This window comes from Gastrolobium bilobum, unplaced genomic scaffold (assembly GCF_033153095.1).
Source record: "Gastrolobium bilobum isolate Gb01-03AN ecotype WA unplaced genomic scaffold, APGP_CSIRO_Gbil_v1 utg6313, whole genome shotgun sequence".
NCBI lineage: Eukaryota > Viridiplantae > Streptophyta > Magnoliopsida > Fabales > Fabaceae > Gastrolobium > Gastrolobium bilobum.
In genome coordinates, this window is record NW_026897533.1 from 203,183 (window position 1) to 267,945 (window position 64,763).

The 64,763-nt window shown below is 34.8% G+C and overlaps 3 protein-coding genes across 6 annotated transcripts; 1 reads left to right on the top strand and 2 right to left on the bottom strand.

Moving 5' to 3' along the window:
• Nucleotides 1–9,513: 9,513 nt before the first annotated feature.
• Nucleotides 9,514–17,257, top strand: LOC133307753 (uncharacterized protein At5g08430-like). 2 transcript variants are annotated; one of them, XM_061508306.1, is made up of 8 exons: nt 9,514–9,555; nt 10,081–10,832; nt 11,984–12,087; nt 12,857–12,916; nt 13,141–13,191; nt 14,391–14,461; nt 15,624–16,009; nt 16,504–17,257. In XM_061508306.1, exons 2-8 carry the CDS (start codon nt 10,166–10,168, stop codon nt 16,929–16,931), a joined length of 1,767 nt encoding a protein of 588 aa, XP_061364290.1. In that variant the 5' UTR covers nt 9,514–9,555; nt 10,081–10,165; the 3' UTR covers nt 16,932–17,257. The 2 variants fall into 2 exon arrangements, with proteins under 2 accessions (XP_061364290.1, XP_061364291.1); XM_061508307.1 differs by lacking the exon at nt 13,141–13,191.
• A 3,551-nt stretch (nt 17,258–20,808) lies between these two features.
• On the bottom strand, nt 20,809–24,770 carry LOC133307765 (eukaryotic translation initiation factor 6-2). Its single transcript, XM_061508316.1, has 8 exons — nt 24,645–24,770; nt 23,696–23,752; nt 23,433–23,529; nt 23,216–23,301; nt 22,961–23,005; nt 22,199–22,329; nt 21,310–21,420; nt 20,809–21,234 (listed from the first exon to the last, which is right to left on the bottom strand). The coding sequence occupies exons 2-8, from the start codon at nt 23,703–23,705 to the stop codon at nt 20,977–20,979; spliced, it is 738 nt and encodes a 245-aa protein (XP_061364300.1). The 5' UTR covers nt 23,706–23,752; nt 24,645–24,770; the 3' UTR covers nt 20,809–20,976.
• Nucleotides 24,771–26,393: 1,623 nt separating this feature from the next.
• On the bottom strand, nt 26,394–39,558 carry LOC133307750 (chloride channel protein CLC-c-like). 3 transcript variants are annotated; one of them, XM_061508300.1, is made up of 8 exons: nt 39,403–39,558; nt 38,520–38,754; nt 36,971–37,171; nt 31,293–31,470; nt 29,871–30,133; nt 28,544–28,813; nt 27,275–28,403; nt 26,394–26,912 (listed from the first exon to the last, which is right to left on the bottom strand). In XM_061508300.1, the coding sequence occupies exons 2-8, from the start codon at nt 38,735–38,737 to the stop codon at nt 26,817–26,819; spliced, it is 2,355 nt and encodes a 784-aa protein (XP_061364284.1). In that variant the 5' UTR covers nt 38,738–38,754; nt 39,403–39,558; the 3' UTR covers nt 26,394–26,816. The 3 variants fall into 3 exon arrangements, with proteins under 3 accessions (XP_061364284.1, XP_061364283.1, XP_061364285.1); XM_061508299.1 differs by lacking the exon at nt 39,403–39,558 and adding an exon at nt 38,853–39,394; XM_061508301.1 differs by lacking the exon at nt 39,403–39,558 and adding an exon at nt 38,867–38,901.
• Nucleotides 39,559–64,763: the final 25,205 nt, after the last annotated feature.

Here is a 64,763-nt window from a genome sequence, read left to right on the forward strand (position 1 = left end):
ATACCATATAAACTTTAGATGCCAAATTTTCAAAGGGGTTAACAACTTTGACAATCCCAACACTTGATCAGTGATAGCGAGATGGGGGTTGTTTGAAGGATGCCACCCTCCATCTGTTAGTCATAGGAGTAAGTATATATTTTCTTCTGGCTTCTACTATATCAACTTGCATCAAACTACGTGTTTCTAGTTCCCCATACCATTTCCCATTTGTTCATAAGTTCTCACCCTTCTATCTTCCACCTTATTTTTGTCCTGAGTCCTAATACTTAGGCATCCTTTTCCAAACTGTAAACTAAATGATTTGAACAGATTGGTAACAAAATCACTTCCTACATGACCCTTATTTGTGAGTCCTCATAGGCTAGACTTTGGTTTAAATAAGTCAGGTCTATGTAAAAAAAAACATTGTGTATGGCCTGGCCTGTGTAGGCCTTAAATTATAAGTTTGGTCTGACCTATATTTAAACGATAAAAGCCTTGTCCTAAGTTTGTTAGCCTGTTTAAGCCTATTAAACATTTAATGATTAAAAAAATAACTAAAATAATATTATTTTATTATTCAAAATTATTAAAATAATAATTTATTTATTATATTTCAAATAAATAATATGATATAGGCCGGCCTGTAGGCTTATAGGCCCGACATGTACAAAAAAAAAAACCTATGACCTGTTTTTTAAATAGATTTTTTTAAAAGTCTAGGCCTGTTCTATTTTACTGTTTGTAATAGACCAAGTCTGACCTAATATAAGCAAAGTCGTAGGCTCATGTAGGCTGTCCTAGCTCGTTTACACTCCTACCCACAATGATTATAAAAAATCCTAACAAATACAACTTGTATCATCATGGGGCTACCCCTCTTTAGGTTGTGCCTTCAAAAAAGAGCTACTTACGTAAGCAGTTCGATTCAGGAATAACATTTTCCTTGTCTCGCTAAACTTCTTCTGTTTAATAGAAGTGATCATTTTAGAGTATGTGCTATTGATATCTAGGCTTTATTTTTTTTTACAACCGAGTGATAGAAAACCAAGTTAGTCTAGTTTGAGTTTTTCCGACCTAGAGAGGATAGAGATGTAGACAAAATCAAATGAACTGATCTGAGAATCAATTTGAGTCGCACCAAAAGAATCATATATTTTTTGAATAAAAACTAAATCATTTTCTTCGAACCAGTTTGATTAATTTAGGTTAAAAATTGAACCGATCTGAACCATATTCACTCCTGGAGTATGCAAACAGTTTGATTTGTCTGATCGAAACACTTTTCCAGTTCAGTTCAATTCAATATAAAAAATAAACCAAACCGAATAGCAAGCCAAATCAAACCATGCTACATTTTTTAGAACCGTTTTAAAAATTGAATCAATTTTCAAAACCAATTCGATTTATTTGAATAGAACCATTTTTTCGATTTAGCTTAGTTAGGTATAAAAACCCAACTGAACTGAAGCATACACAACCCTAATAGAGGAACCGTCCCAACATTATTTTTCTCTATTCCTTAGAATTTATACGTAGATGTCTGTCTATTATGGAGCTATCTTTAGCGGTAGCTCCGTAACGTGTTAATAATGTCTTATTTAAGACTTTTTTTTTCAACCGAAAAAACAACTTAAGACTTTTTTTTCCAGTTGTATATTAGCTTTTTGGTTCAAAAATAATGCTAGTAATTGTTACAGAAAACATTGCACGAAAGATTTGTTTTCACTATTACTGAGACTATTTATTATTGAGTTAAACTTGGTTAAATGATATGAATATAATGTTATGAAACCACTCACTCGTGAAGAAAAGAGAAAGAAATTATTGTCTATTTGGACAATTATCTATTTAATTTTCACATTTCTTGTTATCCAATCATAATTAATTATTAAGCCTTCTAGCAATTTCAAAAAAAAAAACTTTTGGATGCGGATCCTCGCGAGTTCTTACGAAAATAGAGTGCAATTCCGATCTTTCATTTCTATATAATTGTATTTACTCAAAATGTTGCCACCTCGTTAAAATTTAAACATTCTTTCAATTACATAAAAAGTCTGATGATAGGATATTGTACCTATATTTTTTATGTCTACTCTACTTATTTAGGATCAAAATCAAATAACGATAACTCAGTTGGTGTTAGATAATTGAGCAAGTGAAGGTGAAAGTATGTGTTCGATCCTCTCCAATATCATCTTTAGAAGGAGTTTATAGTCTTAATTCCGGGACCCGCCCCGAATCAAACTAGCCGCGAAACTATGAACTGATTGGTAGGGGTGTAAATGGGCCAGGCTGGTCCAGCCCAGCCTACGGACCGGCCTACATTGAGCCCAGCCCAGGCCAGACCTTTCAGAAAAGTAGAGTAGGCTTAGGCTTATAAAAAAGTTTTTCTAATAAATAGGCCATAGGCCAATTTTGTCAAGCCCGGCCTAGAGCCTTGTAGGCTGGCCTATTTAATTTATTAAAATAAAATAATAAAATAATATTTATTTTATGTGGCAAAGACACAAAGTACCAAATACCAATATCTCTTACTTTTTGTGCTATTTTATTTTATGAAAGAAAAACTTGTCTAATGTCTCCAAATTTTACATGTTGTTGCAGCTTAATACCATGGAGCAATGGGTACCTTGCTGGATTATGATGTTACTGATGAAGATCTTTCAATAATACTCTTCTTTCCATTGTCTTGATGGTGGTTTAAAGATTTTTAGATGAATGACATTCTCTTGTAGACTTTATTTCAGCATCCAGTAATTGTATTTTTCTTATTTTTCCCATTTCTTTGACTCTATTCCTCTATGATATACATTCTAGAGCTGAGGTATTATGTTAATTCTTTCTTGTTTGTCATTTTTTCCTTATGAGAAGTACTAGTGCATGCATGAATGGAACTTTCTTTGCTCTATACAATTATTTTTTTTGCTTAGTATATATAGTGGGAGGCCTACAAGGCCTGTAGGCCATGTCAGGCTTTCTTATTTTTGAAAATGGGTCGGGCTTGGCCTACAAATAAAGCCTTTAATAGGCCAGATAGGCTGAATTTTTTTTGACGTAGGCTTGGGCCAGGATGGCCAAAGCCCAGCCCAGCCCATTTACACCCCTACTGATTGGAATATCTCCACAAACAATAATCATGGGATCAAAATCTCAAGAGAAGAGAGAAAGCAAGAAAGTTAGTTAAGATTCTGATCTAACGGTATTAAAGATGAATAGGTAAGATAGGCATGAATAAAAGGTAGGGGTAGAATAGGGGTGTAGAAACGGGTTGACACGACACGAATTTGACACGACACGAATACATCAACACTAATACGACACGAATTTTTATTCGTGTCAAAATCTTCAACACTGACACGACACGAATTTTTTGCGGGTTGACACAACACGACACGAATAACACGCAAAATAAAGGTCAAAACAGTAATTGACAAAAAAAATTAAAAAAATAGATCGAAATTAAAAAAATTTAAAATAATAATAATAATAAATTAAAAATATAATAATTTAAAAAAATACGGGTCGACACGAACACGAATACATCAACACGAACACGACACGAATTTTTTACGTGTCATTTTTTCCCAACACGAACACGACACGAATTTTTTTGCGGGTCAACCCAAACACGAATTTTCGTGTCGTGTCGCGGGTCAACCCGCGTGTCAAAACCTATATTGACACCCCTAGGGTAGAATATCATATCTCAAAAGTCTCACCTAAAACAATTTATGTAGCGGAAAAATTGGCACTAAATTTATGTTTCTTCTTAATACTCTTTTAAAAAAATTAAAAACATAATTCTAATCTCTTTTATAAGATAAGATATTATACCTATTTTTTTTATTCCTACTTTATTTACTCATTTTCAACGCTGTTACTCAAAATCTTAATAAGAGATAGAAATGATGAAAGTTAGTTGAGACTTTTATATAAGAAGACTAGAAAAAGTAGCATAAAAAAAGGGATGGATTATTCGGACTACTCTTATTTTAGCTACCTTTACCTACCTCTCTTATAATGACCCTAACTGGTAAATCTTAGTTAGAGATTTAATTTAAGGATTTAAATGCCATAATTAGATTCAGTGAGCGATTTCGAGTATTTTGACTGTAATCATGACTATGTTATGAACAGTGCGTTCTGCCGGAGAATTTACAGTTTTGTGAATTAACCGGTAGAGCTTAAATGAGCAAAATGATTTTAGGAACATAATTTGACAATTCTGATGACAAATATGAGTTCAGAACGAAAAATTGTATAGTCTGGCACTTTTCGTGAAAATCTCGTGAATAGTGTTTCTACCGGGTATTTTGTACTGCTGTTTAAGCAACGGGTAGGTCCAGAAGCAAATAATTGATGAAATAAGAATAAGAAAGTCCAATATATGCCAAACAAGTCAATATGGGCCCAAGGAAACGATAAGTTAATAAGTTTTAAGTTCAGAAGTAAACGAAGTACAGTTAGTGGTTCACAGTGCATTTCGTCAAAAACGGTGCAGAAACCATACTGTCAATTAAGAATATTGTTCCTTAGGAAATAAAAATTAATGTAAATGATTTAGAAAAATAAAAATATGTTTGTAGCCTTAAGTGAGTTTCGAGTCAGTTTAAGTTAAAATACGTGATAGAAAAACATCCGATAAAAAGAGCCACATGTGCCTATATAGCCTTGTCACTTAAATGAATCACTATTCATTTCAGAATTTCTTCTTCTCTCTCTTGGATGGCCGAGCTGCACTTGTCAGGGGGGGCTTAGGGTTTGTTTTTTCTTTCTTTGATTTCTAAATCATCCATCCACCAAATCCAATGACCCACCACATGAAATTGATTGGAAACCACTCAATGAATCCATTCCACCTATCCATTTGAGCTATAGTTGAGTGTGTGAAGAGTTATTCCTCCTCTAATTTTTGAGTTACTATTCATTGGAGGAGAAAAAGTGAGTTTTTGATGGAGCTTGGCTTGGAGGTTGCTTTCTAGGCTTTGGGAAGTTGATTAGTGGTAAGAAACCTTTGTTTCCATGATGTTATTTTGATGGTTTGTGTCATAGAAATTGTGAGCATGTGTTGGTGTGAAATAAATTAGTTTAAAATTTGAATTGATGATGGATGGATGATGTGTTGGATATAGGAATGTGGAATAAGCATATGAACATGTATGAAAATTGGAAAAAAAATCCCATGGTGACATACCCTAGATTTCGGCCTTGATAGGGTAATTAGGGGTGATGCACAAAGATTTATTGTATGTATTGGGAAGGTTTAATGTGCTTGAATAAGAGGAAATTTGATGAGTTAGTAAGAATGTTAAATTTGAAAAAAAAATCCTTTGAAACATACCCTTGATTTTTCGGCCTTGAAGGATTTAAAGAGCTTGAGATTCCCAAAAATTAAATTGGAACTTGGTATATATATATATATATATATATATATATATATATATATATATATATATATATATATATATTTATGTACGTGTAGTTGTTAAATTAAGTGAGGAAAATGTATTGTAAAAGAGAAGGATCCTTGGAAATTCCCTTAAAGGATTCGACATATAGGGTGTTTAGGGAAAGATGTTGTCATATTTTATTTTAATAAAATATGTGTGTTACAAAGTATGAAAATGATAAGTCATGAAGTGAAATGGTTTGAAAAGAAATCATGGAAAAATATATTGATTTCCTAATTTTAGGCCCACGGTCCTTTAAAGTAAAATGCTATGATTTATGTTGGAAATTCGTAAGGGAATGGATGATTAAATTAAAGAACACCAACGGTTATAAAGAGGTCTAGACTTGTGTATTGGCATAGGATTGGCAAAAATGCAAAGAAATGAAAAGAAGCGATAAAATGTATGCCTTATGTGAAAGCTAGGCATGATGGCATTTTATTAATTGGTATTTGTGGATTCTTGCTCTAGGTGTACCTAGGGACTAAAAAGGAATCAGAATCTCTTGAAGATATATAAGTAACTTGTGCAACAAGTAAGGGTATTGGTAAAGCTTCAAGAGGTAAGCTCTATGTTTAAGGAGTCTTTTCCTGCTTGAGTGCTCCACCATGGTTAGTGAACTATGGTTGGACTGTATGACTGTGATTTAGATGCTTTGTATAGATGCATTCATATAGAGTTATTTGATAACATGATATGTTTTGCTTTGATATGACTTCTGTAATATGATTTCTGTAACAATCTCTGGCCATTGATTGTATAGTACCCGGATGTCCGCTTTGGGGTCCTCCCTCGGGACTGATGGTGTACGCCTCTGATATGTCTGGTTCCGCTTTGGGGTCCTCCCTCGGGAACACGTGCGTTGATTTCCGCTTGGGGTCCTCCCTTGGGAATGACGGCACACATCTCTGATATGATATGGATATATGCTCTGTTCTGTTATGATATCTGTTATATGTTGTATTTGTATACTCTGTATCTGACTTTCATGCAGGAGTGAGCCAGGGGTATGGAGAATTCTCTATAAACCTGGAGCTTATTGAGATTTGTAATCTCACCCCTCGTTGGGGACATATTTTCAGGTGCCTAGATTCCCGGTGAGTCCTCACTAGGCAGGGACGCGACACGTGGCTGAGGCAGTTGACGGATCGGATTTTGAGTGGCTGTAGGCTACTACTTTTTGGAAGTATATTCATGTCATTTTGTATTTCCGCCTTTGATGGATCATGACATTGATCCTTTATTTTGTATATGGCCTGTATATGTTTTGTACATGTCTGTCAGTTTGATGCATGTACATTTGAGTATTCAGGCACGTTATATGATGATGTAGTATTCAGTTATGTTTATGTATTGGACTGCATGTTGTTAGATTAGCGGCACTGAGCCAAGTTATGCATGCGCCCATGGATGGGTATCTGATTATATTTGCATGACTGGTACTTCTGGATTGATGTGCTGTATAAACTGTTATCAGGAAATGATTCTGAGTGGGATTGAAAAATCCCCAGTTGTTCGATTTATAGAGGAAACTCTGTCCGATTTTCGTTTACGTCGAATGAGAATTTAAAAAGAAAAAGAAAAAGTTAGCTCGTATTTTCGTAAGTTAAGTCTTCCGTTGTTTCTGTTTATATCATATGCATGTTAATTGAACCGGCTCGAGACGGGGATGTTACATTGGTGTGGATACCTCTTCTAGTGTGAGGCTTTTTGTGGGGTGTCCCAAGAAACAAAACCGTGAGCCTGAGGGCAAAGCGGAGAATATCATGCTACAGGGTTTGGGGCTGTTACATTTGGTATCAGAGCCTGGCCCTGGACCGGTGTGTACAGCGGGGACGTTGTATTCCCAGTGGGGGAGGATGTAATGTCCCACATCGGTTGGAGAGGGGAACGAAGCATGACTTATAAGGGTGTAGATACCTCTTCTAGTGTGAGGCCTTTTGTGGTCCCAAGAAACAAAACCGTGAGCCTGAGGGCAAAGCGGACAATATCATGCTACAGGGTTTGGGGCTGTTACATCTCTCAATACCATTAGATTTTAATTTCATCCAATAATAAAGATTTATGGAATAAAATAAATCATTTTACCCATCTCTTTCTCCTAATTGCCTCCCATCTTTTTTGTCTCCTCCCTGGTGATGGAGACACCGCTTTGATTTGCAAAAATTTCTTCTCGTAACATGTTTCCTTCAATTTGTTTCATTTTCAGTGAATTTTAACATAAGATAAAAAAAAGTTTAAAAGGTTGCCTACCCTTACTGGAATTGTTTCAAATCTGCAATTTTCAAACATACGAAGCCGTGAGCTTTTTGTGGGCATGATACCCAACTTTGTTTCATCTGTGTTTGATGTTTTCTATCTTCAATTGTGTATAAAAAAAATGTTTTTCCTTCTTCTGCGTTGTACGATATCCAAAGTTCTGCACTGTACACACCCAAAGCGTCTTCTTGTATGAAATTGGAGAGAAAAAAGATGGAACTGTAAAGAACCTTGGGATACACCATCCCAAAAGTTAGCTCAAAGGGTAGGAGTACCCAAAACTTTATAAATGTCATATTAGTTGCACATACAATTAATGTGGGACTATATATCTCAACACGCCCCCTCACACGAGAGCCCATTGGACTAGAAGCGTGTATATTGCACTGGGCCAATTTTTGGTTTACCTTTTTGTGCTTTTTATTTTAATTTCACTTTAAAGTGGGGGCGGTGAGGATCGAACTTGTGACTTTATATTCATTTAAGCTCTGATACCATGTAAAGAACCTTGGATACACTACCCAAAAACTAGCTCTTGGGATGGTGTATCCCAAGGTTCTTTAGTGGAAGGCAATGAAAAGAAAAAATGTGTAAAAAGGTTTATTTATCCCGTAAATCTCCATTGTTAGATAAAATTAAAATCTAATGGTACTGAGAGGGGTAGCAAAGGTAGGTAGAATAAGAATAGATGAATAACCTATCCCAAAAAAAAAGATAAACATAATATCATATTCCCTATTTTATATTAAAAAAAAAGTTTAATCTTTTTATATAAAAAATAAAAAACAATAAGCATGAGTGCAGATGAACTTTTAAAAACATGACTTTTTTATGGCTTGCTTTTTTAGAATGAATTTTTTTGGAAGTTAAAGTTATTCTATGGTTGGATAAATAAAAAATGGGAAATAGTTGTCTTATGTCACATAAGACAATTATCTTATGTTGCACACTAACGGAATCTTGTGCCCATTTTTTCTTTCATATTTTTTTAAAAATTATGGCCCCATGATTTTGTTTCCTCCATATAAGATACTTATCTTATATTTATCGTATGTGATATAAGATTAATAACTCCAATAAAAAATAATTTTAAATAAAAATTATTTTGATGTTAAAAAATAAAAAGCACTTTATATATACGTAATTATCAAAAATATATATATGTGATGGTAGTGGTAATAATGAAGTGTAGTTGGGATAAAATTAAAATTTTAAAAAACTTAATTGACTCTTGGCTTTGGCTTTTTTCATAAGTAAGAAATCCTTATTTTTAAATTTCTATTTTATTTTTGAATTCTGCTTTTTTTTTTAAATGTTTATCCAAACACATGAAATGACTCAAAAGTCAAAATGACTTTTATTTTGAAAAAAGGCAACCTTTTCAAGAAAAAAGCCCATCCAAAATACTCCATCTTAAAACCCAAGTTCAAATTCCACTTGTATTATAACACATGTTTAATCTAGTACACTTACACATCGGAGTGACGTGGCAGCATCAGAATATATATATATATGCTTATACGTCATTAAAAGCAATAGTAGAAAAAAGAACATATTCAGAAATTTTTTTAACACAGTTTTTAATATATATTTATTACCATTAAATGATTTCCATATAAAATTTATTAAATTAATATAAAAGAAACATGTAATAATATAAAGTATAAAAAAGTCAAATAGAGTAATGCATTGATAACCGTTTTCCGTTAATTATGCAAAAAAAATCAATTTAATTTCTTTTACCCATTTTGCCTTTTGGGGCATTTAGTTAATACTTCTTCGGTTCCTTGTATTGTTCAAAAATTGCTATTCAGTGAGCAACAACGCCAACGCTGCTTCAGTCAACACTCTCACTCTTTCGGTAAATTTTCTCTCTCTCTCTTTCTCTCTTCTTATTCTTCTATGTCAATTCTATGTTCCCCATGTTTTCTTCTTGTTCTTAATTTCGTTGGTTATTACGATGTTGTCGGTCTGGTTTGTTTCGTTTTGCTTCTGAAAGTATTCTTTTTTTTTTCTTCTTGTTATATTTTCTGATTCTTGGTGCTTTCGGTTCTTCTTTGTTTTTGGTTTCAGCAATAACAGAAAATGTATGTTCGATGTTTTCTTTATGGGACTGTTTTCTGCTGCCAATTTATGTCTCTCTCTTTTTATTTCATTCAATTTTTTCTTGGAGATTGAATGGTATAAGTATCAGTGGAGAAAGATTGAATGTGTTTTTTTCTTTTTTTCTTTTTCTTTTTTAATTTTCTTGTTATTTTTTCTGATTCTCAGTTCTTTGTTTTAGGTTTCAACAACAGAAAATGCATGTCCAATTATTTATTTATTTATTTTTACTATTTTCTGCTGTCAACTTATGCCCTTTTTTTCCAATTAATTTTTTCTTAAGAGGTTCACAACAGAGAAAAGATTGGAATAGAGAAATTTGAGAGGTAGAAGACTGAGTATCAGTGGAGAAGATCGAATTTAGGGTTATGATAAAAAGGATGGATGATGAAGGTCATGTTGATTCTTTCTGGAAGGAGGAAATTAGTCAGAAGGTTCAGACTCCTATGACAAAGAAAAGGAAATATACAAAAAAGAAAAAGGAGTATGATGGATGGGGATCAACTTCCCTTATTCGGTTTCTTGGATCCATTGGTAGAGACACAAGCAATCAGATGACTCAAAGTGATGTCACTAAGATTGTCAATGATTATGTTAAGCAGAATGGCCTTCATCATCCTACGAAAAAGAAAAGAATTGTGTGTGATGAGAAGCTTCATTTGCTGTTCAGAAGGAAGGCCATTAGCCGGTTGAAAATTAATGACCTGCTTGAATCACACTTTGCTGAGAACTGTGAGGAATCTTCTGATGATATTTTTTCTAACTCAGAAGATGATGCGTGTGAAACACCGAAAACGACAGGTTCAGAGAGGAAGAGTCATCCGAAGATACCGTTAATGGAAAAACCAAGGAGCTGCTTCGCTGCCATCATTCCTGACAACATCAAACTTGTTTATTTGAAGAAGAGTCTAGTTGAGGAGCTTCTGAAGGACCCTGAAACTTTTGAGACTAAAGTAGTTGGAAGCTTCATAAGAATCAGAAGTGACCCAAATGACTACCTTCAGAAAAACCCATTCCAGCTTCTGCAAGTCACAGGTAATTTGGCTGTTGTGGGTTGATTATGACATTGCATTATAATAAATGCGTTTTTATGACTTTAAAATGTACAAGTTGCTTTGAAAGGTATGCTCATCAACTGCTTAATTTTAGTACATGTGCTTGTCAGAAGTAAAAGCAACAACAAAAAGGCAAACCCAAAAGTACTTATTATCTAATCTTTTTTGACATCGTTAGTATAGATCACATGCATTGTGAAGAACTGGAAAAGTAGTCAAGCGAGCCCTAATTGAACAATTTGGACTATTCGCAATGAATGACAATGAATAAAATAACGTAATCCATTAACCTCATGTCGGGTGCAAACTAAAAGGTGCTTGTTATGTACTCTTTTTTTAAATCAATAGTATAGGTCAATACAAGGTGTGAAAAGTCCTAATTTAATGATTTGGACTAGTTGCAATGAATGACAATGAACAAAACTATCTAATCCAATAACCCTATGTTGGCTGAGATTCAAATAAATGAAGAAAACCAAATTGTTCTTATCACGTACTCTCTTTTGACATCATTAGTATAGGCCATTTGTTGGGTGTGATTAATCCTAGTTGGACGATTTGGACTACTCGCAATGAATGACAATGAACAAAACAATGTAATCCAATAACCTCATGCCGAGTGGGATTCACATAAATGAAACAAACTCATGTGCTTATTATGTACTCTTTATTTACATCATTAGCATAAGTCAATGCCAGGTGTGATTAGTCCTAATTGAACAATTTGGACAATTCTCAATGAATGACAATGAGCAGAACAATCTAATTGAATAACCTCATGTCAGGCGTGATTAAAATAAATAAAGAAAACTAAATTCTTCTTTTAGTGTCCTCTTTTTTGACATCATGAGTATAGGTCATTTGTCGGGTGTTATTAAGCCTAATTGAACGATTTGGACTATTCACAATGAATGAAAATGAACAAAACAATCTAATCCTTTCGGTTTGCAATTAATCTTCTATGGGATCCTTCCTGGAATTGTTTCTCTTATGTTGCATATTCATCTACTATTTATTTGTGAATTTGATATGCCAATTGACAGTTGAATATGACAAATGTAGAAAAATTAGACGATGGAATATATTTCTTCTAATTAGCTGAAATACTTTTTTTTTGGGGCTATCTTTCAGGTGTAAAGAAGAGCTCTGAAGTCGAAGGGGAAATTCTCCTACAAAGCTCTGGTTTCATCAAAGACATCAGCATTCACATGCTTTCAGATGTTAACTTCTCTGAGGTACAGTTGAGTTATCTTGCTATTTTAGCTTTATTTGGTAAAAATTCTGCACTCTGTCAGTGAGAGCTAACTCAACTAGATAGATCAAATTCCATTTACTCAAAGGTCTTAGGTTCAATTCATGCTAGTGATCCTTCATTGGTAAGTCTTATCTACCATTTTAAACAGCTTGTGGCATGTCCTGAACTTGGAATCGGGAAACTTTTCCTCTGCCTTAATTTTCATGTACCAAAATAAAATAAAATTGTAAACTCTGGTGCTAAGCCAAAAGCGTTATGTTCTCTGTCTGTATCCATCTTTCTTAACCAATTTTTAACAAATGAATGCAATAATGATGGATTATATCATTGACAGTTTTAAATTAGCACATGTTAACTGGAAGTTGATGGTTTATTTGCTGTTTCTGACTGCTGATTCTCTACAGTACTATCATTTTGTATCCCACATAATATAAATTTTTAATAATGCATAGTTAAATTATAGATATGATATGTGTATCTTTTCTGGCAATAGTTATGCATGAAAATTATACCAAATGCTAACTAAAAAAAAAAAAATAACACACACACACAATGCATCATAATGGAATTATAGTAAAACAAGGGCTCTTTGACCCATTTGGGGTTTTTATTCCTTTAATTTTTCAATCTGGTATTTGATTGGGGGGGGGCTATTCTTTCAATAGAGTGACGCCCCCACCCCCCTTCCATTGTATCTGTATAATTCTACTTTTAAATTTTTGGGTTTTGACCTGTGACTTTGGTTTCAGGAGGAGTGTGAGGATTTGCAGCGAAGAGTAAAAGACGGCTTGCTCAAGAGACCTATGGTTGTAAGTTCTTTTCAGTGCTTTGAATTTTTTTAAAATAACAAAACTCCTGCAGCACGAGACTAATCTACTTCTGTAAATTGTGAACTGAAAAGGAATGTAGAGAACAGTGTGTTCTTTATACATTAGACTATGAGAGTCTGTTTTACCCTAAATACTATATCTGATGCTTTAATGAATCTGAATATTATAACAATACCTTTTTTTTTTGGTTTTATACATGGTAGGTAGATATAGAGCAGACGGCAAGAGTATTGCATGAGGATATGACTAAGCATGTACGTACTGAACTATTATGGAACCCTGTGTTTCAATTGCTTCATTCTTGTTTCAGTTTAGTGATTTTCTCACAGTCGGTTAATTTGCACTTTTTACGTCTGTCAAAACACCAGTCCTTTGGCACAGTAAATATTAAGATATACAAGAAAAAGGGAAAAGATACAGAAACAATTGATCAAGAAAGTAGGACATCATATTAGCCATCTGTATTTGCATGAGAATTGTTCTTTGCTCCATATTGTGTGGATATCATTTAATGAACAGATCGATATTATTCTTATTTACTAGGCTGAATTTGCAATGAAACAAGAAGATACACAACACAAACAATGAAACAATGTGATATATAGCTTTATAGGTAATTTTTGCTTTCATAAGTTAAGCAGCTGTAAAAGAATGGGAGCCTTGGCACAACGGTTGGAGTTGTCATCATGTGACCTAAAGGTCATAGGTTAAATCAAGTAATCAGTCTCTTGCAAATGCAAGGTAAGACTGCCTACTATATAGACCCACATAATGACTCTAACCCTTCCTTGACATAGCTGGAACTTTATAGATCCAGGTTGCCCTTTTGTTAAATTAATCAAGTAGCTGTTGAACTGTTGTATCTTGTGTATCAAAAGAGAAATCAAGTGAGATAGCGCGCTATTACCAAATTTCTTTTGTAGATATATTAGCATCTTCAAATTCTGTTGTGCTTGTGAGTGCCAACATGCAACAGTTACATACTCTGTTCAAATCAAAATGTCTTCCTCAGTTGCTCTATTCTGTGCTTGGACATAGCTTTACCGTTTTTAATCAATTAACCCGTGTTGATTGATTGGCCTCGCTTTAGGGATATCATGTAGTTTTTCTTTTATCACCCCACGTTCAATGATAGGTGTACGCTAAATTTGTCAAGCAACCTTTGGAATAAAGAAAACTTTTGAATTTAAGTTATGGAACTTCTTAGATACTGTTTAGTATTTATACATCCTAGCCATACCTTAGATATACTTAATGTACTTCTTGATGTTTGTCTGTGTTTAATATCAATGCTTACATATTTATAATTTTATATTATACATGTCCTGTTTCTTCAGTGTGTTGTGCTTTACATGTTTGTTTCAAATAAGAATTCATGTTTACGCTTTTGATATTTGGGCTTGGATTTTACTTAACTTTAATGCTTTCTTATTATATGGTGAATCTGTTTCAGTGGCTGCCAAGAGAACTCAATCGGTTACAAAATCTTATTGATCGAGCTAATGAAAAGGGTTTGCGTAGAGAATATCCTTTTCTGATATTAGATGATAACTTTTTTCTATATTGTGGTAATGTCTCCGTATTTATTTTTTGCATCAGATGATAGCAACATGTGGTGACGTATGCTGCTGAACCTATTTAACATATCGCACTACACACTTTTTATACGACTAAATTTGTTCTGTAGTAGATACTGTATAGATTGTTAACTGTATTATTAGTCATAAATAAAAATCATTGGCTGTTTATGGCAATCATAGTCGCCAATGGCATCTTCATAATCCTTGCTTGTATTGATTTCTTATTTATTTATTTATTTTTTAAAATAATGATACTGATTTGCTCATTCAACTATTGAATAAATGAAATAAAATCTACTCCTTTCATTGTTTTTTCAAGCCACTAAAAATCTTTTGGACACTTGACGATTACCCAATTTATTTGAGTTATCAAATCAATTCTTGTCCAGTCCTTCTGTATTTCATCTGTCAGTTGCATAATTCTTCCTTAATTTGTCTAATATTTTCTTATATAAATTCTTTCAGTGTCATATTGTAGGATAATTTTTAAGGTGATGCATCTTTTCTGATAAGAACCACATTATGAACCCTGGACTTTTACTCAAATTCCAGCCCAACCCCAACCCCAACCCCCTGAGTTAAGCCCTGGTAGCATGTAAGTGGAGGTTGCTTCTGTGTTTCTCTTTGAAGCAGCATGCAGATTTATGCATAGCACAAATGGATACCACCTTAAAGATGTTACTCGTCTTTAAAGTAATGCGTGCTAATTACATTAAAGGGTTTAATATATCTCATATTGTAGAAAATAATTTTATCTCCTACATACACATAAAACTGTATGGAACCTATTTTTTTTTTTCTCTCTCTCCTTACCATGATCCCACATAGGTCCTGCACACTTTTATGTATGTATAGGAAATAATTTTATCTCCTACAACATGAGAAACATCAAACCTTACCTTAAAATCCCTTTTATGGCTTGGACTTTCTTTCAGTACTGTACACACGATGAGAAATTTATAGTGATGAACATTTTCCATTAGGATTCTGTCTGATCATTATATACATTATGCTAAATACTTTATATAGAGATTCTTTTTTAGTCAAAAAATGTAAAAAAAAAAGATTTTCTATAAAACAAAGATTCCTTAATTGATTGGAAGTACACTGGATGAGTACCTACAAAAAAGGGAGAAGCTTCAGATTCCAGAAGAACAGGAACGTTTATTGCATGAAATTCCTCAAGTTATTGCAGAAGATCTAGAATCAGAATGTAAAACACCAATTGATCCAGAGATAAAATCAGAAAACGATTTACAAGAGTTATGGCAGATTACCAGTACAAAAGCATCTTTAGTGACTGAGGTCCCAAAAGCAGTTGCAGATGGTTTTCTATACAAGGCTACAAAAATGGATATGGCTGATCTTGTAAAACAAGAAAACAAATCCCCAAAGTCAATTGCCAGTCTGAATAGAGCATCAAAAGTTCCTCTATTCAATATGGCAGTGGACAGCACTCTGTCGAATTACATGTCTGGTGACACTGCTGCAGGTTTGTTATAAAGATTCATCTTCTTCCATGATCTCTTTTTTAAATATAAGCCTGTAATTTATCTGTGAATGCGCTTGATGGAAATACTGCAGTATATTTTGTTTGGTGGGAAGTGTGCTACATTTATTTGTTGTACGTCAAAAGCACCAAGGATAAGCCATGGGAAGAATTTTACTTGGAAAATATGGGCATTCTGCTCATCCAAAGACACCACAGTATAGCATATTTACCTACCAATGAACTTGGTCAAAAGGAAATGCTCCAATTTCTGTGGTCATACCCAATTTTACTGGAAAGTTCAAAGTGTCTAATTCCAAATGTAACTAGTTGCTGGGAAATGAACTTCAAGATAATGAAATGATTGACCCTATCATTTTACCCAGTACATGTCTCACATTGTTTTTTTCTTTTATTTTTTGTAATTTTAGAATAATGTATCTCTTTATAGATACCAACTTACACATCCTAATGACATTCATTGATGTTCTTCGCAGAGCATCAAAGGTCTGGTATGCCTGTTCAACAGCAGCAGCCAGAGCGACAGACAGACTCTGCATGTAACAAAGAAGGCATGTCTAAGCCAGCTGAATCAAATGATGCTAAGATCTCCGAAGGACCCTCGAACAAGCAGGTACGGCCATCTCAGGTTGAGGTTATAGAATTGAGCGATGATGAAGATGATGATGACAAAAATGAAGAACCAAGCACTACAAAACAGGTTCCTGATGAGCAGTTGAAGTCCTTAAAGTGGCATTACAGAGATCCCCAGGGACATGTACAAGGACCCTTTTCCTTAATTTCTCTAAAACGTTGGAGTGATGCTAGCTACTTTTCTCCAGATTTCATGGTTTGGAAGTCCGGTCAAAGCCAAAATGAAAGTGTACTATTGGTGAATATTCTATCCAGATTTTTCCGCTGTTGATCATATTTCATATGATGCATTTTGGTATAGGTCAATAATTCTGTTTGATTCTTGGGCAACCGCTAATCTGCAACTTAAAATTGCAACAAGGAACTCTTGCCCTCTAATTGAATCATTTTTGTTTCCTCTTTCGGATAAAGGTGGTATTGATGCTGATGTCTCTTATAGGCTGATTGTAACTCAGGTGTACAATAGGAAGAATAGGCTGTATGCAGACAATTCTAGCACTATAGAAGGTAGGAAGATAGTGGGTATATTTTTTGAGCAACTATTTGGTGAAAGGAAGAGACTGTGCTAGATGTTACATTGTTCTTACTATTTCCAGTTCCAGTATAATTCTCAATACATTTTCTGTTTTCATTTTCACTTTCTATTTCTATTACTCTCCCTTGCATGTCTTCCTCATTATCTTGCCAAGATTAACTATTAATGGTTAATCATTCATGCATGATGCTTGGAAATGTTAGATTGCTTGGAGAATGTTGTACTATGTTGCAATGCCCCAGAGAAGGCTAAGGTTGTCCCAAGCTGGTGTTTATGGAGGCTATAGTGAAAAGTATGAGCTTGGCAAGGAGGTCAATGAGCTAATATTAGTATACTACGGGCCTGTTTGATTACTTTTCTTTTTTAAACAGTTTTTTTATTTTCAAAAAAAAAAAAAAAAAAAAACTTGTTTGATAAGACCTGTTTTATAAATATGGTTCTAAAAATTATAACTGTTTTTTAATTTTTAGAATCAAATTGAGAAAATATACATGTTTGATTGTGTTTTGGTTTTTTTGTTTTAAAACTATTTTGTAGAATAATTATGGAAACAGTTGTTTTCTATGTTTTTTTTGTTTTGAAAGTTAAAATCCAAAACAGAAAACAAAAATAACTCAGACATGTTTTCTAAATTTGATTCTAAAAACAAAAAAATAATTACAGTTTTTAAAAAAAAAAAATTACAAAACAGGCTTTATCAAACGAATTTTTTGTTTTTTTGTTTTTTTGTTCTGAAAACTAAAAAACTGTTTTTAAAAACACTAATCAAACAGAGCACAGTCTTATTTGTTTTTGTTTTGTGTTTTTGATTTTTAACTTTCAAAATGAAAAAAATACAGAAAACACATATTTCATTAAGGGTAAAGTGTTTGTCGTTTTAAGAGAGAGATAGACACAAAATAATATTTTTTATTTAAAATTTAAATTAAAAAAAATCACTCACCTTCTCTCTCATGATTTTCATTCTTTGTGTTTATCTCTCTCCTAAAATGACATAACTTATGTCATTTAAAATGAAAAACATCAAACCCTTTCATTAACTATTCTACAAAATAATTTTAAGAAAAAAAAAAAATAGAACACAATCAAATAGATTCTACATACTATACAAATTTGTTGGGCCGGCCTTGCCATTGGCCCAAACCCAACTACAAAACTTCCTTTTCATTGGGGCCAAAGACATGCGATGCTTGACAACTTGACATATCCAAAAGATTTTCTTACGAGAAAAACAAAATTCTAAAAGATTTGAAATTTGATTCATTGTCAATGATCGATCAAATTTATTCAATGAATATGCCAAATGAGATAGAACTACATTGTAAAGGTCAAATGAATTTATATAGTGTTTTTTTCAAAATATATCATTAATTGAAGAAATTATTAATAAACGAAAACATTTTTTATTTCGATGTGTCATTAGAGAAAACTATCTTGTAGTCGTAAACATTTTATTTTACTGTTCATAACTGAATAACAAAAAACTTAATTCAGAAGAAAATTTTAAGAATAAAGATGTGGCAGTTGTACCAGAGTCAAGTACAATAAATAAGGTTTGGGGTGATTTGAAACATTCGATTTTTTTCAATCTCAAACAATCTGATTTGAGAAAGAAAGTGAACAGAGTACATTTTCGGCACTACTGATACTTATTCTTTACTAGAATTATAAATAAATGAATCTTATGTGACATTAAAAAAAAAAACTTGTTAGTGGTTTTTTTTTTTCTAGTATCATTTAGTGTTGCTGAGTGCTAAGTACAATGGAAGAACTGGAGAAACTCACACATCAACAAAGAAATTAAACTTTCAGCTTCCTTAATAATTATGTTAGATCAAGTTTCACAAGTTTAATATTTCTTAACGATACGCGACTCGATGTCATTTTGGAAATCTGGAGTGCATATTACTGATATTGCAAACTGTTGAAGAGTTACCGTCAAAATGCTCTCGTATGTTTTTATTCTGGTTCATCCACATCAGACCAACTAGATTAGGTTAAATGTGATATTGGTGTTAATCAAATTACTCTCACTTGGGTTTATTGTTTGTCATGTCACATGACATAAGTTTATGTCATGTCACCCTAAAACTACATCGGAGTTCGAAAAATTAATGATGAGCATTTTGGTATTTTTATTTATTTATTTATTGGAAAAATATTTTCTCATGTCGTAAGAGAGTTATTTTCTCCTAGCAGTGATCCTTCTAAATGTGTGCAATATTTTCTTTTGCTTTTTTTATTTTTTTAATAGATGTGAACCCCACGTAAGATGTATCTACAACATGAGAAAATTTTCTCCTACCGCATGAGAAAATCGAAACCCTTATTTATTATATGAATTTTATCAAAGCACCCTTCGTTAATTCCCCAAACTCCTAAAACAACATAAGTTTAGGGTGACAACATAATTTTATGTCATGTGACATGATAAATCATATATATATATATATATATATATATATATATATATATATATATAAAAATCAAAAAAGATCAACGATTCTGATTTGTAAGCATGTGACATCATTGATCTTTTTTTATCTAACGGCTCTTAGATGAGGTGTCAAATTTAAAATTTGACACTGGTGTCAAATGATCCTACTTCATATATATATATATAGAGAGAGAGACAGGATCCTTTGACACCGGTGTCAAAAAAAAAGTTTGACACCTCATCTGAGAGCCGTTAGATTAAAAAAAATCAACGATTCTGATTTGTAAGCATGTGACACAATTGATTTTTTTGATTTAACGGATCTCACATGAGGTGTCAAATTTCAAATTTGACACCGGTGTCAAAGGATCCTGCCTCATATATATATATATATATATATATATATATATATATATATATATATATAATTTACATTTCTGCAGCTATTGTACGTGCAGCAGTTAAATACTTACCATATATATACGTGAAAGCATTAAATGTGAAAAATCGTAACCATACACCTGTCATTGCTGAACGTTTACATTTTTGCAGCTACTGTACGTGCTCAAATACTTGCCATATATACGTTAAAGCATTAAATTTGGAGAATCATAACCATACACATACACTTGTCATTGATGTACGTAAAGCAGCTGTAGAAATGATTTTACCTATATATGTATATGGGTCAGAATCATTTTACACCAGTATAAGTTACACTCTCATTCTTGACCATTGATCTCATTTATATCTAAGGGCTCTAATTTTTTAGTAATATAAATCATTAGATACAAGTGGATCAATAATCAAGATTGAATGTAAGACTTATAACTCTTACACTGGTGTAAGAATATCCGGCCTCATATTACACCAGTGTAAGAGTTATAAGTCTTACACTCAATCTTGATCATTGATCCACTTGTATCCAACGGCTCATATTACTAAAAAATTTGAACCATTAGATATAAGTAGGATCAGCGGACAAGATTAAGAGTGTAACTTATACTGATGCAAAAATGATCCTAACTCATATATATATTCTTTTGAAGGTGTGAAGTTTATACTTTCAAGAAGAAATTCAAATATTTGCCCTAACATGGCTAGTCCGATTGCTTCAAATTAAACCGAGGCTTTATTGGACCCATATATGCCTTTGATTTATGGGTCACATCACAACAATTAATAGTTGATATTATATGATATAACACAATTAATGAAAAGTACAATCCATGATTAAAATATATATGTTCACACTGCATAAGAAAAAACTATCACCAAAACTTAAAAGATCTTAACAATGAGCAGTCTTACATTTTTACCAAAAGAGAATACTATTACCACAGTTCAGACATAACTATCAATGAGTGATTTCCTCATCTCGTCCACAATGGCACTAGGTTGTGCTTCCCTCAGCTTGAAAACACTCTCAATCACAGAGAGCTCTGTAGCTGTGGTGTCTGAACCGCAAAATGCTGTCCAATCATTAACTGTCATTCCAGCGGCTATTACTTCACTGCCCCGGTTCACAGTCCCAGCTACCAAAGGAACCTGAAGAAGTGTAGAAAGTTCATCCAAGTCTTCTATGGAAGTATGGGGATGGACCTGCATCAAGTATATTGTCAAAAGACAGTATAGATGTTTAAATTATGGATTTCATGAGAATATTTTTTTACTCACCAAACCACCTCTATTGGAGAAGGCACAGAAGCTACCAACAAGAATATTACCAGCAATGGTTTGCCTAAAAACTTCTACTCCAAGAACATCTGCAATCATCTCCTCAGTCTCCTGAACAAATACATTACATTGAATACTAGAGCAAGCCAAGAATCATATATAAAATTCAAAAGATAATTGAGAAAAACGGTGACGGATAAAAAAGGGAGAGAAAATGAAGCTAGGGAATACTTTTAATGGTAAAAGCATTGTGTTAATAATGAGCCCTATATAAGAAATTAGCTCCCCGTGTATCGCAGTAAGAAAACCCATTTGGCAGACAAACAAGACTTGATAAGGTCCTTAACAGAGAATTATCTAGTATAACAAATTAAGTAATAAACAAGGATTTGTTTGATTAATGAAACCAGCATTAGCTACTAGCCAAAATAATCTTTTAAGGTTTTTGTCATCATTCTTCATTCTAAAATGCCAACAAAAGGGACTAAAAACTTAATAGCTATTCAAATAATCTTCTTGTTCTTTTGACAAAAACTTTAGTTCTTATTAGTGTATAATAAATACACAACCCTGAACCCAAATCCACATCCGAATCAGAATGACTTTTACAGGCCACATAACATAGGGTGGTCAAATTCCCTAGGCTTTGATACATGCTAGTAGGCCTTGCAACGTAAATTTTGCATTTTCTTTTCAAGAAATTATTTACAGTTTAAGGTGATCAGAGATTCAGAAGACTAGCAATGTATATGTGATAATTTGTCCATTTCCTTATTCATCATCCTGCTTAACGTGAAAATATGAGTGTCTCTTCAAATCAATTTCGGATCCTAAACATGAATAAGAGATTAGTACAGAAAAAAATCTATAATCCAAAATAAGAAAATACCCTGTCAAGATCAGTGTGAGTAAGGGCCACATGGTCATTACATGCTATACAATTTCCCAGAGCAGATAATCTTTCTTCTATTCGCTGAACAACAACTTGATCAGGTAGACTGTTTCTCAAATGTTGAAGTTCTTCAGCAATGACCGTGTCAATAACATCAAGTACCATAAGTCAGTATAATATCATAACTGATGTGGAATAATATACCACCAACAAAGATGAAATATAAGATACAAGAGAAAAAAAAATACTGTCATAATCCAGAAAACCCACCCACATCGTAGAGAATTTGTAAAAAGGAGACAAATAAGAGCTGATCAAACCCAGCAAAAAAACAGAAAAAAATGCTGAAAGGGCTAGAGACTAGTGTGTCAAAGACTCAAAATCTTTACAACATTGGCTAATTGGATAAGCCGCAAGACAACCATCAAACATCCCTCCCTATAATTTGGTAATTAAACCGGTAGATTTTTTTAAATTATTTTCAATTAAAATTAAACAGAAGCAGTAGGTTTTAATATTTTTACAGAAACAGGAGTAGTTATGCACCATCTCATCTGTGCTAACAGCAATCCGAATCATCAGTCAAATGGCAAGTAACAATTTGGCATATTTTATTGACAAAGTCAATGAGGTGAATTTATTCTTTTGGGGAGAAGAGGAGTTACAAAGACATGTTAAAAGTGCATAGCACATGAAATTAAAACAGCATAAAAAATTACTGATAATCAAAACAAATATATTAACAAAAATAGGAGTCACCTTGGTCTGTGGTGGTATGGGGCACGAGAAGGCCATTCTTGTTTCCTGTGAACCAGTAGAAACGTAAATTAATTAGGTCCAAAAAATTGATAATGAAAAAAATAAGAAACTGGTGTAGACATCTCTTTCTTTGTTAACTAATATAAGTTGAAAGAGGAAGAAATAGGATGGAGACATCTCAGCCATGATATAAACTAATACAGTAATACTCCATGGGAAACAAAGAGAATAAATGAGGGTAAAGGAAAACTTTACCAGCACAAAGACGACCAATAATACGAGTGCCACCAATGGATGTCTTGACCACAGGGATAACATCTGCTAACTCTGATTCAAACATACTGCATCGAGCAACATATTAATTTATTCATTCAGAGAACTATCATAATGATTTATTTGTATTTGGTATCAAATACAAATAACTGAAATCTATACAGAAATATACTTTCACTAGCAGAAAAAAAATGAAAACCTGTAGAAATTTTCAGAACCTCCAATGGCTACCAAACAATAGGCATTGGTAAGTTTAGAGAACACTCCAACTTCACAAGAATTCTCAAACTGAAGTCCTGGTGCAAGAAACTCATAACCATTCAGTATATTAATTTAAAAGTAAAAAGGATTTCCACCAAAAAAGACCATAAAGTAATAGACACATTAAACAACAACAGATATGAACAAACTCCTTAAAAAATACAGGTTCAACAATACAGAAAACATATATGTCCCACTTACTAGTTGCCATGATTGAGAATGACAGAAATCTTTGACCAAAGTAATCAAATTGAAGATCTGCGGTATAAGAATTCTAATCAGAAAAACAAAATAAAGGAACCATGTTTCATGTGAAAATAAATTCAAACAATGTGGACAATATACACCAAATATCTAATCATTTACAAGCCTCACATACTCAATCTCTCTTCGCAGTAGACTCTACAATAAGGTTTTGAAATTTGATTGTTAAGACAAAACTTTTAAGAAATAAAATTGAGAAATGTGGACGCATAAAGATATGTGATTATGCATAACCAAACTATTTGGTATGAAGGGGTCAGCGTCTTTTAAACCAACTCTCCGATGCAAGCAATAGGTTACATGCTCACATATTAAGTAAATGGAGCTGATTTTCACCAAATTGGAATGAGGAAAAAAAAAAGATTGATATCACCACTAGAAACTTGTCCATTCAAAAATGTCTTAGGTTTCTAGGCTCAAAAATTAAAAACATTTCCCCCACTGCATCTTTTAGCAATTTCCATGTTGGAACATCCAAAATCTATGAACACACTCCCTCCCCCCCCAACCAACAAAAACAACTCCTACCATTAGCAATGTTAAGTATGAGAACCCTCAAAACAATCAGCTCCTAAAAGTGCCTCAGCTGTAAAGAAATCAACTTTGAAAAACCCCTCCTATTCATTTTATCCTCATAATGTGTGCTACTGAAATGTGAAAAAGGATCAATGTTTTTTGTGTCAACATGCTTCATATCTATAATTTCATCTCAACAACGCAATCAAATCAAAAGTCACGGCGAAGATCAGTAACAAAATAAAGACAATAAATTTACATTAAAATTGGAACCCCAAATTCCCAAATAATCCATAACCTAAATTGGGGATATTGGTTTCAATCTCAATCCAAAGAAGAGTTGGTTTTGCAATCATGAAGAAGAGAATACCTGGTGCAGCGTCTAGGGATGAATGCGCACGGCGGATATAGCGGCGGGGGCGGCGTATGAGAGGTTGCCGGAGAGAGAGAGTTGAGGCTGGCTAGGGTTATTTGTCTTTTAAACCACTGTGTACCGTGGTCTGCACGTTTTTTTATTTTATACAACAATATAATTAAAATGGGGAAGGATATATTTCTAGGGATAGGTTATTGTGCCTACTCCTATTTTACCTACTTTTGCCTACCCCTTTCATTACCGTTCGATTACCATCTCATCCAACGATCCATATTTGTGATATAAAATAAATATTTTTTTCCCTTTTTTTTCTTCTCACTTTCTTCCATACATTTTCTCTCTCCTCCCCTTTCTCTCTTCCTCTGCCATATACCTAATTTTTTTCCCTTCTGCCGTCGTGGACCTCAATCTCCTGACAAACTGTTCGATTCTAATGATATTTTTAATCCTTATAAATTAATACGATTGAATCGATGACTAACAAAGAAGTTTTGATGTGATTCAAAGCGGTGGTGCCACAAGGTCGATATGTTCACAGAATCCTCCTTGTCTCTGCTTCAATATGTCGATCTGTTCTTCCACATGATAGATACTCTTAATTTCTAATAATTAATTGGCTATCCGTATTAACATAATTGTTGGAATGGCACCAATTAACCCTTTTTCCAGATTTTTCCAATATCAATTTTTTTATTCTTTAATTTTTTTATTTATTTTGAATCTTTTCCAACTCTGCACATATCTTTTGAATCACATTAAAACTTCTTTGTTAGTCATCGATTTAATCTTATTAATTTATAAAATTTATGTTGTTCTTCAGATCTAAAAACTTGTTGTGATTTTTCAACCCATTGACACTGGTAATTTGATAGAAACTGATTCAGAAGGAGAAAATTTATATTACAATAATAAAAACAGAGACTAATGTATATTGACGATGATTTCAAATGATGTGGTAATTGATTTCAAATGCTTCTGCGCCGTTCACCTGGGCAGAGATTAACGATAAAGGGAAAAAATTGGTATATGGAAGAGGAAGAGAGAAAGGGGAGGAGAGAGAGAAAAGGTATGGGAGAAAGTGAGAAGAAAGAAAGGGAAAAAAAAGGTTTATTTTATATCACAAATATGGATCGTTGGATGAGATGGTAATCGAACGGTAACGAAAGGGGTAGGCAAAAGTAGGTAAAATAGGAGTAGGCACAATAACCTATCCCATTAAAAAATAACATCTGACCTTTACATATCAAACTATATTATCTTAATTAGTCAACTAATAGAGTGATATCAATCAATTATGCTTGGTATCAATTAGGAGAAAAATACTTAAAATCAATATAAATTAATTTTGTTACAAATCAATTAGGTTTAGGCTAACATCAATCAGTTGTGATTGATATTAATTAAGATTATTATCATTTATTATCCTTACTGTTTTATTGTATTATTTTTATTATAAAAGACCATGTGGTGAAATGAAATAAACAACTAGAAGCCTCGTAAAAAAGAAAAATTAATTGATAAAGTGTGTATTGATTTATATCAAGTCAAAGCACACTTGCATGAGGAGGCATTTTAGATTTTTGAAATGTTGTATACTTGTATTCATGACAATAGGGTAATAGTGGTATTTTATGATTCAAACATTGTGAAAAACAGCGCAACCTGAAGCTATAAAGCTCCACAATAAAAATGATAGCAAAGGGTCAGATTCATTGTGCTGAATCTATAGTAAATAGCCTTATCTTGTATTCACAACACACTACATTTGCCTCATTAACCATTAACAATATTGTACAAAGAAGAGCACTGAACAATAAGTTTGAAAACTTCATTCAAAAAAATCAAACAAACAACATGAACAATAGGTCTTTATTAACCGTGTACTCCAACACTAATTAGTGTTGACTGGTTTCTGTGTTTCAAAAGTGTCTATTTGAAGGTATCAACTTGACCTCATGAAATAGAGATTAACAATCCATATATCGACACAGTTCCTAAATAAGGCGCCAAAACTATGCAGCAGCAGCTGCATCTTAAGCTCAATTTTTGCTTCGAGGGTTTTGTGAATAATTATTGCACTCAACTGTACATAAAACTTTGATCACCTGCAGCTAATGAATGCAACACTTCAATGCAGAAGAAAGAATTATTTTTCACTGGGATCCCTCAGTGTCCTTTGTGAGGCTTGATATCAGGGTATAGTCCCAAAACATGCTCAGGCATAAAATCATGGCGTGTCAGAATCCCAACAATTGGAGGTCTCTGTAACATGTAGAGAAATTGTTAGCATAATTTGCAGCAATATAAGTTGTAAATCTGTCATATCTATTATGGAATCGTCAAAGCAAAGAAAAGTGAAACTGTAATGTGTACATGGCCACCGAATGCAATTAGGGCAAACTTCAGTGCACAAAGCTCCCTGACTTGCAAAGATAAAGACGAGAGTCTATTGTATGCAGCCTTATCCTTACAATTTTGGATAAAGACTATTTTCCAGACTCAAACCCGTGACATTCCGATCACAAGGAATAACCTTACCACAGCCATAGAATGCAAATAATAGCCCGAAAATTCCACTAAAGAAGTACAACATTCTTTGTGAGGAAAAAGAAAAAATATCATACCTCTTGGCTCTTTGGAACAACACACATGTGCCTGAGTCCAAGTTGGCGGAAAAGAATAGCAGCTTTGGCAAGTGACATTGTCTCAACCACAGTGTATGGGGATGCATTAGTTATGGGATGGAGATCAACATACATATCCATCTCTTCCTCTTCGATATCTAGATCCTCTAGTTTGATTCCCTTCCCTAATCCTGCCTTTGCAAAATCTAATGCAGATAATCTTTGGTAGATGCTCTGAGCCGCGAAGACCCTATCTCTTGAAAAGTTCTTCCCCTTGAGCAACACTAGCAAATGAGACCTCAGTACTAGTCCACACAACTCTGGTGCATCTGAGAAAGGTGGTTCATCAATGACAGGAAAGCCATTATGTCCTGTAGTATCCAAAGCATGTAATATATTCGCCACCCTTTCAATGCCAGAAAAGGTTACTAATGGACCAGAGACAACATCACGTGCAACTAGGTTCCTCATGTAAGGTTCTGCATGAGCCTCCAAATAAGGAAGTCCTTTGATCTTCAGTATTTGATCATAGACACCCTTGTTGAAGCTATCACCCACTGTTTTTGAGACTAATAAGACCAACATCACAAGTGGAAGTAACAAGAGATCATTGGTGAGCTCAAGCAATATAACACAAAGGGAGACTGTCATTCTCATGGTGCCACCAAGGAACGAGGCAGCTCCAAGGAGGGCAAAGAGTCCTGTGTCAAGTTTGGCAATCGGTTCGAAGAGCCTCCCGATAAGACGGCCATAGGCAGCCCCAGCAAGTATCACAGGAATGAAAAGCCCAGATGGAATAGCAATACCATAAGTGATTATCCCAAGAAAGTAAATAGTAACAAAGTAGATAAACAAACTTGAAATATGAAACTCTTTGGTTATCCTGGAGCTGAATAGATTCCGAATAGCATCATCATTGGTGTTTAGAAAGAGAGAAGCAAGATCATTATAGTGGCCTGGTGGACATTGAAAGATTTTATAATCTCCAGACTCATCAGCAGAGGGACATTTCACTGTCTGATCACCAGGGCAAGGGATACAGTTTGCAACCCATGGTAGGAAATAAAAACAACATGAGGTCAAAAGAGCAATTGCGATAACAAGAGACATTTTGAAAGCTGGACCTTTTCTGCAGCAACAAGAATTAAAAAAAGAAGAAGATGTTATAAGTTACATTGTTGATACATTAGACTATAACACAAGTAATGGTGATTTAGAAAACAGCAAGTAAATGCCTAAGAACTATTTAACTTGAACTTGAGAACATACTCATTGATGAAGCTATATGTACGAACAACCTTATCCACAAGGTGATTATATATGCTTCCAAGAACGCCAGCAATTGCTCCCAAGATTAGAGCTGCTAATACATCAGCAACACTATATGTTACCTTGGCTGAGCTCACATCATACATTATAAGACCACCTTCCCCAAATAGTCCACATTTCCCTGTGGCACAAAGCTGAATTGCAGCTCTTAAAACAATAGCAACCACTGCGGTCGTGAAAAATGTCCTCCAGAGAAGAGCACTCCGCCACCTAAGGTATGCCCCACAAAAAATAAACTCAGTTTTCCAAAACAGCCACAATTTACAGATACACATCTGATAGCAAAAGTAAGCTTCACATATTTAGCACAAACTATATCCTCTATCTTGTCATGCAGTTAAAATCATATATTAAAACCAGAAAACATGAAGCAAAGTTTTTTTTTATAAATCTTTCCCCTAAAAGGTGTATATCCTTTATTCATAGCTTAGACATTTGAGAGTGCCAAAGCCATAAAATACAAAATATATTATGTAGACATCATGTTCCATTTGTCCACGGGAAAGAAACAGAAATCTTAATATCACCATTCCAGACAATGACCATGTTAAGCATTAGAAAAACTGGTAATTCTAGAATGCTTAAAATACTGTCTGCTTTATAGGCCTGGGAAAGAACCTTTCTGTCCATCAGTATTCTTTTGCTAACCAGCAAGCTCTCCACAATAAATGAATGTACATAAGTGATAAAGTTATAGTTCCAGGCTTCAAGCATTTAAGTTTCATCGCTTCGTTATAGACTTTAGATTCTGATTAATCTTGAATCAGAGTGAGATATCCAATTATTTCATCCTAATTGTCACAAATTACTAAATATAACTAAGTTATTTATGAATTCACTGACCATTCTACCAATTCAACTTTTATTTAATACACTAATGTCAACTCTATATGATAGCCAGTTAGCTACCTGCTTTTTTTCAATTTTAATTCTATAAGACAGAATATTAATTTTCATGCTATTTAATTCTGACATTTTAGCATGTTACTCTCTTTGCAAATTATTGATCACACATTCGCGATTATCTATCACTACTCATGTCATTTTACTGCTTTTTTTTTTTACTCCTACATGTTTACTTCCAAAGCTAACTAAATCCCAGCTTTTTATTAACATCTTATACAGTACCTTACAAAATAATATTAGCTGCTGCTAACAAGAAGGTTGGAGATTGGTAGGGAAATTTTTTCAACCAGAATTACAAATTTACAATCTACAGTTACCATCAAGTTGAGAGAAAAAGAGTAATTTTAGCAGAAGTAGATACCATGAAGCGGCCTCTTCAAGGGCAAAGAGAACACCACCAACTGGAGCACGAAAAGCAGCGGCAACTCCAGCAGCAGCACCACAAGTAATCATGTCTCGCCGGTCTCGGTCATTTTTGAAATACTTAAGCCATTTGCAAGTCAAGCCATACTTGCGAGATCCACCCTGCCCCAGTAAAGAAGCTATGCATGCACCTGTATGCACCATAGGTCCTTCTTTGCCCACCACAAATCCAGCAGAAACTCCAAAGATGGAACCAAAAATCTGTAACAGTTGAAATCATTGGTTACACACAGAAATTCAATATTCCCCAAGAAGTAAACGATTGCATTTTCTTCTTACACCAAAAAAAAAAAATCATTGAATTTATTAGGAATGAATACACTAAGTGTTGCAAAGATTAAATGTTGAGGTGTATGAGTGAAAATAAAAGAATAGATAAGGTCAAGAATGAATGTATTAGAGAGAAAGTTAGAGACGAGTAGTACTTATTGAGGAAAAGATGACAAACATTCACATAAGATGGTTTGGCCAAGTGAGAAATCCTAAGTTGATCATATGGAGGATAGCCCAATAAACCGAGTAGAAGAAGACTGAGGAAAATTCTAAGAGAAACCATAATACAAAGACCTAGGCATAAATGATCTTTTTGAAAACTTGGTTTTTAACATAACAGAATGGCGTGTTTGATCCAAGTAACTGACTCCACCTTGTGGGAAAAAGGCTTTTTTTGTTATTGTTGTTGTATTTTCTGATGAAATCCTAACAACATTTTCAACATATCTAAATATGAGAAATTTCTTATCAACTAAAACCTCAGAGACAGTAGCTTATATCAGTGTAAGGAAGAATTTTCCTTTGAATTTGATATGCAATTTGTCATAGTTAATCTACTTTTATTCCATACCAGAATTGGTTGAGGATCCAACTTTTGAGTATTCAGTCATAGAAGCTGATACCACGTCAAGAAACAAATTCAGCCAGAAGTATAAGATTTAAGACTAGGCACTGGAATAGGTTTTATCTCTAAGATATTGTTAAAGCTAGGTCAATCTTTTCCATATTATTTTGCAGAAGTTAAAAGATGAAAACGTAGAAAAAGATGTATAAGATACACCAAACACATCACAATAGTATATATTCATTCAATAGCATACGTGGAATAGTTAAGAAGTTATTTTAACTTTTCTTTGTAATATCCCCAGCATCAAACTCTTTCTAAGAAAAAAATACAATAAAAAGCTTATTCAGAAGATAATATTCACTTTGCACTGAAATTCTTTTATCCGAAACAAAACACTGATAATTTGGCTAATTTTCAATTGTTAAATGAGTTATTCATCTTTTATATGTGTGTTTATGCAGGAAGTCTAAAGAATGAGAGAGGAAGGAGACTTGACTCTACTATTGTAGTATTATCTACCTTCACAAAAAGGGTGCTTGGAGCGAGTATAGAGTGACCATCAATGCCGTTGAGATATGCTTTAACCTCTGGAATGCCAGAACCTGCTGCTGCTGGAGCAATGAAAGCACAGAGTGCTCCAGCTGCTGCTGCTAAAAACATGTTGAGACCAGCATATGCTAAAAAAGCCTCAAGATATCTGTACTGGAACTACTACTCTGTGAGAACATATGAAAAGTAATGGGAACAGTAAACCATTACACATAATTCTTTTGTGGTTCAAGATCCAAAATAACTTCTACAAGGATGTGTTCATTAAATTGGTAAAACTAAGATAGAAAACACAAAAGGTTACATGCTATAATTACAAAGATAGATGTAGTTGGATCTTAAATATGTCAATTCCGTCTCCTACACAAAGAAAGACTAATTGAAAAAGAGTAGCCGCAACTCACAATACATTTTTTGCATATTTTTAAAGACAATAGATCCATTTAAGTTCGTAAACTAATGGCACATGGTTTACAAACCAATAATTGGGAATAAATCATTTCCTAGATTTTTCAATAATTCGTTTTGACAAATGAAAAGAAGAGCCAAAAGCATATGAGAAGTATTAGATATTATGTGATATGTACCTTTCGGGAAGGGGGGAAGGAATGAAAACTGTTGTAAATAATAGTTTAGAATAGTAGTATAGAAGTCTCACATCATGTATATCTCTTTGTATTTTCTTTCTTTTGAGTTATATAATAGACTCTCCGCTGTGTAGTTAAAGACACACGGATTACTTATAAATCTTCTTGTTCTTGATATTCAACATGGTATCAGAGCCTCACAAGATCCGCATCTTTCCGGTAGACCCACTGTCTACCAAGTAAAAATCTTCCTGGAAACTGTCACCATCGTCAGTTTCCGGCCACCGTCTGCCACCACCGTCCTCCACCGGAAAAATTTTCCGACGCCCGTTTTGATCAAAAAGTACATCAACGGACTCAGAAGAAGCCGATCTACCCAACGCCGCAAGACCCACCGTCATCAGAGGTTGCCAGCGTCGTGGACCACCATTTGACCGCCACCACCGATCACTTTTTAGGCACTTTTTCCGGCGAGCCACCCATAGTTGTGATCGTCACAAAGAGGCGGTTCTTTCCGTCCAAGGCCCGCTCCTAAATTCCCACTGAAGCATTTCTCCTCTTTCCATTATTGTTCACGACATCTTTGTTTCAGCGAATTGTTCTTGATCCATGGCTTATTCTAGCTCATTTATCTTTCCTCAAGATATTTCTCGGCTCACGATCACTGGTTCCACTGCCGCCACTGTTGTACATACAGGTAATAGCGTTGCTGGTTTCACTCAAAGTTCATCATTTAGTTATTGGGTTCTTGATTCTGGTGCCTTTGATCATATTTCTGGTAATAAATCTTTGTTTTCCTCTCTTTCTACCTCTGGTTATTTGTCTGTTGTCACTATGGCTAATGGTTCCCAGGTTCAGTCTCATGGGATTGGAACAGTACATATCTTTCTCTCCATTACTATTGATAATGTGCTCTATGTCCCTGGTTCACCCTTTAATCTCCTTTCCATTAGCCGTTTAATACGTTCTCTTGATTGTCTCATTTCTTTTACCCAAAATTCTGTTGTTTTACAGGATCGAAATTCGGGGAGGACAATTGGCGGCGGATTTGAGTCCAATGGCCTTTACCTGCTCTCCAGCTCCTCTCATGCTCATTCTGTATTAGATTCTCCACTCACTATTTACACTCAGTTGGGTCATCCTAGTCTTACAAAGCTCCAGAAGATGGTACCACGTTTGTCCAAGCTGTCTACTTTGCAATGTGAATCATGTCAATTCGGGAAACATACTCGCAGTTCTTTTCCTAATAGAGTCAATCGTTGTGCCTCCTCTCCTTTTAGTTTGGTTCACTCTGATGTTTGGGGACCCAGTCGTACTGAATCAACTCGGGGTTATAGATATTTTGTTACCTTTATTGACGATTATTCTCGAAACACTTGGTTATTTTTACTGAAAAACCGCCCTGAGTTGTTCTCCATATTTCAGAAGTTTTATCATGAAATTCTTACTCAATTTGGTATTCCTATCCGCACTTTTCGTAGTGATAATGCTCGTGAGTATCTGTCTCAACCATTTCAATCATTCATGGCATCTCACGGCATTCTTCACCACACATCATGTGCACATACCCCCCAACAAAACGGGGTTGCTGAAAGAAAAAATCGTCATCTTATTGAAACAGCTCGGACACTCTTAACTCATGGGAATGTTCCTACCAGTTTTGGGGTGATGCTGTTCTCACCGCATGCTATCTCATTAATCGCATGTCTTCCTCTGTCCTTGGTAACCAGGTACCATACTCTATCTTGTTTCCTCATCAGCCTTTACATTTCTTACCCCTTCGTATTTTTGGTTCTACTTGTTTTGTCCATGAACTCGATCCCAATTGTGACAAGTTGTCTGCCAAATCCCACAAATGTGTGTTCCTCGATTACACCCGGACACAAAAAGGTTATCGATGTTACTCTCCCAGTCTCCATCGCTCTTTTGTCTCGGCGGATGTTACTTTCTTTGAGTCTGTGCCATTTTTTGGCTCCACCTCCGTTCCCGATGACTCTGTTGATACTCAGTTACCTATACCCTTTGTTCCAATTCAATATGTTCCGGCACCAGATTCCACACCACCACCGCCTGCACCAGATTCCACACCACCAACGCCTACTGTCACTTCTCCATATGTCCCAACACTAGATCCTCCTCTCCAGGTTTATCACCGTCGGTCACATCCACCCATACCCCAAGACATTGATGAGGTTCCTATGGACTCAGATCTGCCGTCATCAACTCCTGCGGTTTCGGTCCCGCCCTCCGACATTGACCTACCCATTGCTCTCCGAAAAGGTACTCGTAATATTCGTCCTCCACCCAGGTATTCAATAAATATGAGTTATCATCGCCTTTCTCCATCACATTTTGCTTGTCTTTCTTCTTTGTCTTCTGTATTTGTTCCTAAGACTACAAGTGAGGCATTATCCCATCCCGGATGGCGACAGGCTATGATTGACGAGATGTGTGCACTTCATGGCAGTGGTACTTGGGATCTGGTTCCTCTTCCCTCCGGAAAATCTGCTGTTGGATGTAGATGGATATTTACTGTCAAGGTTGGTCCTAATGGACAGGTGGATCGTCTCAAAGCACGTTTGGTGGCCAAGGGATATACTCAGGTATTTGGTGAAGATTATGGGGATACATTTTCCCCTGTGGCAAAAATGGCGTCTGTTCGCCTCTTTATTACTATGGCTGCTATTCGTCACTGGCCGCTTTATCAATTGGATGTCAAAAATGCTTTCCTCAATGGTGATCTTGCGGAAGAAGTTTATATGGAGCAACCTCCTGGATTTGTTGCTCAGGGGGAGTCCAGTCTAGTTTGTCGACTCCGCAAATCTTTGTGTGGTCTCAAACAGTCTCCACGAGCTTGGTTTGAGAGGTTTAGCACCATTGTCCAGCAGTTTGGTATGACTCGGAGTGCGGCTGATCACTCAGTCTTTTATCGCCACTCAGACTCTGGATCTATTTATTTGATAGTATATGTTGATGACATTGTCATTACAGGTGATGACCATCAAGGCATTACTCAGTTAAAACAACATCTCAGTCATCATTTTCAGACAAAGGATCTCGGAAGACTACGATATTTCTTGGGAATTGAAGTGGCTCAATCCAAGGATGGTATTGTGATATCCCAGAGGAAATATGCTATGGACATTCTAGAGACAGCTTTGTTGAATGCTAAGCCCGTCGATACCCCCATGGATCCAAATGTCAAGCTTATGCCAAATCAGGGGGAGTTATTTTCAGATCCAGAAAGGTATAGAAGATTGGTTGGGAAGCTGAACTATCTGACAGTTACTCGACCAGACATCTCATTTGCAGTCAGTGTAGTAAGTCAGTTCTTGAATTCTCCTTGTGAAGATCATTGGAATGCAGTGATCCGTATCCTCATGTACATCAAGAATGCTCCAGGTAAAGGTCTCCTCTATAAAAACAAAGGTCATACCAGAGTTGAGGGATACTCAGATGCTGATTGGGAGGTTCCCCCAGTGATAGAAGATCCACATCTGGGTATTGTGTATTCCTTGGAGGTAACTTGGTTTCTTGGAAAAGCAAGAAACAAAGTGTAGTTGCCAGATTAAGTGCTGAAGCAGAATATCGCTCCATGGCCACAACCACCTGTGAACTTATCTGGTTAAAACAACTATTGAAGGAACTCAAATTTGGAGACATTGGCACAACATCTCTCATTTGCGATAATCAAGCTGCTTTACATATTGCTTCCAATCCAGTGTTTCATGAAAGGACCAAACACATTGAGATAGACTGTCATTTTGTTAGAGAAAAAGTTCTCTCTGGAGATATAGTCACTAGTTTTGTTAACTCAACTGATCAATTAGCTGATGTTTTCACTAAGTATTTGAGAGGGCCTAGGATAGATCACTTATGTAACAAGCTTGGTGCATATGATTTATATGCTCCAGCTTGAGGGGGAGTGTTGTAAATAATAGTTTAGAATAGAAGTATAGAAGTACCACATCATGTATATCTCTTTGTATTTTCTTTCTTTTGAGTTATATAATAGACTCTCCGCTGTGTAGTTAAGACACACGGATTACTTATAAATCTTCTTGTTCTTGATATTCAACAAAAACCATATATATCACATGTTTTTGTTTTCTGGCTATGATGTAGAGAGTTGATTAACTGATGGAGGATCAAATGATGAAATAATTCAATAGTCGTATTATAAGCACACTAAAGATTAAGTTGTTAAGTGAATGTCATATTAATGATTTTATATATTATATCTCTAACACATTCCCTCACGCAAACCCTCTAGTTTGAAATATGGATAATGCACAGGCTTATTTTTTAATTTGTAACTTGCTATTCTCTTACCTAGCGGGCACAAATTTACCTGCATGGAAAGGATGATTCATTCGGATCGACATGAGAGTCCAACCACATTGTATTGCCAGAACCCATGTTGTATATTTGAAAGAGGTTGACCTCCTTGCTTCTGTCATGTTACAATAATTTACCTTGATCTGATTTTTTAACTTACTTCTTATTTTTACTAGAAATTGGGGTGGTGGGGGTCAAATTTGTAATCACTTAGTCACGAAGGCTCTCATATTATATTATGCGCCAATTTAACCTAAAAGTTTAAGTTGTTACGTGAAGGTTTTATTGAGTGTTTTATATATATTATATCTTTAATATGAAACAAATCTTTTTTTTTTATTAACCACAGGTATCTTCCACAGGAGGTAATCCTGTTGTCGGGGTGGGTCCAGGATTAAGGTTTTATACCCCTCCCAAAGATGGTACTGAGGATGATTGAACACATTAAACAAATCTTTAACAAAAAAAAAAGTTATTAACAGCACAACTAGCATCTGACAAAAAAATATAGACTAAACATCATTAATTGTTAAGCATATGCATCTAGTTGGAGCAGTGATAAGGTTGCTCCTTTATGAATGAAAGATCACGGGTTCGAATCCAGGAAATAACCTCTTTGCAAATATACAAGTATAAAACTGAATACAAGCTACCCGGGGTTTAATAGGGATTGGTTTTTTTTTTTCTTTTTATGCATCAGGTTGGAGATCAGCGCAAGCTTACCTTTGCTTAGACATGAGACTGGTTGTCAGAAGCAGCTTGAAACCAGCTATGTTCTCAACTGCTAGTGTATTAAAGACGCCAACCAGTCCAGTACCTAATCCAATGAGAAGAGCAAATGCCCACTTGAGTATCACATACTGGAATATCTGAACCTTCTTCCGGGACCTCCAATCCTGCTTAAATATTTCATTTTCAAAAATCCTGAAATTACAGAATAAGTATTCTTGCATCATCACTCTTTCCATCAGAAATGGATATGCCGATACAGTCAAAACAATTCCAGAGTTCTTGTTATTAGTAATTTTGATTAGTGGTTACAAAATCATATCCCTTTAAATCCTCAAGCAATGAAATTTGAGACATTGGCATCCATTGAAATTCTGAGCATGTTTGCTTTATTTATTCACTTGAATGCATGGAAGATCCATGCAGAAGGTTGCTAGTTATATGTACCATGAATTTGCAGAACTAATTTGGTAAGCTACAAGATAAAAGTTATTGTTTGGCAATCTATAAGGTTTATAAACAAAGACATTCTAGGCAGCATAAATATTAGAAACAATTGATGCTAAGTGGTCAAAGTTATGATGTTCTAAATTTGTAGAAATTAAAAAAAAAAATAGAAATGGACCCTGACATCCATAGGGAGGTAAAACTGTAAATAATGTAAAAGTTAACAAACTACTCTATGATCACAAATGCAAGTCATTTTTTCCACATAAATTGGCATGCTACAAGGCTTTCACTCCTTGTCTTAATATTTCTTATCCTTTTTCCTTTCAAGAAAAGAAAATTAGAAGTGTCTCCTAATTTCTACTGTTTGCAGAAAACTAATTAAAAAACTACTACATATGTTTAAGAAAATTTACTAACAAAATCTCAGACAGACTGCACAAACGATGGAAGCACATCATGTAATGACAACAACGCATAATTGCAATCAGTAAACGTTACTAAAAGGAACCATATCAGAAGAGAACCATGACTGACTGGAAGGAAGTGGAAGAGTTGAAGGTTTGACGCTCAACGCAAACTTGTATGATGTACCTTAATTTTAAAGTGGCCAACTAAGATCAGATAATATGAGAACCATACAATCAAAAACCTTTTTTTTTTTTTTTTTGTGGTTTTGAAATACACCTACCACCAAGTTATAAAGTCTTTCAACTTTGATCTTCACCAAGTTATAAAGTGGCCAACTAAGAAAAGATCAGATAATATGAAAACCATACAATCAAAAACCTTTTTTTTTTTTTTGTGTGTGTGGTTTTGAAATACACCTACCACCAAGTTATAAACATAACTATGTAAAACAAACAATGAATGAAATATAGAAACAATAAGCAGTTTGCAGGACAACAAACTCCCCATCAGTTGTCTCTTAATGTGTGCATAAACTACCAATCCCCTCACACCCCACAGAGAAAAAAGAGAGTAACAAAAGTGATAAAAGTAACAAAATCCTTGCAACCATATAAGTGAACTCTAATAACATCAGTTTTGCAAGATAAAATTATCTGGTGTCCAAAAATAAATGCAGATTGCTTACTCATAGTCAAGGCTTTCAATAGGGCTGAGGTTGGCACCAACTATAGCAATCTGGGAGGTGGTGTTAGTCCTCTTCACAAGAAGTGGCTGTGAATATGTCATGTTTCTCTCAGAAAACTCTGACCAGTACCTTCCAATTTCCTGATTCCCATCCAATGGAGCTTCGTTTTCTATATCTTGCACATTATCACCATGGTTTACATCATCTTCTTTATCCATCTTCGTAGCAATTTCACCTGTAAGTGTCACAGTAACCTAATTAACAGCAGATGTATTAACCAGAACTGCGCAAACACAACCACACCCTATGAATGTGATCAAAGGCCCGTGGAACCTTCAACACTCAACACTAAAAACAGAGTTATCAACTGGTATACTTCAAGCCACTGGTATTCTGCAAAATTTTGGATCAGCATACAAATTGAAAATAATACTAGTAAATATATGGATTCTGAGATGGATAAGTGCTAACTGATAACATGAGAAAAGTTGAACAAGGATGGGAAAATTTCCCATTAACTCAAGGAAGTAAGCTAGTTCCTCTGGCATATGGGAAGAAAAAAAATTGACAAGTGTAAAAGCTTTATAACAATGCAAGAAACTAAGAGGGTCATGAAATCCGTTTATGAATACAATCCAAACTCGAGTTGTTAGCATCAAATAAAAAAAAAATGATATTATCATAAAAAAGGAATCATAGCAAAAAAAATTCCCAACACAGACTAGTGGCTGCAAATCCTGAATATACCCAAATGCAAATAAATCATGACAATTTAAAAAAATATAAAATAAAGAACATTCTGGGCAAGATGCAATCATTAAGAGTTTCAGCTTTTGATCTCAAAAACTGAAATGAAAGAAACATAAGAGCTTGAGGTTCTCACAGTAATCAATAATGCTTCTGCAGTGTCAAAACTCTCAAAATAGGTTGAAGGAACTATGATACAAGAAGCCAAAGCACATCAACAATTCATTACAAAACAATGACACACACGAGAAGTCAAAACACTTGTTTCTCTTTATTTGTAGCTTGATTCAGGGAACAAGCAACCATAAGGTAAGGGAAAGAAAATAAAGATATTTGACTTATCTAAGGAAAATAAATAAAATTAAAATTGTTGTTTTTAGCAACAGGAACAAATTTGTGATCCACAAATTGGCAAAAAGGGACCCGAAAATAATTGAATATATATATATATATATATATATATATATATATATATATATATATATATATATATATATATATATATATAAAATTACTTCTCTGATGACTTTCTCTCCTACATACCCTTTAACAATTGTGCCACTTTTTATTTTATTTTTATTTTTTTTCAGATAATGGAGCTCACAAATTTGTCTCTATGACATGGGATAACTTCTTTAATATGAGATTAATAAAACACACATATATATATAGCTAGGATTCTTTGACACCAATGTTTGACACCTTATATGATAGTTATTAGATCAAAAAAGTGTTTGACACCTCATCTGAAAGTCATTAGATCAAAAAAGATCAGCGATTATGATTTGTAAGCATGTAACACTATTGATCTTTTTTAACCTAACGACTCTTAGATTAAGTGTCAAACTTTAAATTTAACACCGGTATCAAATGATCCTCTATATATATATTTGAGTTTCATAATTGAGTTGTGCTTATCTTATCCTTATTTACGCATATATTCGTACTAAGCACTGTAAACGTGTCCAAGTCCAACACCAAGATATTTCTAATATATGAAAGGCAAGGAAAAATTACCCCAAAATAGTGATATCCCACCTTTTGTTCTCCGTGCCTATGGCCTATTAGATACCTACCCAATTTGATTGATCCCAACATGTTAAAGTTGCTTGAACTGAATTTGCATGTAACACATGGATATGTGACGGGTGGTGAAAGGGACCTTAGGTTAATCTGACATGGTACTAAAATAATATATAGTTATAAGCTTTATATTTACATGAAATAAAAAAAATACTTGATTAATTTTAAGATAAGCATTTTATGATCCATTCCTAAAAGATTAACAGTTTTTCTACAACTGTCATTAGCTTTCATGTGCATCTTCATTAAATAAAGAATTATAGATCTAATTTGCACATCATCAGCATTATAAATAAAGATCATGGAAGATTTGGGGTTTAAATTACTTTATATGAGATATGAATTTTTAAAAATTTGGATTTGTATAATTCACATGTTTTCTGGCTCTGTCTTTAACTTCACATGATGTTTATTTTGTTTAAAGCTAAATCTTAAAATAAAATAAAATTGAACTAACATTTAATTTTTTTTTTTTAAAGTGAATCCATGTTGCATCTTGCAGTATTAACTTGACAATGACCAAAACAACAGAATTTTCCACATTTGAATATGAAAGACAAGAAAATAAAAAATAGCACAAATTTTTAGGTGAATCTACCCCCTTTTTTTTCTTTTGTTGAGCCCTACACGTGAAGCTACCTGACCGGTGGATCCGTGCATTTGAATTTACACCCTGGAAAATGCGATGAGAGCATGGTGAGGGACCTTTTCCTAATCTTATATTATTTATTTATATTTTGGTTCCTTGTTTTAGTTATTTTAAGAGTTTAAGATGAGTTTCTTTCTTTTTTATTTAATATGGCTAAGACTTCTCGAGAATATTCATAGGAGAAGAAAGCAAACTCAATTTATACACGTAACTCAGAAGTTGGTTTTTGGAAGCAGATTTTTTTAAGTAATCTAAAGTGATGATGTCACTATTGCAAAATTGAATTGAGTATCTAAATGTGGATCATTCAAGTGTGCTAACATCAGCCTTTCAATAAATTCTGAAAGTTTTATAAGATAAACACAGCTTATGATAGAGAATTATGTTGTAACTTATTACTTGGCCATTTTTATTTGTAATAATAAAGTGTTTATATTAAAGTAAAATAAAATAAAATATAATTTACAGTATTTTTTACACAATTTTTTATTTTTGGTTCTAATGATAACTTTTGTTTTAATGAAGTTGACTCCTCTGACTCTTTATATCAGATATTAAATCAATCATATAGATTTGTTTTGTATTTTTATATGTAAACTATTTTTTATTTCATTCTCGTAAAACATAAAAAAAAATACAGTAATTATATTCAATTAATAAAAAACAATATTTCAGTTTTTCTGTATATTCTTTATTTTTGTTTCCTGTAACATTCAAAACCGTAGTGCCTTTATACAATTAATGTTTAAAATAACTTTCGGTTTTAAAGAAGTTGGCGCCAACTTTTTTAAAACCAAAAAATATTTTAATTTAATACTTAAACTATTTTAAATAACTTCATCCGTTCCATATTAATTCAGCCTCTAAGGTTGTGAGACTTGACTTTAATTTTAATTTATTACCAGACCTGATATTATAATATTTGCAATCCTAAGTTTTATGCTATAAAAGATTTATATGGAGGCACCCAGTGTGAGTTAAAATACTTTAATAATATAATATTTTTATGGATTTTACTAATGAGTGTTGAAAACATTTGTTTATAAAAATAAAAAATCAAGTATTAAATTCATTAAGAAACCAAAATATTTATTTTTATTTAGTATTTAATATTTCAATACTTAAGCAAACCCTACTTTTATTAGTAATGTTATTTTATAGGTCATTTTAAGTTTTGAGTTTTTACCACACAAAAAAAAAGGTTTTTGAGTTGAATATTTGAATAGAATAATCATCCGAGACATGATAGCAGTGGCTCACAAAACATAGAACGTGACTCAACAAAAACTATATATTGACAATTTTTTTTTATAAATTTACAAATTACATTATATCTGACAGGTAATACTCTACTCAAAAGTGTATTACCGGCTAGATATACTATAATTTATAAACAAAAAATTTATAAATATAATCTTTTTCATATATTATAGAGTAAAGAGAGAGAGAGAAAGGGAGCAAAATGACAATATTTTTTAGAAAGATGCTAGATAGGTAAAATTGATTTAGCATACTTGTCTGTAATTTGAACTCCTTCATTTATCTAGCAACTCCGATAAATTTAAGTAATTTTTTTAAATTAGAAGAAAAAATTTAAATTAGGGAAAAGCACGCCCTTGAAAAGACATAAAGTTTAACAAGATGTACTAATCTTCATCTGACAATTTTATTTTATTTTTTAACTAAGTAACATTTGTGTTATTTTTATTTGCTATTGCTATTGCTATGTTGTTTTGTTCTTGTCCTTCTTCCACGTGTTTTATTTGAAACTGGCAAAGCTTGCACCGTGGCCCATGAATGAGACAAAAGGACATTTATGGCGGGACTTTCTTGTCTTCCCTCAAAAGGAGATTCAAATTGTGATATGTGAACCAAAATTAATGGCTTCCTTCAAACATGCAAGGGGATAAGGGAAATAATTGATAAATATTGTCGATGAAAGGAGTAAATAAAACCTTATTTTTTTTAATTTTTTTTTTCTCTGTGGCGTTATTTTCATTTTCAAAATATTTATTTAAAATAAACATGTAATTAAAGTAATAAATAAGAGTTTACCATTAAGTATGTGTATCAAGGGAGGGACACTTATTACAGGATTTACAGCCAGTGGCGGACCTAGAAAAATTTCTTTATGTCCGCATATTTTGTTGCGAGGTTCAGGGACAGCGTCCCCAAAAATTTTTTTGTAAAGAAAGTTTACATAAACGCTTGAACCCACTCATAATCTAGTTGCTTCCATAACAAGCTGCAGGCAATAGTTTGACCAAAATTTTTTTTGTAAAAAAAGTTTAAATTAACGCTTGAACCCGCTCATAATCTAGTTGCTTCCATAACAAGCTGCAGACAATAGTTTAATCATCTCCGTACGTTGCTAACTAATATAAGAATAAATATTTTTTTTGGTCCCAAACAAAAAATTCGATCTTCACTTTAGTCCATTATAAAAAAAACATTAGTCACTTGGTCCCTATGAAATTCAAAGTGAACCCATTTTGGTCTTTTTGAGGGACTAATGTAGGTCTTTTTTGAATTTGTGAGGAACATGATTTTACCTAAATTGATCCACTTTGAATTTTTTAAGGACCTCGAGACTAATTCTTTTTTTGTAAAAGACTAAAATTGAGATCATATTTTTTGTTAGGAACTTAAAATAGTATTTACTTCTAATATAAATATTGAATCAAGAGAAAAATAAGTACCTGTAACAAAGAAAAATAAAAATAAAAACTAAGTTCAGAAGTTTTATGTCCGCACTGGCGGACATTTGCCCCAACGTGGGTCCGCCAGTGATTACAACTTAAATAATATCTCAAGTTTAATCCTGAATATACAATTATGTTACAATTTGGTAAGAGAGATTTATCATCTTATTATTTTTCTTAACTCGAATCCAGATTAGTCGACCGATCAGATACCAAATGATTTATAAAAAATTTAATTAAATGAAATTTCATTTACTATTAATTTAATTTAAATCAAATCATAATCTTAATTGATCAAGTAATTTAAATGGTGATCAGTCCAAATACAATATGGGCTGGCCAATGTATCAAGTCTAATCACACACAGTTGAGATGTGGATTGTTGTTATTGGTCTTGGGCCTAGAGTTGAAGCTGGATCTCTCTATGTTTTTGTCCTTTGTTGTAGCGCGATGAATCCGAATGGGGGGTACCTGCGAAGACACTCTGATGCTTAAGTCATTATCAGAGGCAGGAGTTTGTATGTTATTAATGTAAAGGATGAATGTACCTTGGTGTTGTACCCTCTGTTTATATAACGGTTATGATGTCGTCTTAGTAAGGCGGTATGACTTCTGATTGGTCAGGTTTGGGCTGCAAGTCAGGCTAGAACCTGAGTAGCCTTATCTTCTTAATGTCGAGATTATAGAGTCGTGGCAAGCTGGAGCTGTTTTCTGTTTATTGGTACAAAGGCGCGGTGGGATTGCCTTGGGTCTTAAGTTAGCTTCCTTAAGGGCGGTTTTATGCGCGATGTGGGAATCGCGTCTTGTCCTGCGCAATGAGGGCATCGCGTCTTGTGTGCGATGTTGACCATCGCGCTTTGCTCTGGATCCTTAATGGGATTGGACTTCTTTGTATGTCATTGGATCTCTAATGGGCCTATATTTTTATCTGGACCAGTTGCCCCCTAGCTTGCAGTTTTGTCATGTGGCAAAGTTGTGAGCTATATGCTGTTGAGCGCGGTAGTTATATCCCATATGTCCTTTTTGTTTGCCGTTGTAATCATGTCAAAGTGTCATCATGATTTTTAGCCGCCTAAGAACGGTGGATTAGACGTTTAAATGTCAGGAGCATTAAATGCTATTGTCATTACGTGGATGTTTTAAGGGTAAGCGTGGGTGGTTTTGAAGTGCAAACGTTTCCCCTTCTCTCCTTGTGTCCCTGTAATACCATTTTCCTCAACACGTTTTAGTGGCCTTTGGACTATCCGTTTGATAAAACTTTTCATTTTTGTATCGAGCTTTTTGGTTTAGAGGGAAAATACTCCACTGATATCGTGAGAAAACCTCTGTTCTTCAATGCTTGCTTTATATCTTCTGCATTTCTGGTGTTGACACGTCCTACTTGTGGTTGATAATCCGAAGTATAAATCTCAGGTATGTTCTTCATCCTGTTTTATTACCTCATCTATTTCGCTGTTTCAAGTTGGGGATATGTCTGATAATCGCAAATTTATGAATTTTATCAGAATAACTGAACGGTCTGGCTCGTCCAGTCATCCCCCTAAATCATTACCTAGATCAAAGTCATTTGGAACTAGGAAAATGTGGCTTATTGACAAGTGTGCCTCTCCTTATTCCAACATTTGTGTAAATGATAGCTGTTTTCCTTCGAGACGGTTTGAGGTTGGTTCATCTTCGCGACCTTTGAATCGCGAAAACGTAGCAACTCCTTTTCAACATAGTTCATCGTTATTCCCAAAGATTACCTTTAAAATGCCGGGCCCTTTTTTGATTTCAAGTGATTCCTCTTCAAGTTCTGAATGTAGTGATAGGTCTGTAGATTCAGTAAACCCTAAACCATCTTCTCCAAATACGTTGCGCGATACTTCGTCTCCCATCGCGCAAGATTGTCGCGGTCGAAAGAGTTCAAGTCCCTTACTGTTAAATGTAATATATCCGGTAAGATATCTTTGAAGAAAAGGAATTTTGATAATTATAAATCTGTATTTGATGTCTATGCTTCCTCTGATTCATCTTCATCTACTGATTCTTCTTCTTCTGAATCAGATTTTGTCTCTCCCCAAATCAAGGAAATAATGGCAAGATGCGGTACACATGAGAAAAAGAAGCAGAAGTTGCATTCTGATTCCAAGAAGAAAGTTCTGCACATTGATCCCGAAGAAGAGTCCCCTGTCAAACGGAATTTACGGGATGAGGAATCCCTAAGATGGGTAACATATATGATTTTGTTGAGTCTGTATATTGTTCTCCTGAAGAGCTGGCGCAAGTAACAGCTGCCATCCACCTCACTCCTGACAAAGCCTTTGATGATCTATGCGAAGTTAGTGTCGTCCCCAAGAACGAGCGCATTTGTTCTTCGCGCGCAGAAGGATCGACCAAACATTTTATCATGATGTACTCCTATTTTTTCTTATCCATAGGAGTTCGTCTTCCCTTTTATTCTTTTGTCTGTAAACTGCTGGCGCATCTTAATGTGGCGTCTTCACAACTGACCCCTAATGCTTGGGGTTTCATCAAGATGTATGAGATGGTCTGCAAGGCCTATGGTCTTTTTTAGTCAACGGAGTCATTCTTATATATGTTCAGTGTGATGGGACCACATTCTAGCTGGATATCTTTTAGGAGCAAGGTGAAGTTCTGTGAGTCGTATTGTAGGAAGATTAACAAGTGGACCACGAAATACTTCAAAATTTATCCCGCTAAAGATACCACCCCCTTTTTTCTTTGGAGAAGATAAGACTCCCATCTTTCCCTTGTATTGGACCGAGTATCCTGCTGAGGGTGCTAATTTGGTCTATAATTTTGATTATTTGAGTGATTTGGAGCAAAAGACTGTGACCACTCTGAGTAATATCGCGCGTGAAGCTTCTGATACGGGCTCTCTTAGCACGTATACAATTTTAAATGAATATTCTGATGATGATATTCGAGCCTATTTGCGTAATTTAGACCTCTATTTACTTGTTGCGTTTTGGTCAAAATAACTTTGTGTAGCTCTATGTACAAAGATGTTTGGATATTTCTAACACGAATTCTGTTTTCCAATTTGATGCAGATAGTTCAATGGCGACTTCTTTGAGTAGGTTGGAGAAGATAGCAGCCATGCGCGGTGCTACTGAGGCTGGTCCTTCTGTGCCTACCAAGCCTTCCATGTCTGCAACTGCCATTATCGCGGAGTCAAGCGAGAATGCAACCGCGCGAATGAAATCACCAATGAAATCTCTAAGTCCTTCACCTGCCCCCGTGAATGTCATCCCCCTTGAAAAGGAGATGGAGGATACCGCAAAGGGGAAGAAGAGGAGTTTTAAGGAGATGACTGGGAATTCTAATGTAGGTTGGCCAGACCTTATCTATTTTGGTGAAGGGTGGGAGTTTGATAAAGACATGTTTGCCAAAGGTAGAGAAGTAGGACCGCGCATTGAAGCACTGCCAAGAGAAAAATGGCTAAAGACTTCTATCAATCTGAGCATAGAGAATCAGTTCATTATGTCCGTGCCTGGTAAGTAACTTGATAATTTTCTATTTGGTTTAAAATATGATATCGTGCATTTGGTTATAACTCTATTCTATGTAGCAGGGACAATGCCTTGAAAGAAATGACAACCTCCAATAAGGGATTGGAAGCGGAGAAGATTGATTTAAACAAGCGTGTCATAGAGCTGAAAGGGAATGCGGATACGTGGGCCGAGGAGAAGGCTTTCTTAACCAGTGAGGTTAAGAGGTATCAAGGTCTGTTTAAGAGGGAGGCTGAGGGGACCTATTCCAATATCTTGCAACGAGTGCGCTTCTTCAACCCCACAGCTAAGTTGGACAACGTCCATTATTTTTACTACATCAAGGATGGCCAGCTGATGACGCTTAACGACAAAGATGAAGAAGTTTCAGTGGAACTAATCAGTGCTATGGATACAGAAACTATCGCGCCATCCGTGCAAGAGCCAACCCCTCAAGGACCAACTACCGAAGGTGGGGATCGCGCTAAAGAAAATGAAGGTCCTCAAGACATGTCCATCCAAACAGTTTAACTTTTTCTTGAATCTTTCCTTGCTTTTTCTGGTCTGTAAGGGAAGTATCCCCAATTTATTAGAAACAATGATGTTTTGCTGACAGTATGAATGTCATATAAACTGCGATTGTTATGATATACATTGTTATCTTTCATAAGGGTGTGTGATGAGTGTCATCCAAGTACGCCTCGTTTCGTAGAGTATAAGTAGTTATATCTTCTTTAGCTGAAGAACTATGGTATAATAAAAATACTTCCGGCGTACCTTACTGTCATAGGACGCTATGGTGTACTCCTATGAGGTTATGGCAAAAGTTGATAACCTTCGAGGAATATTACCTTTCTCATCCTTCTTCTCTTCTTTAAAGTTTTTCCTGAGAATATTGGGGTGCCTCCCCAGATTATACCATAGGAGTTGATGTATGTTTGGAAATTATTGTTTTCCTTCCTTTTTTGCTAGTGCGCAATAGATCAGCGCATTTGTTCCTTTTTCTGGAACTAGGGTTTATGCTTTGTATGGTACTTGAGAACCATAGGCGAATATCTGCAATAATTCATCAATTCATAACGCATATATTTTGCATACCTTTGTATTTGACATGCTTTTGAGGTTTGATGTCGTTTTAGTTTGTATTTGACGTTTGCCAGAGGTATCGCGCTTTGGATGAAGTTTTAACCAGTTAAGGCTTTACCTTCCTTCGTTCCTGAGTGCGCATTGGAGGAAATTGTAACCCCAGTTTAAGGCGTATCCTTCCTTTCATCCTCTTCATCGCGATGGAGCTTGAAAGATGTTTTGTAAGCTTCCTTTCTTCATCGCACTGGAACTTAGAGGAAATATATACGAGCTTCCTGCCATTTATTGGAGGATCCTTTTAGGAGAATCCTTTTAGTTGGAGGATCCTTTTAGATTGGAGGATCCGTTTGGGGGATCCTTTATTTTGGAGGATCCTTTTGGGGGATCCTTATAATTGGAGGATTCTTTTGGGGGATCCTGTTAATTGGAGGATCCTTTTGGGGAATCCTTGTAATTGGAAGATCCTTTTGAAGGATCCTGATAATTGGAGGATCCTTGTAATTGGAGGATCCTTTTGAGGGATCCTTTAAACTGGAGGATCCTTTTGAGGGATCTTGGAAACTGGAGGATCCTTTTGGGGGATCTAGGAAACTGGAGGATCCTTTTGGGGGATCTGTAAACTGGAGGATCCTTTTGAGGGATCCTGTAAACTGGAGGATCCTTTTGGGGGATCCTTGAAATTGGAGGATCCTTTATAGGGATCCTGTAAACTGGAGGATCTTTTTGAGGGATCCTGGAAACTGGAGGATCCTTTTGGGGGATCCTTGAAATTGGAGGGTATTGCGCTTTACTATGTCGTGCCCTTATGTTTGGGCAAGTGTGATAATTTTTAATCCTGTCCACTTATTTGTATGCGCGATGAATAGTAATTATATATGCATCGGCGCAATATATATCAATAATGTGGAAATCTGCAATCTTTAGTTAATAATTTGGAAAGACTAATATTCCATCAACAAAGAAGACTTAACTGTAGAATATCTTAAGCTTATCCGCGTTCCATGAGCGCGGGATGGTAAGCCTAGACAACGTTTCAATGACATATACACCTTTATCAGATTTATTTTGGATGCGACACGGACCTTCCCAATTCGCGACTAGTTTACCTTGTCACGCGTTCTTATTTCCAATGTCCGCTCTTCGTAGGACTAAGTCGCCTACGTTAAAGCTTCGTTTAATAACTTTTAAGTTATAGCGTGCTGTAATTCTTTGCTTTAATTCTGCCTCCTTGACATGGGCAATTTCGCGCATTTCATTGATTACATCTAAGTTATGTAACAATGCCTGGGAATTGCTTTCCTCATTCGTGTACATCCTTCTCCATGATGGTTCTCCAATTTCAACTGGAATCATGGCCTCACTACCATAAACCATGCGGAACGGGACTTTCCCCGTAGTTGAATGCGGGGTTATTCTGTAACCCCATAACACAAAGTCCAATTGTTCAGGCCAATTTCCTTTAGCTGCTTCTAATCTTCTTTATAATCCTCGTTTTACAACTCGATTTGCAACTTCTGTCAATCCATTTGTTTGCGGATGTTCCACATATGTGTATCTGTGTTTGACATGCAAATCCTGAAGTATTTGATTGAATTTTTTATCCATGAAATGTGTGCCATTATCAGTTATAATGGTATGAGGGACGCCAAATCGACTTATGATTTGTTGATAAAAGAATCGGCGAACCTTACTGGCTGATATCATGGCTAAGGCCTCTGCTTCGATCCATTTAGAAAAATAAAATATTGCTACTAGTAACCATTTTACCCCTCCTACTGCACTTGGAAATGGTCCTAATATATCCATGCCCCATTAGTAGAACGACCAAGGGGATAATATCGAAGATAATTCCTCTGGGGGAGCATGGTGCAAATCTGCGTGCTCTTGACATTTGACGCAATGCCGCACATGCTTTTTGGAATCTTCTTCCATGGTAGGCCAGAAATAGCCTGCTCGAAGCAGCTTTCTAGATAAAGATTTACCTCCCATGTGATGTCCGCTAATCCCTTCATGAACCTCCGAGATTACATATTGAGCTTTTTGGGGATCCAGACATTTAAGCATTGGGGAAGAAAAACCTTTCTTATATAGTTGGTCATTGGTGATAGTATAGAATGAAGCCTTGCGCGCTAGCTCCTTTGCTGCGCGCGGTTCTGGTGGTATCTTTCCTTTATTCAAGTAGTTGTAGATTGGTGTCATCCATGTCTCTTTATCATCCGGTGGCATAGAGTCATCCTCGATCATGGATTGCGCACTAGAAGGACGAGCTTTTCGTTTAGTTATAACCATTATGATGCTAGGATTGGGGTCGCTTTGCTGGATGACTAATCTATTATTTCCTGGCCCCTTCGTGTTAGCTAATTTAGACAAAATATCGGCTCGCGAATTTTGTTCTCTAGGAATGTGCTCTATTTTGAAGCTTTGAAAATATGTTAAAAGTAACCTCACCTTTTCGAGATACTTTATCATTAATGCTTCTTTTTCCTGGTAACTCCCATGTACTTGTGCAACTACCAATTGCGAATCGCTTTTGAGGATTATTTTTGTTGCCCCCAAGTCTTTTGCCATGGCGAGTCCTGCGAGGACCGCTTCATATTCAGCTTGGTTGTTTGAGGCTTTAAACCCAAAGTGGATAGAATGTTCTACCGTTATACCTTGAGGGCTTTCTATGATGATTCCTGCGCCACTTCCTTTAACATTAGAAGATCCATCGACAAAAATAGTCCAATCCTCATTTGTCTTAGCATGATGTAAGTGTGTCATTTCAATGAGGAAATCAGCTAATACCTGAGCTTTGATTGTTTGACGCGGTTCATAAATGATGTCATATTCATATAACTCTATTGACCAAGAAATCATGCGACCGGCCAAATCTGGTTGCCTCAGAACTTGTCGAAAGGGCTGATTTGTTCAAACCTTGATAGTGTGCCCGGGTAAATAATGACGCAAGCGTCGCGATGTTAAAATAAGCGCGAAAGCCACTTTTTCTATCTGTTGATAACGCAATTCTGGTCCTTGGAGTGCTTTGCTGACAAAGTAGATTGGTTGTTGTTCCTAGGAGTCTTCGCGCAGTAGGACGACGCTTATGGCCTCATTGCTAACTGAAAGGTATAGAACCAAAGGCTCATCTGGTTGAGGTCTTACTAAGATTGGTGGTTTGGCCAAGTGTTCTTTGATGGCCGTGAATCCCGCTTCGCACTCAGGCGTCCAATTAAAGTCTATTTGTTTGCGCAATAGCTTAAACATTGGTAGTGATTTCTGTGCTGAGGCGGGAAGAAATCGAGTTAAGGCAGTTATTCTTCCAGTCAATTGTTGTAATTCTTTTATGTTGCGCGGGCTCGTCATGTTGAGTATGACCTTGCATTTATCAGGGTTGGCCTCTATTCCGTGATGTGTTAGCATGAATCCTAGGAATTTTCCAGCAGGAACTCCAAACGCGCATTTGGCGGGGTTAAGTCGTAATCTAAATTTGCGAATTTGTTGGAATACTTGTTCCAAATCTTGGGGGTGTTGTGAAGTAGTCATTGATTTGACAATCATATCATCAATGTATACTTCAAGCATTTGGCCGATCTGTTGGCTGAAGATTTTATTCATTATACGTTGATACGTGGCTCCAGCGTTCTTGAGGCCAAATGGCATCATATTATAACAATAAGTGGCCTTTTCAGTGATAAAGGCTGTAGCTTCCTCGTCTGGTTTACACATAGGAATCTGGTTGTATCCTGAATAAGCATCCATAAAGAATAGAATCTGGTAGCCCGCGGAGTTATCAACCAATTTTTCAATGGTGGGGAGAGGATAAAAATCCTTTGGGTAATACTTATTGAGATCTCTGTAATCTGTACACATGCGCCACTTCCCATTAGCCTTTTTGACTAAGAAGACGTTAGAAAACCAAGTAGAGTAAGTGATTTCTCTAATCACCCTTGCATCAAGCAGTTTTGCTACTTCAGTTTCAACCACCTGTTGTTTCTCCGGGGATATTTTGCGCTTCTTCTGCGCGATGGGTTTAGCCTTTGAGTCCAAGGTTAAATGGTGGCATATTACGTCCGGGTCTATTCCTGGCATGTCAGCTGTTGTCCATGCAAAGAGGTCTTTATTCTTAAGCAGGACCGCCACTAGATGTCGTCCAATCTTGGTAACATTTTCAGGTAATGGTCCGAGTTGGAGATTTTCCAATTCGCCATCTGGTTGAGGACGTGTATCGCGCAGATCTTCGCGCATATCAAGATTAGTCATATTGACCGATGCTTTGGCTTTTTCGTCATGCTGCATTGGAATTGTAGCTCGTAAGCTAGTATTGTAACAGTTGCGCGGTTTTTTGGTCGCCCTTAATGGCAACTGTCGTGCCAGACGTGTCACAGAATTTCATTAAAAGGTGGGGCATAGAAATGATTGCCTTTAACACGACAATGGTTGGTCTTCCTAAGATAACGTTATATGCAGATGCATATTCAATGACATAGAACCGTACTTTGACAGTACGAGCCAGAGGCATGATTATAAAGGTTACCCACATTTCAATGGTACCTTTGGGTTGTATGCATTCTCCAGCAAAACCAATTATATCCGAACATCTATGAATTAGATGTTCTTCTGGGATGTGCATCGCGTGGAAAGCATCCCAAAAAATAATATCAGCAGAACTACCATTATCAATCATAATACGTTTTACCTGGAGATTAGCCATGCAAGCTGAGATTACTAGTGGGTCATCATAGTCTGGAATGATGTCGCCATAGTCATCATCGTCAAAACTTATAGCCTGCCTTTGAACGCGAGAAGTAGAAGGGCGAGTATGATCGCGCACTGTCATTACGGACTTTAAATGTTTTTTGCTTTGAGATTTGGTTGCGCCACCTCTAGCTGACCCTCCGGCGATAGTAGCCAACACTATTGCCGCATTATTAGGTAACTGAAGTGGTTGTTGTTGAGCGATACGTTGTCTATTTCCCAGTGGAGTCCCTTGGCGTCTGTCCGTAGAGGCCTCTCACGCATTTCTGCGATCGTTGTTCCGTGCAGGATTGTAGTCCCTTCTGGGATATGCCCTGTGTTGATTAGGGTTTTGGTCGCGATCTGGACTTCTATTGCGTCTTGTATTCCCTGCAACTAGAAGTGAATTCCTAGAGTTTCCCAGCTCTTATGAGTGTTTAAATAGTATTTTTCAGCTCGAAACATTCATCAGTTGTATGCCCTTTATCGTTATGGAACTCACAAAACTTTGTCTCATCGCGCTGCACTCCTTTTTTCATTGAAGGGGATTTGTTAACGCGTACATAACCTGTTTGGAATACTTCTTTCAAAATCCGTCTCTGGGATGTATTCAAAGGAGTATAATTGTCATATCTGCCTCACTTCCCTTTTTCACGGAATTTTCGTTGAAAATTCTTTTGGACGTCCTTTTCGAAGCTGTCTATATCGTCTCTGGTGTTGGGATTTTCACGTGAACGCTTGTAGTCTTCCAAGTTGATAAATTTTTCTGATCGCGCATGCAGTTCTTCAATAGTACGCGGTCGCTGTTTGGCTAATGACATAGAGAAAGGGCCTTCCAGTAGTCCTTTAGTAATGATATGTAGTGAGACTTGTGGATCCAAGTCTCTGACCAGGAGTGCTTCATCAAAGAATCTGTTGAGATAATCGCGCAATGTTTCATTTGGTCCTTGGCGCACAATTTTTATCGCGTGCGTAGATTTGTATTGCGCTTTGCTTGTTGCAAATCGTATAAGAAATTGGTTGGTTAAATCTTCCCAGCATTGTACTGAATTGGGCGGTAGCGCAGAATACCACCTAAGTGCTGTCTCTTTAGGGTTGTTGGAAACAACCGACACGCTATTGGATCAGCTACATCTTGAGCCATCATATTGGTCTGGAATTGTTCCAGATGTTCTTGCGGATCCCCCTTTCCGTTATACTTTTCAGTAGTAATTTTGACGTCTCTAGGAATTGGGATATTCATTATACATGGGGTGAATGGGTGAAGAATTCGAGAAAACGTCCTAGAATTTCCATGAGAATTCTCATTCTCATTAGTATCCTTCATTTCTGCACCTTTTTTGCTTTTGTGACCCAAAGGTCCAGGGTCACCTGTTGAATGTTCCTGCCTCGGTTCACTTTCACCGGAAATTGCAGGATTTTTCTCCTTCTCAAGTTCTTTTTCTTTTTCTTTTCCTTTTTCTGGATTTTTCTCATTATTCTTTTGAGCTTTTTTGAGTCGAGCTAAATCTCGATTTTGTTGGGCAATTTTCTTGTTTTGCTGTGTGATAAGGTCCAGCAGGTGCTGGGCTGTCGGTGGGTTATCCTGATGGATGGAAAGTGGTGCCACCGACGAAGCTGATTTTTCGCGGGAAGCAGGAGTCTCCTTCCGCTTACCTTTAGAGCCATTATGGGATTTGCTTCTTGTATCAACCATGTTTTTAATTTGAGAAAAAGATGGGTTCTAACGGATAGATTCCCACAGACGACGCCAATGATCAGTCCAAATACAATATGGGCTGGCCAATATGTATCAAGTCGAATCACACACGGTTGAGATGTGGATTGTTGTTCTTGGTCTTGGGCCTAGAGTTGAAGTTGGATCTCTCTATGTTTCTGTCCTTTGTTGTAGCGCGATGAATCCGAATAGGGGGTACCTGCGAAGACACTCCGATGCTTAAGTCAGTATCAGAGGCAGGAGTTTGTATGTTATTAATGTAAAGGATGAATGTACCTGGGTGTTGTACCCTCTGTTTATATAGCGGTTATGATGTCGCCTTAGTAAGGCGGTATGGCCTCTGATTGGCCAGGTTTGGGCTGCAGGTCAGGCTAGAACCTGAGTAGCCTTATCTTCTTAATGTCGAGATTATAGAGTCGCGGCAAGTTGGAGCTGTCTTATGTTTATTGGTACAAAGGCGCGGTGGGATTGCCTTGGGTCTTAAGTTAGCTTCCTTAAGGGCGGTTTTATGCGCGATGTGGGCATCGCGTCTTGTCCTGCGCAAAGTGGGCATCGCGTCTTGTGTGCGATGTTGACCATCGCGCTTTGCTCTGGATCCTTAATGGGATTGAGCTTCTTTGTATGTCATTTGACCTCTAATGGGTCTATATTTTTATCCGGATCAAATGTGTTTGTTTTTTTTTTGCAGTCAATGTAGATAAGTTATCTACATTGAGTTCAAAACAACGTCATTTTGGGACAGAAATCAAGGTATTTTTATAATTATAATTTATGTTAGGGTTATAATAGTCTTTCTCATTATAATTTTTTAATATTTCAATTCAAAACGAGATTATTTTGAGAATAAATATAAATAACTTATCTACATTAAGTATAGAAATATTAAAAGAAATTTAAATATGCATAAACATTTTATTTCTTACAAGATAAGCTAATTAAACCTTTTCTCTTTATTTGTTTTGTTGTTTTGGACTTGTTTCATGCCCTCTGTTTGATTCTAAACTAACTGTCTTTGTACCATCGTTACGAATAAGCAATCAACCATTTATTGCAATGGTTCCCACCTGTCCCCTCTCTCGTAAGGGGAATATATAATGCTTGATGCACATTGTTAAAAAAGTATATCACCTTACATTTATATTAAAATAATAAAATTAGACTATACACGAATGAAATAAAATTTTATTTTTTTTAAGTTACTAGGTTTGGTCTATTGTGAAGAGTTTGCTAGATTGTATTAAGTTATATGTTTAATTTTTAATTATATTCAAAAAAAAATCTTTTTTTTTTAAAACTATGGTTGCACCATGGCCCATGAATGAAAACTACCATATATTAATATATCGGTGACTATTTTTTGTACCCTGAGAAGCTGATTTATCAATTCTAAACCAAAATTGATGGGCTTGTAAGTTGTTTCAAACATAAAGGGATTGAGGGAAATGAATGAGGAAGACTGTCGCTAAGAGGGGTACACAAACCTTATTCTTTGGTTGAGAAAAACTCTTATATTTAAGTCAATTATGTAAATATTTTATTTTATTTTATTTTGTTAGTACAGCATTAATTGTATTAATTTAATAATAACAAGTATTGTGATTTCACTTGCAAGTGAGATCAATAATTTGTTATTTTTAGACCGATATAAGATTATTTTCTTTATTTTTGTTTTATGAAATATTCATAAAAGTATTTGTCATTTTAAAGTATACAGATGCATGATTGGTTATTTCTTTTTCCCAATATTTATTTAACAAACTTATCTTTAAAAATTTATTTATCCTTAATTTTATGTAAATTAAATCATAATCGTAATTTAATAATTTAAACATTTTATTTCTTTGGAATTAAGCTATGAAAAAATATTTTGCTATGGAATTTTTTTTTCTTTTATACTCACATGAAAGTAAGTAAGTGTAATGACATTATTATATAAATGTGACAAGAAAATTTTTTATGCAACCATAACAAAAATATTAAATCCATTAATCTAACTAAGTATTTTTTCTTTTTCTTTTTTGGTATAATCAGAAGAGTATCTATTCTCATTCAACCTTTTCTAGTTATCTTGTCCTCAGAGTACGGCCCAAAGATAAATAAATTATTTATTCAAGTAAATGAGTTACCCATATTTGGTGAAATAAGGAGAAATTAACATATAAGTTAAGAAGAAAGATAAATTAATATGTGATTTAAAAAAACAAAACAAAATAGTAAATTAAATTTTAAAGAGGGCTAAAATAGTCAATCAGCATATTTTCTTCCCTTGTTATGGTTTTTTGAGCTTGTTTCACATATTCTATCCGTTTGATTTGAAATTGACTATACTTGCTCCGAATCAAGCCAGTTATGGCAGTGAATCAAGCTATTTATGGCACTGTTCCATATCCTACGAATAAGCAAACCGTCATTTATGGTACTGAGAGCATGTTTGGTGCATAGTATAGGATAAGGCCTGATAGTATAAGATCTGATTGTATAAGACCTGATTGTATAAGACCTGATTAAATTTTAATACTATCCAGCGTTTGGTATGATATTGTATAAGATAATATCCTCTAATATTTTAAAAATTAATATATTAAAAAAAATTATTTTAATATATAAATATTGAAATGATATATTAGTTCTTAGAAATTGTACTTGTAAGCAATATTAATACATCAACCCCTTATCAGGCCTAATCCATCACTCCTAGGCCGGATTAAGTTATACATCATTTTGATGTATAAAGGGGTCCTGCTGTATAGGCTTATACTATGCGATGGTCACACCAAATAACTGAAAATGTCATAACGTATAGTATAAGCTTATACTATCATGCCTTATACATCACACCAAATAGGCCCTGAATCCCATTTGTCCTCTCAAAAAGAGAATAATTAACGCCTGACCCACATAAAGAGTATATTATTTGATCACAACTATTCATTAATGAAGAGATAAGAAAGAGAAAATATATAATTTTTAAATTAATGATTATGATCAAATAACATGACCACATGATCATTTTTTCATATGAGAGGATCCACTTTCATATTACCTCACATTTATATAAAATAATAAAATTAGAGTATGTGTATAAAAATAAAGGATTTGCTTTTTCTGCAGTTACTGTGGATAAATTATCTGCAGAAGCCCAATACAACGTCGTTTTGGGCGGAAATCATGGTGTTTTTGTAATTTTAATTTATTTCAGGGTTATAATAGTCTTTATATTTACAATTTTTTAAGATTTCAATATCAAAACGACGTCATTTTGAAAATAAATACAGATAAGTTATCTGCATTAACTGCAGAAATATTTTTCCCAAAAATAAAATAAGATTAAAAAAACAAAAGCATCACATTCAGAAAAAAAATAAAAAAATAAAACTCAATTTATGCTTTTATGCAAATTACATCTTTAGATATGGAAAACTTTTTATTGAGTACGGAGATTGGATTACTGAAGAAGTTTACTAAAGAAATACTAAGCGTGGTTTAATTTTAGAAATATATAACCTTTTAGATTTTTATGTATAAAAACTAAAACTTTTAGATTTTTAGATTTTTAATTCTTTTATTCAAATATTATTGGATGGGGATAGTGAATATATTTTTTATGGATTTATGGTCTTTCATGTTGTAGAAGATAAAATTCTACACATACATAAAAATGTATGGACCCATATTTTCTTTTCTTATCTCTTCTCTTCATATTGCATCATATGGGTCCCACACTTTTTTATACGTGTATAGAAGATAATTTTATCTCCTACAACATGAGAAATATCAAACTCTTTTTTATTCCCAAAACTATTATGGTGATGCCCTATATTTTAGAAGAACTAGTTTAATTTAAAAAAATTAAAAGACCGAAATAATGTCACCTTAATATATTTAAATGATTAAGTGAAGGATTAAACGATTTGAAACCTTCATTCAAACGCAAATCTAAATCTAAGAAATATATATATATATATATATATATATATATATATATATATATATAAATTATCTTAGGAAAAAGTGTTTGTCCTATTAAATGACACAACTTATATCATTTCACTATCACAAAGAGGTGGAACCCACACCTCTATATTTTTTTGTCCACTCTCTCCTCCGTTTTTTATCTCTTTCTCTCACTTAAATTTACATAACTTTATGTCCTTTAAAATGATACACATTTTTTTCATTATCTTATCATCAATTGACAATCTAATATATTTTTAGAGGAATTAACGCCTCTCGTACAAAAATAAAATAAAATTATATTATGCAATCCTAAAATGATATTATTTTAAAATTTAGCGGGGAAACATATGACATATTAGTAAAATTCATGATATAAGAGAAAAATAAAATTTTCAATTTTTTTAGATAAATTGTTTGTAATAGGGAGGAGCTATGATACAAATTCATGTTATTTTTATTTATTTATTTTTTGTAATAGGGAGGAGCTAAGCCCCAAAAAAGAAAGAAAACTACAATGCTATGCTAACATCAAAGGAGGAACCTAAAGCATCTTTTGACAACCATTCCATGAGAGGTGGGTGCGGGTTATGGAAGACATTGACCATGGCAAAAGTACCGTACTAGGAAGATTATGCAAAAATTTGTCCAGTTAAAAACAAATTTGAAATTTTTTTTCATACTAGAGCAGTCAAATATGTCACCTGACATGACAAGTTGAGTCCCGTCAATAATACTAACGTGACTACTATCTACGTCAGGAAAGTGCAGGAGTTGCATGCCATGTGGCATGATTTGCTTGAGTCTCATGACTTAAGTTGATGGCACTACTCACATCAAATTAGGTGGCACCATGTATCAATCTCGTCACAAAATGTGACGACACTCATCACCAAATATTACTTATCAAGTGGCTGATTGGAAGGAGGGGTACTTGGGTTTGTGAAGTGGCAGCACATCATTGTAATTCTCGTTGATCCTACCGTAGAAAAGTCAACAACCCAGATTTTTGTTATATACGTACATTTGGAAAAAAAATCATGTAAAAAAAAAAAATCAAAATCAAAATAAATTATAGTTTATTAGGACATTTATTCAGAGCTTTCTTTTTAGAAAAAGAAAAGGAGTATAAATATGTCTATTTCACCCCTCCAATTCTATAATATTTCTAGTTTTTTTTTTCATCCTTTATTACTATTATTAATGAAGCGGGTTGTTAAAGATTGAAAATCTTACCATGCAATCTTCACATTAGGGGTATTCGCGATCTGAATTGGATCGATTTTAGAAGTAAAACTCATCTGATCCAATCTTTTCGGCTTGATCATGTGATCATCCATTCGGTTTGGATTTTTTTTCAAATCCGATCCGATCCAATCCAATTTTTTTCGATTTGGATTGGATCGATTTTTGGTTTTTTGAAAATCTTAAAATTTGTTTCATGATTATTGTACAAATAACATCTTTTGTATATATTGGCTTTGTAAATTATTATTTTGTGTGAAATACAAAAACATCATTAAACAATAATATAGTTTTTTTTTTGACAATGAGAAATGAAGCTCTACACAGATAAGATTATGTTTATGAGATGTGACTAGGTTTTTTCTTAAGTTTAGTTGATGGGTCTTGGATTTATAAATTTTTGGACTATAATTGGGGAAATACCCAAGTAGGTAGACGAAAATTAATATATTGGATCAGTTTGGATTGGATCGATTTTCATCAATCAATCCAAAAATCGATCCAATCCAATTAAAATTTTTGGTTTTAGATTTTTCGATTTATTCGATTATCAGTTTTTCGGTTCGGTCACCGCAGTTTGAATAGGTTTATGAACACCCCTACTTCACACCAAAATAAAATAAAGTAAAAATTACTTATTAACCATTGGATCCAACAACAATGAGCAATAATTTGGTCTCATATTTTACCTGAAAACATGAGTATTGTTAATACAAGAACTTCAAAAAAAGAAAAGAAAAAAATAATCAGCCACTTAATGGCGTGCTGCCAGTACACAAATCCAATACCCCTCATTCCAATCAGCCACTTGATGCCTAATCTTTGGTGACGAGTGCCGTCACATTTTGTGACGAGATTGACACGTGGCGTCACCTAATTTGACTGGAGTAGTGCTGTGAACTTAGATGATGGGACTCGAGCAAGTCATGCCACGTGGCATGAAACTCCTGCATTTTGCTGACGTGGACAACAGTCGTGTCATTATTGTTGACGGGACTCAACTCGTCAAGTCACGTGACGTGTTTGACTGCTCTAATATGGAAAAACTTCCCAAATGTGCTTTTAACTGGACAATTTTTTGCATAATCTTCCTAGTACAGTGCTTTTGCCCATTAACCATATTACAACTTCTGGTGTGAGTTTTTGCTAACCAGTGGGCACATGAGTTGCTCTCCCTACAAACATGCCTGAAACAAACAGACCAATTCTCATCCATCCATCTGCAAATTTGTGTGACTACCCTTGAGTCCCTAAGGTCCACTTGGTTACCCTGCAAAAGTGCAATGGCATTAGCTGAGTCATATTCTATCTCCAAATTCTTTACCCCCCAAGCCATTTACATCATCTTCAAAATGCCCCATTAAGAGGGTTGCAAACACCAATATTGAGACTAAATCCTCCTCTAAATGCTCCATTCTGGTACCTTATGAGTCCTTCACAACTAGCCTGCTTTGTCATATTGGAGAAAGCCCCATCTGTGTTAAGCTTGAGCCAGCCAGCTTATAGCGGGTTCGATAGACTTTGAACCTGATTTCTATTTCCATTGTTTTGCACAAGCTGCTCTCTTTCGTTGGCTTTTCTGATTTGAAATATGAAATCTGAGATCATTATTTTACCTCTACTAGGTCCACGGAAGCTCATATCATGGATTTGATTATTTCTCCATGTCCACATAAACTAACATGAGGAGAAGAAAATATCCCTCCAGTCTGTAACACCATTAGAACCCTATGCTTCTGCCATATTTTTCTTCAACGATTCATTAACATCTAGATTATAGAAATTATGGGGCACATGTCCTCTAAATCATTCGTGCCATATATCTCGCGCATACTTGCAATCTCGCAAGACATGAAAGATGGTCTCTTCTTTGTGAGGGAAACTCTGACAAACATTTGGACCTCCTCCCCATCTGCTACTATTACTTCGGACCGGGAGTTTGCCTAAAACAGTTAACCACATCATCGTTTTAATACGTTCAGGACCTTTCCAAGCACAAATTTTCTTCCAAATTGGATTAAAATTGCATAATGTTCCTATACGCAACTTTAACTAAAGAAGATGAAATATGGTTTTTGGACTAGACTTGCCTGTCAGTTTCACCACCTTCCAACTGCAACTGGTAGCTTGTCACATTTTTAACCTAAGAATCATTTAGAAATCTACGAAGACAAGCAACGTCCCAAGCACCCTAGGATGTGTAATCCATTATAGTTATATTAACCTCCTCCTTCAGTAGCTGGTTATCCGTGAGTTATTTTAGGGGGTGTTTGGTTCAGGTTAAATAATATTTTAGTAGGGAAATATTATTACTAGGGATCTGCAAGGAAAATGAGTTAGATAGAAAAGTTTTAAAAAAGTTGTTTGATTGAGTAAAATTTTATCAGGAAAATTAAGTGAAATTCCTGAAGAGTGTGTTTGGTTGAATATAAAATATTGATGGAAAACTAATTGAAATTACGAAACTATCCTTTTAAAAATTGCCCCTTCTAAAAAAGTTGTTACAATCCGTTTGATATGTGTTTATTGTCACTACAGTACTCTTACAGCTAGGGCTGTGCAAAAAAACTGGTTCACTTGCCCTGCCCTTGATCCGACCTTGACCCGACCCATAAATACCCATATTTTTTAAACTAGTTTAAATACTGACCCACTTTTATTTGGGTCAGTTTTAGACCTGACTCGTTTTAATATTGACCCACTGACCCAAAACTTGACCCATACCCATTATGTAAAAAAAAAATCACAACTACATTAAAAGAAAAGTTTTAACGTAAAACAATTACGTCAAAATTTTTTATGGAAAATATTTTCATAAAATTTTACAGATTTTAAATTTCTGCGAAAGTTTTCAACGGAAATATTTTCATCAACAAAAAATTTTGACGGCAAAAAATTTCATCAAAATTCTTTACAATATCAAATTTTGGCGAAAGTTTTCGACGGAAACATTTTCGTCGGCAAAAAATATCGACGGCAAAAAATTTCATCAAAATTCTTTACAGATTTCAAATTTCGGCGAAAGTTTTTGACGGAAATATTTTTGTCATCATAAAATTTTGACGGCAAAAAATTTCATCAAAATTCTTTACAGAATTCAAATTTTGGCGAAAGTTTTCGACGGAAACATTTTCGTCATCAAAAAATTTTAACAGCAAAAAATATCGACGGCAAAAAATTTCATCAAAATTCTTTACAGATTTCAAATTTCGGCGAAAGTTTTCGACAGAAATATTTTCGTCATCAAAAAAATTTGACGGCAAAAAATTTCATCAAAATTCTTTACAGATTTCTAATTTTGGCGAAAGTTTTCGACGGAAACATTTTGGTTATCAAAAAATTTTGACGGCAAAAAATTTCTACGGCAAAAATATTCATCAGAATTCTTTACAGATTTCAAATTTCGGTGAAAGTTTGCGACGAAAAATATTTCGATAAATTTTTTGACAAAAAAAAATTTCGTCGAAATTTTTAGCGAAACACATTTCCATCGAAAATTTTCAACTAAATATTTTCGTCAAGTTTTTTGATAAAAAATTTTCATCAAAATTTTCCACGAAACACATTTCTATAAAAAAATTCCGTAAATTTTTCTGACAAAAAAAACATTTTGACGAAAAAAATATTCTGTCAAAATTCTTTAGAGAATCTAAATTTCGTCGAAAGTTTCAAATGAAACATTTCCCTCGAAATAATTTTCGTCAAAATTTTCGTCAGAACACATTCCCATCGAAATTTTGAACGAAAAATATTCCGTTAAATTTTTTGACAAAATTCTTTTTTCGTTTAAAACATTTGATGGAAGAAATCATTTTCGTCAAAACTGTTGACGGAAATTAAATTTCAATAGAATTTTTTTTTTGTAAAAATTTCGACAAAAAAATAATTTTGTGACGAAATTTCCGTCTTTTGCAACGTAAAAATTTCGACAAAATTTTGTGAGAAAACCAAGTCAAAAACGGGTCAGGTCAGATTTGACCCAGTTCAGAAACCAAGTCAGATCCACTTCAGAAACCAAGTCAGGTCAGATCCAAACTGGTTTTGAACTAGTTCAACAAAATCCAATCCAAGTCAGACCTGACTTGGATCAAATTAAAGCGGGGCGGGTCAAAATACCTGACCTATAAAAACCAAGTTGGGTCGAGTCGGACAAAAACCTGACCTGACCCATGCACAGCCCTATTGATGGTGGCAATTATGAGGTGCACCCATTCCAGCATATTGTTGTCATGAACCACATTGTATACCCACTTAAATTGTTTTTAGATATTTTTGTTTTAAATTATTTTTGGTTTTAGATAGCTTCATTTGGTATTAAATGGGTGTCGAATGTAAAACACAAGGATGTACAAAATGATCTCCTTTGTTCACTCGTAAAATCCACGGCACCTGAAGGATCGAATTACATTTTGTATGCACCATGTTGTTGGTGTTTTTTGTTAGTTTTGTTGATTGAACAAAAAGAAAAGAAGAAATTGGACCAAACGCTCGCATAAAAAAATAAACCGATTCTATTGACAAATATTATTGATTGAACAAATAGACATGAAATAAAGAAAGCGAATGTATTGTGTAATTTTATTGAACATCCTACATTGAGTTAATATAAGAAGTATACGGCATGTTCCTCAAATACCTTCATATGTAAAAGTGGGTCTGATATAAGAAATTAATAGAGAAAAAAATAATTAATTTGGTATAAAAGCTGCAGGGGAGAGCATGTGACAGAAAAATCGAAATATTGACCGGGAATACAATTCATGTAACATTTCTTATAAGTGCATGACCAAGTTCAATTCTTTGAGAATCTTCTTCCCCCACCGTCATTATCTGATCAAATATGAATGGAAA

Bases quoted from the DNA above. Each gene is read 5' to 3' on its own strand.
- LOC133307753 (XM_061508306.1), top strand. From the start codon at position 10,166: ATGATAAAAAGGATGGATGATGAAGGTCATGTTGATTCTTTCTGGAAG. The intron at 10,833-11,983 runs GTAATTTGGCTG...GCTATCTTTCAG, and splicing joins CCAGCTTCTGCAAGTCACAG to GTGTAAAGAAGAGCTCTGAA. The intron at 13,192-14,390 runs GTACGTACTGAA...AATCTGTTTCAG, and splicing joins ATGAGGATATGACTAAGCAT to TGGCTGCCAAGAGAACTCAA.
- LOC133307765 (XM_061508316.1), bottom strand. The intron at 23,302-23,432 runs GTTTTCATTTTT...TGCTCGATGCAG, and splicing joins GGTTCTGAAAATTTCTACAG to TATGTTTGAATCAGAGTTAG. The intron at 22,330-22,960 runs GTGACTCCTATT...TCATTGCTGAAG, and splicing joins CCATACCACCACAGACCAAG to AACTTCAACATTTGAGAAAC.
- LOC133307750 (XM_061508299.1), bottom strand. From the start codon at position 38,934: ATGCTGATCCAAAATTTTGCAGAATACCAGTGGCTTGAAGTATACCAG. The intron at 28,814-29,870 runs GTATCTACTTCT...GGCATACCTTAG, and splicing joins CTTGAAGAGGCCGCTTCATG to GTGGCGGAGTGCTCTTCTCT. The intron at 28,404-28,543 runs GTATGTTCTCAA...TTGTTGCTGCAG, and splicing joins ACATATAGCTTCATCAATGA to AAAAGGTCCAGCTTTCAAAA.